The following is a 72089-nucleotide window of genomic DNA, read 5'->3' on the forward strand; positions in this document are numbered from 1 at the left end:
TTAATAATAATAATAAATACAAAGTCACCCTTCTCTTCTTTTCTGGGTAACTATTTAAATGATTACGTCATGGATATTCAAGAAGAAGAAGAAGGAGTGGCGGAAAATATTTATACATTTTTAATTTGACGAATTTGATTTGAAAATATGGTTATTCGTTTATTACGAATTTGTATTATAGATATCTTTTTTGAAATTACGATTCATGGTGTGTTTTGATGGGAAATGTCAAGAGATCTTGATGATGTGTATATAGACAGGTAGGAAAAAATCCAATGAGAGCCAAGATTAGAATGAATCATCATTGTGTATATAATATAATATATTTGTATAATTAAATGTCATTAGTTTGAGATTTTATATTAGTTTTTACGAAATCTTATTTATTTCCGTGCGTCACTCAAAAGTAGATGATGGGGGAATCAATAAAAATTGTCTATCCATTCGATATCTCACATCAGCGCAGGATTATTACGATTGTTTTTGTTTTTTGGAAAAAAAAAATCGAATATTAAAATTTTTGTAAAAAAATATCCGTAGCTATTCACAATTTTTTTTTTTTTTAGTTTTTTTTAAACTCAAATTTATTTACCTAAAATAAACATAATAATAATTCAAATCAATACTTCTATCATTCAACAATGGATAATTAAACTACAATTAACACTTCAACTAATAAATATGTTTATAGGATCAATATTTAAAAAATTATATCGAAATAAAAAAAATACATAAATTTCAACAGTAAACTGTTGCATTATTTTTGGTTGCTTCAACTTCCCATAATTGATATAAATCTCTTCACAATCTTCTCCATCCCTCGAGGTTATACTTTTGCCGAGCACATGACTGACCGTATTTTTACTATCAAGGCCTCTTTTTTGAACTTTTTGGCATGACTTGACACTGTTGACATTAGCCAATTATCTTTTCTGATTATACGTTTCCATTGTTTTGGTACAATCTCCTCTACTCTGTTAATTGCCGCACGGACAGACACAGGAAAAAAGAGTTGCTCTGAATTTTCAAGGCAACAGAAAGTGTAGTATTTATTCCCCACTTCTGATTGGCAATCCATGTTTAACTAACTCAAACTAAGCGTTCATCTACGTATAGGTCAATAATTTTAGTGGAAATAATTAATTCGGCCTAGATCGGTCCCAAAGATGGATTTGGTATTGATCAAACTAATTTAAAATTCGGTCTAGACTGATTCTGGAAATGAAGTGTGGATGACGTCCGTTGTGTTTCAAAATTGTGAACATTGGAGATTAAATCATATTCGTACAACTCAAAAATCAGGAATGGGAAGAAAATCCGGTGTCCATAGATTGAGACGTGGAAAAATATGTCTAAATATATTAAGACCCATATTATCGGTCCACAATTTGAAAACGAGGAAATTTTGATCTGATGACTGAACCGAAATATCGGTTCAAATAGGTCTAGAAAAAAATCCTTTTTTTCCAAAACGGTAAAAAAAAAATCGATCTCAGAGCGAGTTTCAACAGAAATTTCTAAGGACTATACTACTTATTGTTAGAAAATGTTTTTTTTTGTAAAAGCGAGAGGAGAAGACGGGATCGAAACATAAGGTCCACCAAAATAAAACGCTTGTTAATATCAGCTGCCTGTTTTATGATTTTTGGATTTTTTGGTCATTGAAGGAACTCTCTTTAATTAAAAGATTCTTGGAGCTGGAACAAGAATTTTTTTTTGGAGACCGACCTTGCAATGAAACCACCGATATAGTACAGAGTAACATTGAGTTCAGTATATTCATTGGTAAACCCAATTTCGGTGTTACAGGTGTTAAACGCCAAATCCAAGTCTCCTTCACATTTCAATTCATTGGTGTCTTCAAATATTCCAGATAACTCGGTTAGTGGAACTTTGGTATATTTTGAAAAAGCTCTAAAGCGAAGTGCTTTTTCTGCTTGAAGAAGTTGTCTAATTGAGTTGAAATAGTTTGCCCCTGCCATCCAGAAGAATGACCACTTTGACTTTTCTTCAAAGTTATTCAATGCTTCTTTAATAAGAAATTCTTCTTTTTCTAGTTCTATGCTTTTCAAAAGAGACACAAGGTTTGGAATTCGCAAAGCCTCTGTAAGTATTCCATCTTTCTTAACTAAGTGTTTTGATACGATGAGTAGGTACAATGGAACCTTGGAGAAATCTTTCTATCACAGGGAGTCAATTTTCACCCCCATAAAATTGGAGAATATCTATGTTTTTGGCTTTGATTTGAAGAATTTGAAATCGTCTGGGTAGAGAAATGTTCCCTTATGAAAGGAAGAAAATAAACCGAGACTTTCAACAAGACCTTTCTTGGATCAACAAGTGATTCTAAACAAAAAACAGAGATAGTAACCAGATTCATGAATTATCTTTCAATTAAAGTGACCATAAATGATCTTCTTGGGTTTTGAAGAAGTTGATAGATAACTGGGTAAGTTGGGCTTAATTCAAGGAGCAACATCTTCTGTTAAGCGAGGCTTCGACGCTTTTCCTACTGGGATTCCTGTCCAAAGACTCATAAGTGAAATCATCGAGACGAAAATGAAGCAAACATCCAACTATAACCTTTTATTAATCTTCTCCATAATCCTGATGGGATGAATCCACTTTTGTCTTCGAATGGGATGCACAGGGAGCCGGTGGGCTGACACGTGAGGCGGATTTTCCTTCTCAGTTGACCTACAACACAACCAGGTACAACACAGGTGCTTGGCATGGGTAATAAATCACCTTATTGATTAACTACAGTACCTTTCAAAGAATCCAAATGGATGCCTCTTGAATTTAAACAGAACTCATGTTATAGTCAACTGTTGAAGAGAAGAATGAATATTTTCTTCTACTGGTACTACACAAGAAGAGTAAAGGAAAAAGGAAAAATAGAGACTATTCCTCTTATATCGCCTTCCTTGGGTATGGCCTTGTATTTCTATTCATCTTGGAATTTACGTTTTTTACAATATAAATATTTTTTGATTGCTGTTTCCTAATTAAATGTTATTTCGAATAAAAATTCCTTCATTGGGGGGGGGGGTCTACAGCCTTTCCAGGGAAAATATCATAGTTATTTGTATGTTATTACACATTTTTTTAAATCAATTTACACCAAAAATAGGCGAGAATTCTTCCATGTTGATATTGTACTATTACAATTTATAATATAATATTTACATTCGTGTCATAATCAAAGTGAAAGACCCCCATGGCATTGTTGTTTCTGAGACCCATAGGTTGGGAACCACTCTTATAGATGATTTACCAAAAAACAGCTGAATAAGTACACTTCCCCCATAGGTGATTACAACTTTGTATATGGTAATCAGTTGATATTTGTTTTTTTAAGAGCGCGAGGAAAGGCAGGAGCGATACATATGGTACGCCTGGCTTGAGACTTTTTTTTAAATCCGCTGCTTGTTTAATGATTTTGGAGGGGGGAAATGAATTACTCCTATAAAGAGGTGAATTTTCTACATTTAAAATAGAGTGAAAATGTTATAATTCTATTAAAATTAGTTTATATTAATTTTATAGTGCATTTACATCAAAGATTGGCGAGAATTCTTCCTTCAGAGGGAGATGTTAACAGCGCCATGAGTTATTAAGTAATGAACAAAAATGTACGCACTGTTTTTCCTTTTCTAATCCCTCAACTTAGTGAATTAGTCAACTTAGGGAATGCGTAATTATACACAAGAGAAATGACTTGTTTATTTGGCCACTTAAAAGAAATTCTGCACTTCTAACAAACAGAACCCTCTCATAAAATATCCGGCAAATAATCATGGTTGTCATAGCAAGAGAGACGAAAAATAAAATCCACGATTTCTCTAAGTAATAACAATAGCAATCTCCACGTAACTACAAACATATTATAATATTATATATGCAGAGAAAGTTGAATTTATGAGTCTCATTGATTTATGTACATTTCTACCATATATCATACTTATGTATATATACACATAAAAGTATATTATGAACATTTAAAGATTTGATAATAATTATAAACATGACATACGGTACATATTTCACTATGTACGACCGTCTCAAGGGTGAAAAAAATAATTGTTCAGTAACCTCTTCCCCCTTTTCATGATGTGATCTTCATGATTTGGCATCCAAAGAAATAAAAAGTATAATAGATAAATAAACCACCTGATGTGAGATATCGAACGCATATACAATTATCATTATTTCCCCCCATCATCTTCTACTTTTGATGACACACGGAACGAAATAAGATTTTGTAAGAACTAATATGAAATCTTGATTTGATGACCTTTAACTATACGAATGTATTTATTATATTCCTTAATTGAATATTTATAATTTTTTTCTTTAAATTAATATTTGAGATTTTATTCATTTTACAAAATGTTTATAAAAAAATTAATTTCCTGTAAATAGCTTTGAATTTTTGAATTTGTTCTCATATATAATATAATATATTTTTTCAAAAAAAAAATATATTTATTATTTTTAAACAGTTAAGAACAATTTCTATGTTTTGGGAATAGAATAATCTCACCGTAACATCAGCACCCCCGTTTTAGCATGAACAGGTTTAAAAGAGGTATCCATGGAAACTTTCAGCCTCCTAGGTCCAACGTTGTGGGCACCCATAAAGGACAAACAAACTCTATCATACCTATATTTAAGTAATCATATAACTATGTTGATAATTTTTCGGGGTACCCCCACCCCACACACGCACAAATAATGAAAACGAACAACGCCCCAGGACTACGCCCTAACAAAAGAATAGCTTTTAAGCTGAATAGAAATACAATGTGTTACCATAATGCGTGTCCGTGACTGATGTTTGACTTCCACACCGCTTTTAATAGTGACGTCATAGTAAATGAGTGGTTGCGTGTTTTGTCAAAATCTGGTTTTTATTTTGCTGAGCAGTTGGTACGATACATTAAATTGAAAATTCTAGCAATAGTGACGTCATAGACTATGAGTGGTTGCGTGTTTTGCCGAAATCTGCCTATCTTGCTCAACAGTTGGTACGATGTATCAGATTAAAAATTCTAACATGCCCGATTACATGATGGTCTAACCTTGTATTTCCATTAATCTTGCCCAAAATATAATCCCACGGACGCCCCTGAATAGTGTACCAGATTGCCCTTTTTTCAAGCAGTTTACCCATGAAAAATTAGATATCAGATTGAAAATTCTTGCTAGCTCGATTACATGATGGTCTAACCTTCTATATCTATTATTAACCTTGGGTAGCTCTGATGTTTTGATTGAATCATCTGTAAATTCACTGTCGATAAAATTCTTTAGAAAGTGCACAGGAAGTTGAATTCATTTGCTAGAAGAAGCACTGCGTTGATTGAGGCATTTAACAAATAATAATAATAAAAAAAAATCTGCCTTCTGTCCTTTCCTCACTTATTGTTAAAGAGCCGCCCATTGACAAATTCCCTTTACAAGCTCAATTAACCTTTCAAGAGGGCTCCTTGAGACAACCGAACCCTTGTAAGTTACATCTTGTTATTGTTGCGTTATTTTGTTATTTTTCTTATTTTTGTTGTTATTGAGGAGTAAGTAGTGGATGGAAGAACCATGAGTGGTTAGGTGTTTACATTGTATCATGACATTTCAAATATGTATGACCCCTCACTAAGAAAAAATCAAGTCAGTGCCTCTTACTTACATCAATGTAAACAAATGTTTTGAGACTCGCTACAAAACCCTATTTTTTTCAGTTTGGGCATAAGGAATTTTTTGTAGATCAATATTTTGGCTTTAGGATAGTTGTCCAACAACATTTATGTATTAAGACAATTTACCTAAATAACATTTCGCTGAAGGATCATTTGACCGAAAAATTATATTCCAAATATTAATATAACCGATTGCATATTTTAATTCAATTTAATATGATCGATATTAGTGTGAGACTCGGTCCAGCACCGATTTTTTTTTCGGTTCCGTCTTAAGGGATTTTTTCTAGACCGATTTTTCGGTCCAGACCGCGGTATCAGACCCTGGATTGATTCGGTCTCACTTTATAAACTGATTTATTTTCGATCTCAATTTATGTACCAATTTTTTTCGTTCTCATATATTATGAGATATCTTTTTTTTTTCAATCTTCAACTGTATTTCATTTTTTTCAAAAAGATATCAAAAGTACATGATAAGTTAAAGAACTAATACTGAATACATTTAAGAGACGGCGTGAGATCAAAATTAATCCGAGCTATCTCTGTTTCAACTTTGTATAACGTCAATGTACTTGAAAAAACAACTGATGTCATGTTATAAACAATTTATCTGTAAAATCGGTCTAGTGCTATTTTTTTGGGACCGATTTAGACTCAATTTTTAAATGAGATAGGTCCAAACCGAGCTTTTTTGTTGCGCCAAACTAATTCTCAGGCCCGTTTAGGATTTCCAGACCGAAACACAACACTAATACCTACCTTGTTAGTGTAGAAATACTTAACAACAAAATGGTGGTGATATACTTTTGGCGGGAAAAACATACTAAAAATACTTTGTCATTAAAATTTTAACGGTATTAATGGTCTCAGACCGGTCTAGGATTTTCAGACCGAAATCCAACACTATTATATATGTTCATTAATAAATGTTTTTTTGCAAAAAAAAAAAAATTATTTTTATATAGTAATTGTTCGTTTATTTATGAGTATTTTTCAACATGAATAATCCAGCATGTCGAATGATAATAAATTAATTGATAGCAGAGAAGTGATTAGCACTTATTCCAAACGAATTCCTGCCGTATTTATTTGCTGTTAAATTTATTTAAAGTAATACAATTATTTGAACCACAACATATTGTGTTGTGTTTAATAAATGATATTTTTCTGCAAATAATCATAACTAATTTACATTAATGACCATTATGTTTCTAAATTTACCATTTTAGACTGAATCAAAATATACAATTGTATATATATTTAAGATCATTTTAATGCCAAATGTCCCAAATTGTTCTTTTTTACTCATGTGATACTTTGGTCCAAACCGTGATCTCAGATCGTAGATTGAAATTTAATCGTTTTTAAAATCCGGAACCGATTTTTTCGGCTTCAATAAATATACGGATTTTATTTGGTGGGAGAGAGGTTTACATCTATGAACCATAGGTGTAAAAGAAACAAAGAGTGATGACGTAATGAAGTAGTTGACACTCTCGTAGTTGACCAAAACATTCAAAATGGAGTAGTAATTAATAATTAATAAGCATGTATGTTATCAACATAGAGGGCGTTTCAAATATTTTTATGTTCGATTTACAATTTATTTTACATTTCTATTATTTTGGTCAACTAACTTTCGGCTTCAAAGAAATGTCCCTTGATTTTGCTAAGAGTAAGTACTCTAAGGAATTTTATCGCTATACAATAAACCCATTTTCTCCACATTCCTACTTTATGAGCTGTTCAAATATGATTATATATCTAATACATTTAACTTCAATGACGTTCTCAGTTTTAAAATGCAACTGACGTCATCAATAAAGTAATTATAGAATCACACTGGAATGAATTTTTAGTAATAAAATAGATTTTTGTATAAGATCGATTCAGACCCGTCCAGGATTTTTCGACCCAAGACCAACCATAGTCTACAACAATTTAGGAAGACGATTTTCAATGTTTCCATGCATGGAATGCATTCTAAATTGTCTTCCTTGAGGCCTCATTCTGCTCCCAGATGGCCTTCTGGAACAATCCCTGCTATCTGAATCCTCTTCTGGTACTGTGTGCTCATGGTGGCGACTAGGACACTGTTTTTTTTAGCAATCAATAGCTAATTTTGTGATCTACAACATTACTTTTACGAAAATTTTAATAAATTACACCTAACCTCTCAAAATTTGCTTTATAGAGATGAGTAAATAATGACGGTTGGCTCGGTATAATGATACTGAGCTACTGAGACATTTAATTGGCCATCCGATGACCTCCCCCCTCCCTAAACAAAGAGATACCCATGTAAGTCCATGTTAATTGATCTAGTGTTGAGACTTGGTCCAGCACCGATTTTTTTTTTTTTTTTTTTTTTTCGGTTATGTCTAAAGTGTTTTTTTCGAGACTGATTTTTTTCTGTCGCACATTGTAGACCGATCTTGATTCGGTCTCACTTGATTCACCTATTTTTTTCGGTATCAATTTATGGACCCAATTTTTCGGTCTGATATATTATGAAAGACCATTTATTTTTTTTTTTTTTTTCAAGATCAACTGTATATCATTTTTTTTTTCAAAAAAGATATCAAAAGTACACGATAAGTTAAAGAACTAATACTGAATACATTTAAGAGGCGGTGTGGGATCAAAATTAATCCGAGCTATCTCTGTTTAAACTTCGTATAACGTCAATGTACTTGAAAAAACAAATGTTGTCATGTTATAAACAATTTATTTGTAAAATCGGTCTAGACCCATTTTTAAGGGACCGATCTCGACTAAATTTTTTAATGAGATCGGTCCAACCCGAGCTTTTTTGTTGCACCAAACTCATTCTCAGATCCGTCTAGAATTTGCAGACCGAAACACAACACTAATACCTACCTTGTTAGTGTAGAAATACTTAACAACAAAATGGTGGTGATATACTTTTGGCGGGAAAAACACACTAAAAATACTTTGTCATTAAAAAAATGTCATTAAAATTTTCAAAGACACATAACAAAAAAATAAAAATAATAATAATGTTAATATATAATGGTCAAGCTTGTCTCTTTTTCCAGGTACACTACCATCCATGAGGGGTGTTTTGTGTTGCCTTTTTCACAAAAAAAAAAAAAAATTAAAAGAAATACCCTGTGTCCTTCATATGAGGGGAAATATATGGATGGCATTTCCATTCTTCAATGAAGCAATTGATGGGATGTGTCAATAATAAGTTAATTAGTTTGTCATTTGATATCATGTCCTTTAAGCTATCTGTCAATTTGTGTGTGTGTCTTTTAAGGAGAGACTTTTTTTTTCTTTGTAAATATAGGCATTGAATGAAATTCCTGGACACATTCCATGAGATCATTTAGTACTTGTCTCTTATTTTATAGGGGATTCCTTTCAGTGTGTCCATGATGCATTAGCACATTCGAACGCATGGTTCATAAATGATTGCTTTTTACCAATTTTTTTATATGTTTTTGTGTCTTTTGAGTCAAAGATGGGCGGAGTTTTATGTCCACTGGACTCAATGTACATATTATTATCTATATTCTATAGGTAGGGGCAACGCTTTTTCTCTCTCTCTCTCTTTTCATTCTTGTGACAAACTATAAAGTCGTTAATTTTCCTTCTTTTTTCTTCTAATAAAGCACCAACAAAAAGAAAAGAAAAAGAACTTAAAAATATATATTCTAATTAAAAAAAAAAAAAATTTTTTTTTGTCAAAATGTAATGGCTACTTTTTTTGTTGTCGTTGTTATTAAATATATACGTTAGAGAAGAAAGAGAGCTGAAGAAATAACTAATACCGATTTGAGTTGCTGTTATAGTCGTTTTATCTATAAAAAGACAAGTACTTTCAAAGTACCCAAGAAGAATTGAAGAAATTCTCAATAAGCCACAATGTTCCACTCTCAGTTCAATTCAAACAATTTGATTTTAAGAAACAGTTTGATTAATTATTGTTTAGGAGGGTCTAATTACAGAGAAGGGTATGTAGTAGAGGGGGATTCGGTCCGAGCCCGAAAAGTACGTGACCCGAACCTTCCATCCCAGCATTTATTTCTAATGTAAAATAGTTTCTTTACAACTAATGTTCATTTTCGATTTGACACTCCAGGGGGGGAAAATAAGCTGAGGTTGAGGGTACGGATTATTTGTAAGTCTTACACTAGGAAAACTCTTCGTGCCGATATATGATAAACAACTAAAATTTATAATCAATCAAACTCCAAGATTTATAACTTGAAAAAAATTAGGGTTAGAAAGTGATGAACACATTTAAATGTGTTTATTAATATGTAAAGCTTCAAAATTAATGCATGTTTGTTAAATTGATCTGGATTTGATTGTGCAGAGAGGTTTGCAGGAGGGGAAGGGGTTCTGGATAGCCCCCCCTCAAATGAAGAAATTTTCGTTTTTGTACAAAGAAATATAATCCTGTGTACGTTCCTGTTGTGTAATATTTGACTTCATCAATTAGTTATTACATTCTAATGTTTAAATATATTACCTTTAGCGTAGCCTAAAGTCTGATATTTTCTAGCACGATCCACCTCGAATGTTAAATCATTCAGTAAATAATTTAGCACTTTTCCCCATCTCTTATTGAATATGTTAATTCGACGATCAACTCAATAAAAACTTCCATAGACAAGGGTTGTAAAATATATCGAGATTCATACCAACCTGAGATAACATTCATTTGGCAGAAAATTAAAGGATTTTTTCTTTTTTAAAGTACTCAAGCTTTGAAAATGTGCCAAATTATAGCTAATCCCTCTTTATTTTTTGAACGATTGAACTGCCAATTTAAGTGACTCTAGAAGCCAAGAAAAAGGCAATTCTAAGCCAAAGTGTGTAATGGATTTAAAATATAAAGCCTTTGGAAAAGCCGTCAAAATGCCTGATTTGACACAAGGGATAATAGATTGTTAGTTCCAATACCAATTAATCTGCTGAATCTCCCTACTTAAACAATGATCACTGATTCAAGTAAGTTCTTATTGCTTTTCAAAAGAGTTTGTAGCGTTATCACACACACATAAAAACTACGCGGAATTATTTAACATTTTTATACTCCTCATGATTCTGTTTAGTGTTCTGAAAGTTGATTGGTTGAGTTCATATGAACTCTTGTGAACAATTTCCTACTAGGTACATCAGTCGTCACAAACTATCAACTCTTTTTAAGTTATTTGTGTTGGTTTTTTTTTCGGAAGAAAGGCCCGATAAACAGCCCATTGTAAGCTACAAATTTGGGGCAATCGTTCTTACGTACAAGCTTACGTACAAGTCGAGAAAATGATATTTGAACGTAACCGACGAATTTCCATTCACGCACTCCAATCAATTGGGTGTCTCCAGGACCACCGTCTACGCCGTCAGACAGTCCGAAATGTTGAAGAGGAAGAAGAACTCTGTCAAAAAGGTCATATTGGACCTGGAGGAGTTAAAGAAAACAGACCAGGCCAATCTTTTCAAGTCCATTTGGGCCCATGCAAGAGATCTCTAGATTTCACACCAATTTGTTCAGTGAGCTATGAAAAAACTGGGTTGAAAGAGCTTGCTGGAGGGGAGGCCACTTTTGACACCAGCAGCAATGAAAGAACCCATATCCTCAATTGTAATTGAATTGAGTCTTTAGAACTCTTTTCTGACAAGAACAAGACCCTCAAAGCCACTGTCAGCCAGCAATGGGACGCCATGAGAGAGAACTACATCCGCAGTTGGTGTTAGGCCACCCCCTGGAAGCCTTCCTTTCTACTAAGGGCAGGTACATTAATGATTAAGAGAGTTTAGAACCATATATATTTATGGTATGTATTTTGCTCAAAGTATATTGCTAATGAATAAATCATATCTTGTTGAAGTTTAAAATTCAAAGCCTTCCGATTTTAATGGATCACTCCGTATACATATATATATATATATTAGTCTCAAACACCTCGACTCTCAAAATCAATATAAACAATCGAGTCCATAACGACATTCTTCCTTTGCATGTAACCGTATTACATTCTATTACTATAAACATAATAATATATTTATGTTTATAGAAAATGTCTATCCAATTTTTGTACATTGTCCATTGTCCCTCCTTTGCGACCCTCTTTCGAAGGTGGAGCAAAGAGCCAAAAACAACAATAAGAGCACTGTTTCTTTTATTATTTTTATTCTTGTTTTTCTTAGATATAAACCCAAAAAATAATGGTTCTTGCGCAAAAAAAAGATAATAAGAAGAAGCGTTCTTCGGCTTAATAAATAAATTACAAAGACATTTTCATTTAAATATTAAGATATACAAAATACATATAAAGAAATACTACTTAAATACATAAGGAGGGAAGGAAAAAAGTTCCCATGGAAAACGAATCTATGCTTGCTTGCATTATATTTTTCTCTCTCAGCAAAAGAAAAACATATCATTTACGAATTAAGAAAGCTTACAGAATATACATTTATATATATGTAATGTGTTTTGATTATTCCTTGGACTTTATGTACATTATAATAATAATAATTGCATATAATTGGCTTAAAAACTTTCTTTAAAGAAGGTACAATGCATCCATTATTCTACAGATAACCTTATCCCCTCTTATTAAGACCCTTTAAAGACGTCTTTCCATGAAGAAGATTGTGGACATTTATTTTAATTCAACCATTTTCTGAAAGGTTTATAAGAACATCACACCTATGAGCCCATTTTTCGCTTCAACAGTCGGGTGCGTCGCATAAAAGATACATGGATAGTAACAGGTTTGTTTTCCAACTTTTTTCGAATTTTGATTAGGACTAGTTTGGAATTTTGACCTATGCAAATGTTCTTGCCATCATTAATAAAGATTAAAATACAAGAATAATTATTATTTTGCATTAATTAATTATGATAGACATTGTTCTAGTCAAGTGCAAAATATTAATAAAGTTTTTTTCTAAAGTTACCCAATTGAGCAAAAGCGCTATACGCGGATCATACAATTTTTGTAGCTTTTTATAATTTAGAAAAAGGTATATGAAAACTATTTTATTATACAAAATGACTAAAAATATATTCTTTGTATATAATTCACTGAGTAAGGATTGTTTGCCTTTTTTCATCATATAATCGAGATGTGCGACCCAAGGATGACCTCGCAGGACAATGCAATTTTGCATAGGTCATTTGTCATACTTTTAAGTAGTGAGATATAGCTCACTAAATAGATATCTAGGGACAAATGATCATAGCTTTTTACGTAACCTAATATAATTAAGATATGATAACAATTGAGGGGGGGGTCTTGACCCATAAAAAGGGGGGTTACTTATAAATTCCCCTAAATTCTGTAATTTTTCTGGGACCTCTAAAGGGAGAAGTCAAGCCAGCATTTGCCCTTTTGCTCTACGTGAGGTTTCTCCCCTCACTTAGCTGGCCTTAGGACACCTGTGTTATCATTTGACAGATGTACCGCCCCAGTCCAACTACCCGCCTCGCAATTTCCTCGGAGCAGGTCTCGAAGAATAACAAAGATTCAATGATTGACACAAGAAAATATCTTCAAATCAAGGTAAGTCTGCCTAACCGAGTAAGCAGTAGAACCCCTCCACTGTTATCCACGGTTTGATGATGCGAATATTGCATCCATGTATTGTCAAGTTACAATTATCGATGTCACACATCACTACAATCTTAAATATACATATTTTTCTTTTCATTCCAAAGAAAAAGTTATAAATAGTAGGAAGTACTCAAATAGACAATAATAATACTTACATATAAGTAATAGCAACCCATATACAAAATTAAGATGATGTTTATTTTGAAGAATTCTGTTTTGTTTCCGATAAGCATCTTGGCTCAATAGTACAACATCGATGAAGAAGCTGCAAACGCCTCAGAGTCCAGCCATGATACATGTTACTTATAATGTAAAATGTTATACATATATTCAACATAATACTGTATCCATACTTTTACTAAAGGATATAAATATTGTATATACATAGACGGTAAGAGAGATTGAGGACAGTTAGAGGGGCGTCAGCAGGATTATATATATATATATAATTTTTTTTGGCTGTTTTTTTCAAAAAAAAATCCAAAAATTACAATTTTTTGGAATTTTTTTTTGAAAAATTAAGTTATTCTGAAAAAAAAATAATAAAATTAATTTTTGTGGAAATAAATTTCAATCATCTACATTTATTCATAAAAAATTTAATTTTTCCACAAAAAATTTCAAAGATACATAATTAATGTCAAAAAATTAAATTTTTTGGAAAAGAAAATAATAAACCTAGAGCTGCACACAAAAAATGAAGTTTTTTCGAAAAAAAAATTCTAAAATTTAACTTTAAATTAAATTTTTTTGGAAAAAATATTCAAATATTTCATTATTTCGGAGAAAAATTCCAAACATCATAGCTATTCACAAAAATTAAATTTTTTGGAATAAGATATCAAGAACCCATAGCTACTCTCAAAAAATTAAATTTTTTCATAAAAAATTTCAAAAAACCATAGTTATTCTCAAAAAATTAAATTTTTTGGAAAATATGTTCAAAAATTTAGAGCTGCTCACAAAAAATGGAGTTTTATGGAAAAAAAATTCTAAAATTAAATTTCAAATATAAATTTTTTTGGAAAAAAAAATTCAAATATTTAACTTTTTCGGAGAATAATTTCAAAACATCATTGCTATTCACAAAAAATTAAATTTTTTGGAATAAAATATCAAAAACCCATAGCTATTCTCAAAAAAATTTCAAAGATCAAGAGCTGTTCAAAAAGAAACATTATTTTTTTGGAAAAAATTTATAAAATTAAATTTCAAATATAAAATTTCTCGAAATAAAAATTCCAAAATATAACTTTTTGAAAAAAATATCAAATTTTAAATTTTTGATAAAAAATTTCGAAGATAACATTTTTTGAAGAAAAAAATCAAATCTTGAATTTTCGGAGAAAAAAAATCCATGGACTCAGACATTTAAACTTTAAAAAAAAAAAAAAAAATACTTAATTAAAATTCAAATATTATATTCTCCAGTAAAAATCAAAAACTCCTTAATGGGGGGGGTGTCTACAAACCCTTCCAGCCCTTACCCTACGGACGTCCCTTAGTTACAACAATTTTTGGGTCGGGAGGACTCAAAGTTGGTTTGACTCGAAAATGTCAAAAATCAAATAAAGTTTTAAACTATATCAAAAAATCTCGGGTATCATAACTCTCCCACAAATTTGAATGGAAATCCCATAATGGACTCTGATATGTGTATGTAATATTGGGCAATTCACAGTTGATCTTATCTAGCCGGTACACATTTTATTTTTATTTTTTTAACTTTTTAAGAGTAAAATTTAATGAAGAGGTTTTGTAAGGACATTTATTTAACAAAATCATTTAATCGTCAACATAAATATAGAATTTGAGGGAAATTATTGTGCTTGATGCATTTCTACTCAGCGTTGAATATCACAAATTTCTACTCAGTGAGTGAGTTTTGAATTTTGATAAAATTATTAATATATCAACTACTAGCAAAATAATAATTAGTTAAAAATTATTTATTATATTAATTATTAAAAAATATGATTTGCAGTACATTAAACCATTGTAATGCAAATGTTGTTGTGCCTGGAGCTTCTATAATATAATTATATAAGCTACAATTCCATTTCAATTGTGAGAATACAGGTTTTGTTTTTCCTCAAAATAACAGAAAAATTTGGCAAGTTTCTATTTCACACATATTCATTTATTAATATAAAGTCATGATTTACATATTATCTAAGTCGTACTATGAATTGTAAAATATACGAAATGAAGAGTCCATGAATTAGAAAAGTTGGCAAAGGATATTTTGATCAGTCATAAGAAGGGGCAAGGAATTAAACAATAGCAGATTTGCAGCTTGTATTAATAGAAATACAAGGTTAGACCATCATGTAATGGTACTCGCTAGAATTTTCAATTTGATGTATCGTAGGGACTGCTGGGCAAGACAGGCAGATTTTGAGAAAAGACACATCATTTTCACAAACATTCATTTATTAATATAAAGTCATGGGTCAAGGGTAAGAAAGACAGATTTGGAACAAACACTCAACCCCTCATACACCCTGACGTCATTATTAAAAAGCGTGGTGGAAGTTGTACACGCGTTATGGTATTACCTGGTATTTCTATTAATCTTGATGTTTAGTATGTTTTAGACGTCATTTTGTCAACTATTTCTTATTCCATCCTGGATGATTACGTTTTAAAATCTTTACTCGTGAATCTTTTTATTCATATTAGGAAGGTTTTAAAGTTAATTGCAATATTATTGATAGTGACCTAAAAACTGACATCAATCATAAAAATACGGATCATTAAAGGTCATACGTATTAAGTAGATTGTCTGGGGCGTCTGAAGGTAAAATAAAGTTAGCCTGTTTTGTGTGTCAAAGTAAGTAAGACAGCGCCACTCTCTGAAGCCTTGATTACAAACTAATTTAAGTAAACAATACTGATCCTCCATTAGCTCTTACTTTTCTTCACTAGAGAGATAGAAGGAGAAGTGAAAAAGTAGGGGGAAAAAAACCTCAATATCCGGGGCAGTGATGCTATTTACTCATATGGATATAAAATAAAAAAGAGAGGAGAGGAGATAGATAAAACTTTTGACCCTCAACACCAGCTGTCAAATTTCTCAAGACCCTCTAATTCCAAGAAGGAAGGGAAAGAAGGAAAAACTATATATAAACTTTTTTCGTTCACATTAATCACTATATATGTATTTTCACAAGAGTAAAAAGAAGCAACCATTTTGAAGCATTTATTTACACAAAATAACCTATTAAAAACCTTGTGTCCGTATGTGGGTACGTTAGGGTGGATTGTTTTTCAACTAATTTTGGATTTCAATTATGATTTAAGTTGAAAATGAACTATGCAAATTTGCATTGTCCTCTTTAGGTCAATTATCTTTAGCAAATTATGAAAAAAGGCAAAGCTCTTTACTTAGTGAATAATGATTCTAACAATACGTTGTATAAAATAGTTGTGATAGACATTTTTGGATCCTATAAAATATATTTTATAAGTTTTTTTTCTAAAATGCGCTTTTTGAGCAAAAAAAGAGAAAAGAGTTGTGAAAATTTGATGATATCCGTATAGCGCGCACCTTTTTTTTTACATTACCAGAAAGGGAAGTTCATTTTTTATATGTAATTTGCTCTTTTTGATCCAGTGAGTCGCTTTACAAAAAAACTTTATTCATATTTTTTATAGGTTAGAGTAATCTCTATCATCATTTGTTTATGCAAAATAAGGATTAATGGATTTTAATCTTTATTGACGAAATAAAGAACTTTTGTCACTAGTTAGGTGGCCCAAAGATGACACATCGTAGGATCATGAAACTTGTTTCCAAACTAGCTGTAATGAAAATTCGGCAAAAGTTGAAAAACAAACCCGCCTAATGTACAAGTATCTATAAAGGGAGATGAAAAAAAAACTGAAAAACAAATAATATACATGCTCGTATAATATTGAAGTAAAGAAAAAATAAAAATTATAAAATATTAAAATTTGTCAAGAAATAAATTACCCTGATAATCGATTCAATTATTGTGTGATTATCATGCTTCTATAGCTTCGTGTCAGAAGATGTGGGGGGGAGGGGGCTAAGAGATGAACAAAATAACAAAAAATCAACCTCTGGATAATGAGGTATTAAATTATTAAACTTCATTTCTTTTTGAAAGGGTTATTATTTATATGCTTTTTATTATAAATTACCTTATTAAATAGATAGGGAAAAGTCTGTCTTAGTATTAAAAAACATAATCTTCTATATTATATGGATAATGTTAATAATTCTATTCAAGGATTCTCCCACTTCACCCATGCAATGCATATTTGTTTAACGGCTCAGCCGAGAAGTCCGCCGATTGCAAGCAGTTTGCCGAATATATTCTCAAGTTATAAAGTTACAAGCCATTGCGTAGCCATGTTTTTTTTGTGTAGGACATGAGGACAAAGGGGGGAGTGAGACTATTTGTATGAATGAATTAAAAACCTTCATAGTTTTTAGTCTGGTGTTTAGTTAGGCCTTATTTTTACATTGGTAATTTGAAGAATGAATTTTCTTTTGCCTAGCTGATTTCATTATTATTAAATTGAATTAAATTTTGAGCCTTGTTTTCTCAGAAAATAAATTCACAACTTTGATTTTCCTATATGACTTTTTTAGCCCACGCCGTATCAAAGCCTTTTATGTTTAGTGGGCATCCCCCCCAAAACACCGCCCTTTTTCACCTATGACTGAAGGATATCTCTAACGTATAATTGTAACCCCAAAAAAAGGAGGACTATTTGTAGAGGGACTGGACCCTTTTTACACATTGCTGTAATAATAAACATTGAGTAGATCTTATGCAGAGTAGCAAAAGAACCCATAGAAATTGAACCCCACTTTTGCAACGAAATCTTCACATAAAATGTATAAAAAAAATAATTACAATTTGTCAAATTTGGAATTTACAAACAAAAAAAAAGAAAAAGTCAAATTTGTAAAGAAAGCACATCTCCTCATGTTAAACTTTACGTCATATTTCATCATCCAAGCCTTTGTGATTCATTATTGTTCCTACAACATATAATGCTGATTATTATAAAAAGAATACTCAAAACCTTTTATATTAATTTATGTAAAAATGAGCTAAGAAAAAGAATCATTTAAACAATATATGTATATAGAATATATACCTTAAATATATTGGTATAACCTTATTAGAAACTATGTTTTTAATGATAAAAATTCAAAATTAGGGGACCTTTCATCGAAGTACCTTGAAATATATGTATATATTGTATATGGGTATAAACATACACTCTCTATATAAAAAAGTTTTTGTTCTTTTCCTTCTTGAAGAATTAGAGATCTTGATTTTTCTAATCAAATGTAAATTCAATGCAGATTGGAAAAAAGAAACGAGAAATAATTTATATTTTAAATATTATATATATGAGGCCCATCAACACAAAAGTAATCTAAAATGTTTATTCTTCAAATTGAGGTCTGATTACTTTTTCTCTCTTTGAAGAAAAGTATCCTTCATTTCTAGGACTAAATTTTGTTTCTAAACAAGTTTCGTAATTATAATTTCAGGGAGTGGCGCTGTGTACTTACTTTGACACACAAAACAGGCTAACTTTATTTTACCTTCAGACGCCCCTGACAATCTACTTAATACGTACGACCTTTAATGATCCGTATTTTTATGATTGATGTCAGTTTTTAGGTCACTATCAATAATATTGCAATTAACTTTAAAACCTTCCTAATATGAATAAAATGATTCAACAGTAAAGATTTTAAAACGTAATCATCCAGGATGGAATAAGAAATAGTTGACAAAATGACGTCTAAAACATACGACACATCAAGATTAATAGAAATACCAGGTAATACCATAACACGTGTACAATTTCCACCACGCTTTTTAATAATGACGTCAGGGTGTATGAGGGGTTGAGTGTTTGTTCCAAATCTGTCTTTCTTACCCTTGACCCATGACTTTATATTAATAAATGAATGTTTGTGAAAATGATGTGTCTTTTGTCAAAATCTGCCTGTCTTGCCCAGCAGTCCCTACGATACATCAAATTGAAAATTCTAGCGAGAACCATTACATGATGGTCTAATCTTGTATTTCTATTAACCTTGATATAACTCCAAGAAGGATAATAGCCTTTGTATACTTAATCAGGGGTGTCTGCAGGGGTTGGGCTGGAGGGGCTATAAGTCCTCCCCAAATTAAGGATTTTTGCTTTTTACTAGAATTTTTTTAGGTCAGGATAAAAAAAATTACGGAAAAATAGCGGTAAATAAATTTTATATTTGAATTTTTAGATCCTTTGTGGGCAATTATAAAAAAGTATAACCAGAATATAACCAGGTTTCTTGAACATAAATTGCAAGGTTTCACTACAATTGAATGACATTTTATCATGAGTACACATCCTAACAATTATTTGATGAAGATCTTTTTTAGGATTTGATATTTGGTTGAAACGTTTTTCAATAAATTATGTTTTCTTCTGAGATGTTTCTTATTCACCTATGTTGATTTTATGTTTTCTCTTCACATGTTCATGAAGTCTAGATCCATTTGAGCCTTAAGCCATTAAAATTTTGCCACAATAATGGCATTTGCCCGGCTATGTTTTTCTTTTTTTGTTAAAACGATCCCAAACTTTGCTACATTGAGTATTGGACACACCCATTAAGGGCGACTTTTTCTTTAGAACTGAGCCCCAAAGGGATGAAAAGTAATAAAAACGTTTAAAGCTGTTTAAAAAAAGCCCCAAAACAGTTGGTAGTTGACGAATTCTTCCAACTGTGGAATTATGATTCAATCAAAGTTAATAATTAATTGTTTACAGCTCAATAAGAACTCATTCGTGTGGAACGAATCAATGTTCAGAACAATAAGTAAAGATCGACAGTTGACAACCAAATAAAGTGAACATTTTGATGTTATGTGAACTAGGTCATTGGTTCTCAAATGGGGGTATGCGTACTCCTTGGGGTCCTTGGAGGCACTCCAAGGGGTACTTGAGAATTTGAAAGTGGTTCATAAAACAGGGGCGTACGCAAGAGGTGGGAAAGATGGGCTGTAGCTTCCCCCTCTAATTAAGGAATTTTTGTATTTTACTAGAAAATTTAATGTTTGATTTTTTTTTCAAAAAATTTAATATTTGAAATTTTTGGGAAAAAAATTTCCTTTTTGGTGAGCAGCTGTGGATTTTGAACTTTTTTCCAGAAATAACATAATTTTTAAAATAGATATGGATTTTTGAAATTTTTTTCCTAAAAGTTTAATTTTTTATGAATAGCTAAGGAATTTTGAAATTTTTTGACTAAAATTTAGTTTTTCGAGAATAGATTTGAATTTTTGAAAAAAAAAATTCAATATTTAGATTTTTTTTTTTCTTTTTAAATCCAAAAACCAAGCCCCCTCTCCAAAATATATTCCTGTAGAATCTATGAATGTTTTGTGCTAGTAAGGGGATACATGGGTTAAATGAATATTCTACAAGAGGTACATCACCAAAAAAAAGGTTGAATCCCTGAACTAGGTTTTGGAATAATCACGGGATGTAAATGTTTACGTAGATGTGACTCCAAGCACTAATTATGATAAATAGAGATGCTACATTTAACTTGAATTAAGTATTAAGTAATACGATAAGTTATTAAGATCCGAAAAATCCATTGGATCCTTTTAATGATCCTTCAAATTTTGAGTACCCAAAGACGGTAAGATCTTTTCGGGTATTATGCTTACCCTACTCGAGTACTTCGAATCCAGATCCAAGAACCATTCTATTTCTATTAGAGATGATACAATCAGGGACGTCCACAGAATAATATTTTTTTGGAAAAAAAATTTAAGTATATTTTTTTTTATTTAATTTAAAATATTAAATTTTTTGGGGAATAAAACTCTAAATATTAAATTTTTTGAAAAAAAAATCCCTTAACTATTCAGAAAAACTTTAATTTCTTTGAAAAAAAGCAGGAAAAATTAAATTTTGGGAAAAATTTAAAAATTAGTTTTTATGATAAAAATTGCAAAATCTAGAGCTAGTCACAGAAAAATTAAATTTTTTGCAAAAAAATTTCAAAAATTATACTTAGAATATTAAATTTTTTGTAATAAAATTCCAACAATTATATTTTTGGAAAAAAGTTTCAAAAAATCCATAGATATTTACAAAAATTAAATTTCTTTGAAAAAAAGCAGAAAAAATTAAATTTTGGGAAAAAATTTCAAAAATATTTCAAAAATTAATTTTTTTTCGTTATAAAATTTCAAAAATCAAGAAGTAGTAATAAGAAAAATCAAATTTTGGGAAAAAATTTCAAAAATTATATTTTGAAATTAAAATTTTTTGTAACAAAATTCCAAAAATATAATTTTTTTAATTTTCTTTCAAAAAATAGTTATTCAAAAATGAAATTTAAATATTAACAAAAAATTTAATCTTGTGCGAAAAAAATTCAAAAATAAAAAAAAAAAATTCAAAAAAAAAAATTCAAAAATGCAATTTAAATATTAACTTGCCGAATAAAAAAATTCAAAGATCTATAGCTATTCACTAATATTAGTCAATTTTATTTCAAAGATATGATATGATATCATGATGATGAAGAGGAGAATTTTTCTGTGACTAGCTCTAGATTTTTAAAATTTTTTATGAAAAAAAAAAAAATTTTTGAAATAGGATTTTTGAAATTTTCTAAAAAAATTTAATATTTTTAGCCGATTGTTTCATTTGACCGAATGAAAAAAAAATTACCCTTAGTTTTGGATAAAATTTATTCATCCAGACCAAAATAAGTTCTATTAAGAAGAAAAAATTTCTTAATTTGGAGGGGGGGGGCAATGTAGTAGCAATGAAGCTGATTAAAAAGTCACATTTGCATTGCATTAATATATCCTTTATACACATGTATTTTGTACCGTTGTTTTTAAAGCTGTTTATTTATTTTTATACTGATTTTCCCATGGGGGATGATGTTATTTGCTGATGAAGATGCGCTTAGCTGAAAGAGGAGAAGACTTTTATTGTTGTTATGTTCCTATAGTGCATTTGAATGATATTATGATGTCAGTATTGTGTATGTACTGACATTTGGTTTGAAAAAGAAGCTAATAAGGAATGAAGGGGTTGTTTGTTGTTTGAAAGAAACAAAGAATGCTGCACATTGCACACCCTTCCGCAAATAGAGGTTTTCCCGCAGCGTTAGCATTGCTCAATGTTATATATCAAGTGCTGATATTCCAGGCTAAAAAAATGATAACTTTTTGTCCGCTAAAGACGTTTTGCTTGTATTATTTGACAATTTTGTAACCTTCAAATGGCTGGTTTAATAGCTTCCAAAGTAAATTAAAGAAACAAGCTCATGTACGTAACTTAACAAATCCTTAGATATATTTTCTTCTTGTTGGATTGGACACGCGTTAGATATCATTTCAAGATCGAACCGGAACGTGGAGTCATGAGTCTGATTATTTCTTATTCTCCTTTAAAAACTTTAAGAACGATAACTATCAATAATAATACTAAAAATATATTTGAACCTATCATCACATTCAGTGAAATAGAATACTTATATAAAATAAAAATATACCAAAATGAATTAAATTAGAACCTACTACAACAAGGGACTTAATTATGTTTCCCTAGACCTTTCTTGAAGGCACTGAGTTAAAGCAATGAGCTACGATATCATACCAAATCCGATATGATGTAACAATGATAACAAAAACAAACTTTATTTCGTTATTAGTTAATATAATTAATGGAATTTAAATACGAGTTTGAAAGGAAAAAGTAACAAGAGTAGGTAGGAGGAATCGGAATTCTGAGACACATCTCAAATAGCATTTATTCAAATAAACATGAACTTTCATTCATTCTAAATGGACCGAAATTGGACTTAAAAAGAGATGGTATATTATATATGTAATTAATGGCTAGTTTTAAATGCGCCATCTGGCGGAGAATTAGCATAATAACACATTTTTCCCCGATATAAATATTATGTCCACTAGATAAGTACAGGAGCTTCCTCTTTAAAAATCGCCATTATACAGAGTAGCTCTTAATCCTTTGTAAAATATATTTTTTCACGCATTTACCTATTTAATAATGTATCTTCAAATACTATTATTTTATTTCAAAACTTCCCCCTCCCCTCTCCCTGCTTTCCAGACTCTTCCAACTCTCCACAGAGAATATACATTAAGAAGAGGGTCTGAAAAGTTTCCAACCCAACAAAGATACAAGACAATTTTTCTGTTGTTTTTAAAATTATTTTTCAGCATCGTCTCCTTGACACTACACACACGTCTTCTCCCAGCGATGTTCCCATCTCTGCAACCCTTCGAAATATTTAGTACTCGGGATTTTTCTCTGCAAAATAATGGCTCAGGTGACACTTTTTGTTGTTTGGCTCAAATACTCCGACTTGGATATACTTAGACGCCTCAAATTTTAAGACAACAAGCCTTTATATGTCTATCTATTTAAAGGTAACACTTTCAAAAACTAATATTTAATGAGAGCTCGATACTCGACAAAAACACTCACTCAAACGACTGTTACATAACAGAGCGCGTCCAAAATGGTGAAACTTTGGTGAGTAAACATTCACAGATGCTAGATCAGTGATCGAGAATAGGGATAAATTATTATTTTTGGGCAATCGGAGTGTGATTTTTCCTATGTGTAGTTTTGGATCAATCTAAAAAACTCAGTCCGGTGCTCAGTCCCGTCCTAATAAATAATTTTAGTCCTAGGACCGGTCCTTGTCGGTCTTTCAAGGACACTACAACAGCTAAAATGACTTAGTTACTACTAACTACGTCATTTGAGTTACTGAATTTTCATCATAAGTTGTCCTCCTTCGAAGAGACAAGATGTTAAGAGTTGGTTTCATATTTCTTACATTATTCAATCCTAGCTAGGAGTCAAGAAAATAAAAGATAGCTAGGACTAGCTGTTGTGTTCCTCCTTATTTAATTCATACCATTCTTAGTAGGAGTCCTTCGGACTATAAGTACTAGATCTGATTTAAAAAAATTAATTTGATTGAGATCATCAAGGACCGAACTGAACAAGAACTCTGGACGTAACTAGAGCTCTCAGCTACAAATAAGGGTCGACAACACTAGATTTGACAGGTTTTTATTTATTTAAAAGTGCTACCATCTTCAGATTGAGTTCGTAAACGTTTCAGACCCCTCTCTTATGTACATATTATATCGGGCCCTAACGCTAATGCTATGTCATCGAACTTAAGTTAGTTAGTGATACTGATAATATGTAAGCGTGTAATTTTCTCAGGTATGAAGAAGAACTGAAGGTACATAAAGGAAGACATTAAAAATAACATATTATAAGCAGAATAAAGAAATATAATTTGGAAAAGAAAGAAAAAAGATTTTTGTATATTTCAATTATAGTACATGGGAGCAATTATTATATTGTGTTGTTTTATAATAATAATAATAGCGTAAAAGGTTTTTTACCTTCTTCTTCGCTACGAAGAGGGGGAGGGAGGGGGGCAGGAGTAATACCTAAGTGGTAAGGGGGTGAGGGAATGAATCTCTTCGTAAATTTCTATATAATATCAATCTAAACCAATGAAGGAGGAATTATTAATTATTGAATGAAGAAGATACTTTGAGAGATTTAAAAAAAAATGTATCACAGTTATAAAAATGATATAATATATAATTATGTATAAATATGTAATGATATATTATTATTAAAAAAATTCACAAACTTTGGCACAAAACACACCTTTACGAGCTTTTATTTTGTTCTAAAATCTTTCATTTGGGATGATAGTAAAATGGAGGTGGGGGGGTTTACTAATTAACTCATTTGATGAGTACAAAAAATAATGGGTACGACTGCCTAAAATGTATTTTATATAGGTATATATTGTTATGTATAATACAGTGAGTTTAAAAAAAAAAAAAAAAAAAAGAATTCTACGTTATACAAATGGTTTGGGGTTTTTTTTTCTTCTATTTCTCTCAAAACCTTACTAATTTAATATTTATTTATTTTTACAGAATAAACGGAGATCTTGTTAAATTAAAATGGTGTTTTTTTAAATAAATGTTTCTTCGATCAATATATATATATAATGGATATATGTGAAGGAAGAACTAAAAATGTGGGTAGATAAATTATGATAGCTTTATTTAATTGAGAAGAGAGGGAGAAAAAAAAAAAAAAAAAAAAAAGAGTTCTAATTGAATAAGATTTATTTAATATACGATAATAATAATAATAGCAATAATTATTTCCTTCCTTCACTCTGAGATTTGGCTCTCTTTCCGCTCTGAATTATCGTTGCTGGACTTGGGTTGAGCAAAGAGAACACCTTGGTACATAACGGAGTTAATTTCTAAGGATACTACCAATGAAGAGTCACTATTATCTCCTATAGAAAGTAATCAAAAAGAACATCCATGAGTAAGCTTGAATAGTAGAAGATATTAATGATTCTTACCGCGATTCGCTATTTTAATGTTCGCACCACCCACAGAGCCACTGCCACCACCAACAGGTGGACTTTGCCTTGTGTCAACCGATGCCTCTGTTCGTTCTCTCTTGACTGGAGGTGGAGAAACACGAGAGTCTTCAGCTGCTGTAGTTCTGTCTTCATCCATACGACTGCTATGTGAACGATGTAGTTGAGGATGATGTGAGGAAGAGGAGTGATGATTGTGTTGGTCCTCATCTTCATCGCGAGGGGCGGCAACACGTAGAGGACTTCTCCGTGATTCATCAGCGCTTTTACGTCGAGAAACATGATCATGTCCACCACCGCCGATGCCGCTATTACTATTATGAGGTGGAGCTGAGATCTGTTCGGGAATGAAGGGAGGCATGGCGGGATGAGAAAGGCCGGCGTGGCCAGGAAGACCTGCGGCTCCTGCTTGGTTGTACATTTTAAAAAGAGCGAGTCGAGTCATTTCCAAAGCGTTGAGAGGAGAGCCTCCACTTGGAGGGCTTGACTTTCCACCTGGGTTACGAGAGAGAAAAATGGTTGGTTTTTTATTTATAATTAGAATGATCATCCTCAATTCCATTCTTGAGAGAAATATAAGCAGCAAAAAAGAGTTGTGTACATGTTGTTAATATTATTATTTTTTGCATATTATAAATAAACTTGTAGCCTAGGGGGAAGACCACCTCTTCTCCTCAGGAAATAAATAAATATACTTCACATCGTAGCAAGTATATAAATTTAATTGCTTCGACGCGCTTGAGGCAAATAAGAAATGGATTTAATACCCGCCTCCTCCTTCTTCCCTCTAAATACATACTCAGGCATCATCAGCATAGACATAATAGAAATAGTAATAATTATATAATTTCCATTTCTTTTTATATCTCCAACAATTATCATAATACATATGTATGTATCATGGACCCCAAAATAGAAGTATACATTCAACTACAAGTGAATACATAATAAATTGTACATACATAAAAGCGACCAATGAAAAGCTAATAACTAAAATAAAAACTCTACCTAAACTTCCAGGAAACATGCTCCCATTAAAATTTGGCCGCATGGAAGCTGATAAATGCGGACCAAGAGACGTAGGGGGAAGAGGCATGGAAGGAGATCGATTATTGTGATGAGGAGAAAACATGTTGTAACTTTCATATCCAGAGCGACGACCCTCCCGACGATTCCCTTCAATGGCACATTGTAATTCATTGGGATGACTTAATTTTTTATTTTCACATTCATAAGGATAAATGTACTTGGTGTATCTGAAATGTAACATAGCATAAGAAAATATATACACGTACAATATATGTTGTTGGCTATCAGAGCAGAGTAAATAAATATCTATTATTTTCTATCTATCTTTCTTTCATTCCTTCTTTGAAGAACAAAACGACACAAAAAAATAGATTCATCATTAATCAATAATTTTAAAATAACAAATATGAAGTAGAATTTATTATGTTTTGTTTTTTTGTACGGCTACGTGTTTTAAATCTTCTTTTGAGTGATTCAAATAGATAGACTCTGAGAGACGACTACTACTCTGTATGTACTTATAATATTGATATATTATCATTTATTATAAGAAAACTTGATCGGAAAATGATAATTATACGTCATTTCCCGTTTCAATTAGGGTCAATATAAATCCTAGAGGCGGGGGAAGTTAGAATCATATCTACACATTGAACAAACAATCAAACTCACTGTGTTCTAAGAGTAAACGCTGCAGAGGTGATGGATGATGGAAGATTAAGTCCTTTAATGATTTCTTGCCATTGCTTTTTATTTATCACTTCAACGAGACCTCCACGGGCACAGACTAGATTATATAATTCGTACAAATCCAATACTTGCTTCGCCATGATGGGTAATCGGTTAATCGGCGTTCCTAGAAAAGAGATCATAAAACATTTTTAATCAAAGCTTTTGAAACAGAAGTTGATTATAATATATATATATATATATATAAGGGGGGATTCTATGAAACGCTTCTGCACTTAGCATACATTTCCTTCTAAGTAATTCTTTATTATAACGTCTTTTGATCATAAATTATAGTGGTTGAAGAAGAAGGGAGGAGGAAAAGAGAGCTGGAAGTTTACCACGATTTAAGTTATTATCAGATATAATTTTTTTATTCCATTTTTATATTTACAAAATGGTCAATTGTAGTAACTATCCACAATAAATACATAGTTACTTACATATACATAATTTATGGCAGTACATCTCTCCATCAACTCCTCCCAAAAAAATAAAATTAAAAATCGTTAAAAAGAGAAAAATGGGCTATGTACTCCTTTAAGAAAAAACATAAATTATTTTATGTAATTAAATGATGAAATTCTTTGTAGATTAATTAGTTGTGTATTTAAAATATATATATATATATGTATATGTATTTCCCTTTTTAATAAGGAGGAATTTATGTTTTAAATGTTTGCTTTTTCCAATATTAAAACATGAGAAGACAGAAAATGTGTGTTGTTTCTTCTTTTAAATATTTTTCTTCTCTTTCACTTACAACTATTTATATTAAAGTTTCTACCCAATACATATAATAATAATAATATATACAAGACAAATGATCCTTTGGCAAAATATTTCGTGACAAATATTCCTCTCCTTGTATACATTACATGTTATTCTAATGTTGTACAACAAGAACACTTAATAAAATGAAGAAGAAGAAAAGCCCCATGAATAAATAATATTATTATTCACTTATTTATAAGATAAACTCACAGTGGGGGCAAACTTAACTTAAGGATCTTCCGTCACACACACACACACACCAGTCGAGTCGGAATCATTCATTTGATGAGATGATAACACAATAATAAAGTTTTCAATATATCACCTTAAGGTATTTATGAGGCTTAAGGAGAGTCGAATGAAATTCTTTAGAGGATTCCATCACTTTTTATTAGAGTTCCTTTACAGGATGTTGTAATATACACATACATATTTGGTACAGAAAAAGGATTTACCATACTATATATATAGAAGTGTTGGGTTTCCCCGTTATATTTTTTGTTAGACCGAACTAATTCGCTCCAACAAAAAAGCTCGGTCTGGACCGGTCTCATATAACAATTCGGTCCCAAATAAATAGGTACTGACCGATTTTACAGATAAATGGTTTATTACATGACATCATATGTTTTTTCAAGAACGATGACGTTATACAAAGTTTAAACAGAGATAGCTCGGATTAATGTTGATCCCGCCGTCTCTTGGATGTATACAGTATTTGTTCTAGAACTTACCGTGTACTTATGAGATTTTTTTTGCAAAAAATGAGTGACAGTTGATCTAGATGAAGAAATAAATGGTCTCTCATATTATGAGGCCGAATCAAAATCGGTCCTCAAAGTGAAACGGAAAAGAATTGGTCCACGGTCTGAGAAATGTACTGGACCGAGTCTCAAGACTAATATACATCTTCTTATATGTGATACGTTAACATAAAAACAATATTAACCAAATTAAGAAGATTTACTTCATATATAAGTACTCCACAATATGTAATAAGACATATTTGAGTCAAATAAAGGCTTTCTATTCAAATATGTGGTATGATTTAGGATATCAAAGTATTTTAGCTAGAGTTTCGAACCTTTATTTGATTTAAAATACTTATATTGGCCCTGACATGGACCTTTCAACTAAAATATAGGTATCAATTTCTCATTTTTTTTTTTTTATTGTTACGATCAATTTTAACTTTTTTTAAGTGCAAATTCCGACAGGCGCAAAGGGTAATATGTATATTTTGCTGATGGAAATTGTGGATAATTTACAGAAGAACACAAATACAAGCTCCAAAAAACATAAAATAATGTCTCCTCTCAAAATTGAATGCTCTATAAGGAGCCCTTACACCACACAAATTGAGTGTTGAGTAATTATCGTCAATTTGTATCAACAAATTATTCTTAATAGCCCTTTGGAATTGGAGGTGCGCAAATTCCACTCAAAGAAGCCAAAATTAATCGTCACAAAACAAAAAAGAGAAATTGACAGATTATACATGGAAGGCCATCATATCGAGGCCAATAAAAGTCTCATAAAAAGTTATTAAACTATATCAAAAATTCATGAGCAAATATTAGGCTGTATATTTATATATGAAGTAAATTTAAAGGGATTGGTTTTTTGCTTTGTCTAATGCCAAAGCCCTTATTGCGAACAAGTTGTGCATCTATCAACCCCTGGAGGATTCCAAATGTTTCAGATTATGAATGGCAATATGGAGTGGATTTGGTACGATACTACACAAAAATATCAACAAACTATTTGAACACATTGAAAATAATCATTATTAGATATTATGAAACTTTTGGGAAGGAATTGTGAATTTTAGAGTCTTGACTCTGTTATTAGTATTTTTTTTGGTTTTTTTACATCTGATCATGTTATAATAATTGCCCGATTTTTTTTATTAATGTGTATCAGCACGTTCTGAAAGGTTCTTCGGAAGGGGAATAACTTTTAACTAAAATGTTTTATTGTTGAATCCCCCACATATTATAAGTATAATATAATATAATAAGATATTGATTCTTTGTAAGGTCTACTTTTGAAGCAAATGAGCATCAAAACAAAGACGACCCAAAGGAAAAGAGATTCGTTACACATTTCACCCCCCCATCTCATCCATAATGTTACTAACTTCGATATACACAAAAATAATAAGAGGTCATAAAAGAGACAATTCATCAGTATATTACTACTTCTCCGAGGGTGGTGGATGTGTTTGGTAGTAGGAATAAATGTGAGGACGATTCTCGTAACACAATAAGAAGAAGAAATAAGAATCATCCTCTTTTGATTCTTAAGAAAAAAAAGGAAGGCGAACACATTCCTTTTTTCTCTTTTTGAAGGGTCGTAAATAGTTTTTAATTATAAAATCATGTAGAACACACACTACTATACACTAAAAGTCCTTCCTTACCTCGTTTTTGCATAAAAGAAAAGAGATCGTCCAGGAATTCCTTTCGTTTAGGATCGTCATTCAATTCGTAAAGCTGAAAAAAAGGAGAAAAAAAATATATATATATATTAAAATGATGAAGGGATATCTTATTTAGTGGGTATTATAATATTCAACTGCTGTTAGAAGCAACTACTGGCTTACGGATTAATTTCGCTTGAATGACCTCTATTTTTTATTTTTAATAGACAAACCCCTTAATCTCTCTTTCATTCCCCAATTCTGTTATAATAATAATAGTTCTACTAAGAGTACAAAGCCCATAGTAGTAGACAGAATCTAATCATTTTTACCCCTCAAAAACAAAATTATTCCACATAACTTTATTACACGTTATAATTACTTTATATCACGCAAACATGTCAAGAGTATTATGAACGAACAAAATACGGCAGCCCTATCTATCATCAAATATTCCTCTCTCTCTCTCTAAGAAGAAGAAAAAAAGTTTTTATATACACATAAGCATTATTAAATTCAATTAGAAGCTTATTTGACCTTCTATCCCCTAATGTATCTGCAAAGAAACTGATAATGATCTCATATAACTTGTACATATTAAATGACGTATTCTTGAAAATGAAAAAAGTAAATTTTTCATAGCAAAATACAACATGCATACGATATCACATATACATTGAGTTATTATAAATGATTTTTCAAGAAGAAAATAAAATTTATGGACAGTAGATTATTTTTTTTTTTTTTTACTAATGACTTTTCAATATTAGGAGTATATGTTGCAGATATTAAATAAATGACATTCTCTCTACTTTTTGACAAAAAATAAATTATAATAACAACGACAATTATTATTAGTTGTATGAAAATGGATCGAGACGATCTCTCTCTCTCACTATAAATTATGTATATTATTAGTATATTAGTAATATTTTTTGGAAGTCAGTTCAATACAAAAAAAAATTAGCATATTGTTTAAAGAGTTAAATAATTAATTATGAATGCACACATGCTGATAATTCAAAAAATATTAAAATGAGTTCCAACTGATTTGAGGAATATGTATATTTGAACGAATTTCTGCCATTTCTTTCTTATAAGAAACTCCAAGGACAGACAATACGGTTACAAGAGGTTAAAATTACATATAATACTCCCAATAGAACACTAATAACTCTTCATTTAATCTCTCTATAATATATATGTACAAATATCTAGCTCATTCAGGCGTTAATTTTATCATTTAAGCTCCTCAAAAAAAAATATTGTAGGGATTCTGATCCGTTATTATATCTATTTCTGAAAATTAATATATTAACACCACAGCCATCCGGAGGAGGACGAATGAGGGGTTAATCAATTTTTGTGCTTACTACGAAATATAGCATGTAATATGACCATAATATTATCTGCAAAGCATACATACAAACGTATCTAGAGTAAAAAGCAAGGCGGAAAAACATGTGAACAGAGTATATTTAATATTGTAAAAAACACAATAAATACATATTTATAAACGTGTAATATGTACTGATAAAAGTAATGAAAATCTTCATTGACAAGAGGATGAATTCAATATGTTGGACTCTTTCCAAGAAATTGGAAAAAAAAACATGAAACAACGTCTATAAACTATCTATGTATGAAGCACAAATCCCTAATCACACACACACACACTCAAGGCGGGAGTGTAGAAAAATAATCAAATAATAAAAAAGACCCATACTATTTAATTAGGACTCATGTTAGTACCTTCACAATGCAGTCCCTTAATGAAGAAATCATCAATTTGCTGGCGGTGGTTGAATAAGAGGGGTATAGGAAGAGACTCAGCAACACCTGCTTCTCCTAAACTACTTTATATTATCCAAACAAAATAATAGAGACATCAAGGGCTATTCATGAATCCTTGGTCATTCTATTTGTAAGCTTTTCTTCTATGCATATGTAGTATAACTTGTATAAGATGAAAAAGTCGTTTTGAAAGGCATTCAGTATTCAGGGAGTCAAGACAGAAGGAGCCTTTCTTATATTACTATGCCATGTTTTCAATACTCTTCTTATTGGGAGCATAGAGTAGTATAAACAACAAAAATTGAGGTATAGATTGTATGTAAGAAAATCGATAGATAAAATACTATAAGAAAACGGAAGAAGGAAGAAATACTCTTTTTTTTTTTTTCTTCAAACTTTCTTATCTAAAATGGGAAGATGAACGGAAAATACTTCTTATTATTTTCCTACTTAAGAAAACAATAACGTACCATTATTCAACAAAATAATAATAAGAAAAAGAGTAAAATCATAGTATTAAACAACACATTTATTTTTAAGAAGTCTACTCAGAAGAAACAAGAAAGCATTCCCAAAAGAAAGAGGGATTATTTATCTCTCTCTCTCCCCTCATTAAACTATTCCCTCGGCCTCTAATAACAGCACACAAAACATCCGCATTCATTAACATAAATGGTTCTAATTTGAAAGTCACAAAGCTTTGCAACCTTTCTTCTCCGCCTTGTCCAAAGTTTCATCAAAAATGTTTACCTATACATAATTGCAAGACACACAAAACGAACATCATCCTAGACGTAAAAAAACACATAATATACAAACTAGGAAGAAGCAGCTGTTATACATTTAGTTTCAATTCATACATAGCCCGATGGTCAGTCCTCTCTTGAGGCATATAAATAATGTGTATAGGGGAAACATCTGCATGAATTTGTCAAAGTTATGGTTATAATACGCAATGATTCTCCCTCCCCAATGGATGAAGAGGAGAGCAGCAGAGAACTGTTTCTGCTCATACACCAAATGGGCCCAATCAATTAACTGATTGACCTCTCTCTCTCACGCACCCTATGTCATAAAGTATGGGGAAGATTCATTAGTAATCAATCAATATAAGAATGAATATATATATATATGTATTAATAGATGGATAAATCTCTTTTTTAAGAGAACAACAACATTTGGCCATCAGAGAATAGCCAAGAAATTCAATACAACTTTGTAATCTGATAACTTCCCCCCCCACCTTCTCTTCTCTCCACTCTTCCTTTATTTTCAAGACATTTTCCCTACAAACGTACAGCATAAAGAAAATAGATTTCTACAGCAACTTCTCATGATTACCTTTCCCTCCCTTTAATATATATATATATATTAATTATCTAGAATAATGGGTGACGAGGACAAACCTGTTTAAACTGCTCTTCAAAACTCCAATTTTGCTGTGAGGAAAACTCGGAGGAGGGTGTAGAATGTTGAGATGAATTTGGAGTATTTGCAGAAGAGGATTTATAAGAGGTCTCTTGCAGAACTCTCTCTGGAGGTGTTTGCGGAATGGGAGGAGGTGGAGGAATGAGGCCTGGGAAGCCAGGAGGCATTCGAGTTAAATTTGAGAGTGGAGATGCTAAATATTGTCGACGAAACGCCTCAAGCCCCTCTAGACCCAGAGGGAGAGGAGGAACTCCTCCTTTATTAACGTTATTGTCTTGAGCTCGGAGCTCCTTCTCAATCTCTTCTCGCTCTTCACGTTCCTATAAAAGAGGATTGTAGAATATGCACAAGGGAGAGGCGGGCAAGGATGGATTACCTGTCTTCGAAGTTTATCAAGAGTGTCTGGATCTACATCTGAAGGCGGAACTCGGGATAGGGTGTCTGGAGAATCGCCATCACGGGACATTTCCGTTTCACTCACTGGATCCTCATCTCCGGACTGAAATGCCAGAAATTGGAAAGAAAATTAGTTTTTTTTTTTAGATGTCTAAGAAATCCTGTTAACATGGTGTGAAGAAGATGAGAGAGGGACACGAGGAGAAGGAGGATTCGAGATATCCTTCTTCTACGCAGATGGAAGCAGATGCCCCTTCCTACAAATTCAACACAACACCACGTTCATAATAATAATAATAATCTAACGATCATTTGTCAATGCAAATATAAATACGTAATTATTCAGAGCAATAGAACACGGGGTGATCCTTACTTGATGCCTTTTGTCCAATCGATTTTGCTGCATATAAGCCCCTAATTGCGTCGCTGCAGCCCCTAGGGTCTCCATTGGAGAGTCTTCAGACAGAACGATGAATGAAAAAACAAAGTGTTTTATTTACTTTGCAGAAGTAAATAAGAGAAGAAAAGGGAGAGACGAAGAATCACAAGCACTATTTTCACTTCACTACTCCTCTACTGTGACGTAAATCAATTGATAAAATAAATAACAAAATTAATAAATAACGAGGAGTGCGCGTCGTCAACTGCGCGAATCGTAATAACATTATATAAAAAAAAAGAAAATCTTTCACGGAATTAATAAAATGATAAAAAGCACGCTTCCGCGCCAGCGCATCGCCGCCGTTACTTCCTACTACATATAGTAACTTCATATTCACGCTCCTCCTTCCACTCTTTTTTTTCTTGCGCTTCCCGGCAAGCTTTTTCTCTCTCTTCTCATTTTATATAAGAAGAGAGAGAGAAGAAAAAAAAAAAAAAAACTTGATAAGAGGGGTGCCTCTTATTTTTTGATATCAAAGTACTTTAAATCTAACTCCTCCTCCTCCTCCTCTTTTTTACTTCTTCTTTCTTCGATATCAAAAAAATAAACACCGTCGACCAATGCAATGAATTTTGATATGATGAAAAACACGTTTTATAAGAAGTTTTATATCAACAAGTAAGAACGAACGCATCAAGAAATTATTATGGTACATAATTTGATATCGAGCGTAATAACCCGACTGCGCCGGTATTATAAAACAAAGGTTACTTAGTTCCTATAATAAATATATTCAGATCGTAAGCAATACATAATAAATATTCAAATCTCTCTTCTTCTCTTTTCTTCGCCCCTATCTCCATGAACTAAGGCCAAAGTACTCTTTATTAAATACCTGTTCATCTCTCTCTCTCTCTTATTCTCTAAATATGACAATAAAAATATAATGAGCATTTTACCCGAATTTATAGGTTATTTATGGCAGAGGTCTTTTTGAGAGAGAAGAGAAAAAAATATACAGATAATTATTGATAAGATGTGACGACGCCATCTAGTATAATAGACTTTTATTATTAACGAGCTAGCTAGGCAGCTAGAAAATTATTATTATTATTAATGTACCTAGCTCTTCAAATGGCAGCAAAAGTTTTTTCATTTTTCTCCACTAGAGGGACTTTAATCGATACGAATTTGGTTATATCTTAGAGGTGGATTCGGTTTAAGCCCGAGACATAACCTCATTTTACCAAACCCGTGGCCCGATTCTTCCAATCCCACATTTATTTCTAATGTAAAATAATTCCTTTGCAAATAAACCATGACGTCATTCTATTTTTTTTTTCGTTTCCAAGACAAAAATTAATGAGGAATTAGAAGTAAAAGATTTTGAAGAATTTATTTAGTCCTTCGACTGAACTATGCAGCAGAGCAAACAAACACCCTCCTTCGGGTGCCCCTGTTGTGAGATATTTGACTTAATCAATTAGTTATTACATTTGAATGTTCTATACATATTAGCTCTCATGAGTATATATTGGAATCCTTTTATTGTAAAGATTCTCATATATTGACCCGAAATCCGTCACCTCGTAGCCCGATATTTTTGAACTCGATCCATCTCTATTACAACTTACAGGTGGTATTATATTAATTGAAAAATAATATCAGAAGGAGTAAGGAAATTGATTCTCTCCGGAGTTATCTTTACGGAAGAGATAAATCCACCTATTTTCGAAATTATAAGAGGTGAATAACCCTAGCAAAATTTATGATCTCTCTGGATTATGGGGATTTGTATTGATACGTTGTCGTGGAGGGTTAAGGACTGACGGCATTAGGACTCCCCAATGTCCAGAATTATTTCATATATAGAACTATTCACATAATATATTAATATTGCCTTTGTTTCTAGAATGATCCCTTCCCGGATATTTATAAATCCTACCCTGTACCACCGATTGAGGAAACAATTATTCCTGGATGCTGCGTCAATAAATGGAGCTTTATTAAAAGGAATTCATACACTTTCGATTATCATTTAAATCTTAAGCATTGGAGTGGCAAATTGTAGTACACAAAGGCCCTAAAATGCTAACTTTGAGCATACTATTATCACTACTATTGTGGTGGATTCTAGGTGCTATGTCAATGCATTGAGCTTTATTACTTTAAGCCATTTTATTTACACATTACTACTTTTTCAGAGTAGCATCAATTCGTTATTATACGTATATCTCTTCCTTGAAGCTTACTCGTATTTCAAATGTTTTAAGTGTATTCGATTCTCTGGTATACTTTTTATGTGTACTGTATAGGTTAGTAAAATAATAGAAATTATAATTGTATTTTTTTTTTTTGTTTTAAAGATATATTCTCTATCTGATTTACTTTACGTTCGTTCGTTCGTTCTTTCAAAAAACAAAAACAAAAAATGTGATTTATAATTGCAGTCATATATCTATTTTGAATGAATATTTTTAGTAAAGAGAAAAAGAAGGAAAAAAGTTTATGGTACGGTTATAAACTCCTTATGACTGGGTGTTAATACCTGTATGTCCCTCAACCAGCCACAATATGGTACTAAAGGGAAATTATTACATATTATGACTATTATTACTAATGCGTAGTCAGAGAGAGGTAAAAGGTAGGGGGATACCTTTTAGTGCATTAGACAACAGAAATGTTGTTCTGCTCTCTCTGTGTTGGAAAAATAACGTATACAAATTGATATTTGTTTTTACGAGGCACACTTTGTATATTATTTACTTAATGGTTGATTAAAATTGATTTTTAATTGGGAAATTATTACATAGGCATTTACGTTTTGTTACGTATGTTAAGCACCTTTTTGGATGAAATATAGTCATGTGATGAAAAAAACTACCCTTCAACGTACAAAAAATATATCTATCGATATTGAGTACAACTTTTAATTGCTCTTCCATATTGAAGCTCATCCTTTATACAAAAATAGTAACATACTTTTGTTTGTTTTGTTAAAGGTCGATGAGAGGGATCATGTTTGAAAGAATCATTTAGATTTATCTAACATGTGTAGTCTGAAAATATGAGCTATATTAATAAGTGATGAAGCAATTACACAATATTAACATTAAAAAGGGTTTATTATACCTTTTTAAAAGTAATTTACCCCCATTTTTTAAGGGACACATTACCTAAAAATAATTAATTGGATGACTATGGGATGTAAAGTATTCCATAAGATACAATCTTATGGAATAAAAATTGCATTCAATAATAACGCAAATCTATCTAGTTTTTTGAATGACAATCATTTTGAATTTATAACTGATAAAAATGACAGTTTTTGTAATTACTCATGTACTTCAAGTAACACCGCCATGATATCATCTAGGTACATTTATTCCAGTGCCAACTAATTATATATTTGAAGGCCACATTCAGAAATTATAAAATGACATCTAACTTTTTAGATGACCATGTTGGTCAATACCAACACAACCCTTGATTTGGTTAATGTCTTAGAATTTTAATTTTGATCTGACGGGTGATGAAAATAAAATGACTCTCTCCTTGACAATAAGAACCGCTTTAATTAAATCTTAATATGATATAACATTTTTTGTATAATGACCTTTTTTAGTGTTATAAGGTTTTCTTCCACACCTCATTTAAATAAGTTGATTCTTAAAAAAAAATATTTTCACTAATGTTGAAGATTGCATCTTGAACCAAAGTGAAACCATCTTGGTGGTCTAGATTTGATATATTTATTAAATTAAATTGTCATTTGTCAAAATTAAAAAAAAAAAACATGGAACTTTAGCCTGTAAATAATTTAACAAGACCAGTATTGAATACTACTTTATGCCAAAGATAAACATTGATATTTGATTAATTTAATCAAATACTAAAGGTACTGAGTATTCATATGAACTATGTTAGGATTGATTAGGGACGAGAAAATTAGGATCCTTGACAATGAAATATAGTCAAACCTATATTAAGCAATATGACAATGGAAACTAAAAAGCGACCCCTTAATTTCCTATCCTGTAACAATTCTAAATTTGAAAACTGGATATGCCCACTTAGTGTGGTTACATATTTAAAACAGGTGGTCGTTAGGCTAAAGTTAATTTATTGGTTACATTATGTAAATAAGAATGTATAGAGGTACATTTTGAATAAACTACAAAGGTGTAAGTTCTTCTATTAGTTAGTACTATTTTGATATCCAAATTCACTACAGCAGGACTGTAGTGTAATTAAAATTAGCCAACAGGGCTGGTCATTTATTTTTTCTAGCTCATAATATCACAAATATTTGATAATTTTTAAGACTAGTATAGAGGTACTATTGGTTTAAAATAAACCAAGGTTTAGAAGTACAAATAGAAGGTAATATATTTTCTGTGGAATACAATTTGTACTTAATAAAAAGTACCATTAAATTTAGGTAAGGCATTAAGTAGCCAAACGGGCTAGATACATGCCAGCCTGGATAGCTTGTCTTGTTTTGTATTAGCCTTGGGCTAGCGTGGCTGTCGAGTCTTGCACTACAATAATTAACCATTTTCCTTCATTTTAATTAAAAAATGATTTAAATTTCCTTATAGATGTGATTGTTTAGGCTAGGAATGTCCAATCCGCGGGGCGCTTAATATTTAAGTGCGAGCCACTACTCCTTCTCACTTCTATTTGTGGTTTTTAGCTTTGGATTTTTTTTATAAAAGATCCCCCCCCCCCAAATATAATCTTGCAGACGCCTCTGAACAGGGTTGACAAATTGGCCTTTTATGAAGGAGTTTTACTTTGAAATTTGGCTTAAATTTGAAATAGATAAGCCCTTTTTAAATATTTCAAGTGGGAATGCGGCCCATTATATGCAAAGGTTAGAGGGCTCTGGTTTAGGCCCTTATATCCGACATTGCTTAAAAATATTACTACTTGAATCTATTTTTATATATCGTTTTTTAATAACATTTTTTCTTATAGATTATAATGGATTGGAAACGCTCTCAAGGTACAGGCATGAAAATGATACAATCTGATCGAATGGAACAGCATAAAAAAAGATTATTTTCTCTATTGTAAGGAATATACATTATACCAAAACAAGAAATATTATTATTAATCCAAGTAGAAGAGTTTACTCATTTGATCTAACAACGAAAAAATAATAAAAATTAGCATACAATAACTCCTTATATGAAGAGATATGAGAAGTGTATCTATTGAGAGAAAAAGAGAGAGATAGTATCAAGTCATGCAAGATTAATATGGCTTGTATACTATATGTGTACCTACGGACAAATTAAATTGAATATGGGCGTAAATAGAGTAGGGGAAAAAATCAATCTAGTTCATTTGCCAAGTTCTAATTTATTTTATAAAAGTTAGATTGTTTGAAAATACAAACTTATGTTCTATATATATATATCACTAAATGAGACTGTATTGTTGTCGTTTACTTAGCCCTTTACTCCATGTACATATTATATTAGGTATAATGCTTATCCATTGTGTTATTATATGTACATATCACATACCTTACTAGTCTTGAAACAACGATGTTCCTTCATTTTTGTTTAACGCCATGTAATTATCCTCTTCACATGTTCCACCATCAATGTAACAAATTTCAATTTTTTAAATCGTTTTTAATTAATGTACTTACAAAATCTACTACTACTGAGCCTTGTGTATGATGCATCACTATTATTTATTATAATAATACAGAATATGATTTTTCTTTCTTTAACTTATCTATTTTCATGCAATATATGTATGTATGTTCATATAATTAGAATAAGATAGCCTCAATCTTTTTTAATACATAGATTATTATAATATGTTGTATCTCCGGAATAATAACTTGTAATTAGGTTGTCCTTGCTTCAAAAGTTTATTTGTTTTATTATTTTTATGAGGTATACAATATTTGCAATAATAATAATAATCTCTATGTATATTACCTAAGTATTATACCTCATTTTTTGTTATTGTTTTTTTGGCAAATGTATAATATAAAGAAGGGTTGAGAAATTGTTTTTTATGAGGGCTTCTCTCAAAGGTGCTATTGTTTATTATACCATCATCATGATATCAAGTATAAATACAATAGAGTGGTTTGATTTTGAACTTTTTTCTATTTCGATTACAGGGAGTGCGTTCATGGTATGAAAATGACCTATGTAAAATTGTATTGCTCTACGAGGTCATCTTTAGGTCACACGTCCAAGGAAGTGAAGCATTTACTCAGGGATAACTTTGCTACCTTCTGCTCGACCGACTTGCAGTCTTCGTCTTGGAGGGCAACAAGACTTCTTACCCGAATGCCGATACCCCTAAGGCCATGATCACGGAGGAGTGGAACAGCTTATCCTCGGACTTCATAAAGGTCAGCTCTGCTTCTATTCGTCCCCGTATTGAAGCTATCATTCAGAATGGAGGGTGACATATTGAATAAAAAGTGTTGAAAATTGTTGAATTAACAACTTTTGCAGCAAAAGTTTGCCATAAAAATATGTGAAGGGAAAACGGCTTTTAAAATTTTCTAATTTTTGAGGCCTTTGTAGAAGTTATTCATTTTCTACCTCTAAAATCATATAACAGGCAGCTGATATTAAAAATAAGGTTTTTGACAAATCAATACTGAAACACTCGAATTATTATTTTCTTATATTTTAACTATTGTATTCAATAAAAGAGTTTATAATTAGCTTGTATGGCAAACAATTAGTGATTCTCTGTAGTTAATTTATTTGTGCAGAGATCTTATATCTTCATAAGACTAATATTTAATAAGCAATTTAGTTATTTAGATGATGATTCCCGGATTAATAAGTTTGGGAATTACAACAAGATTCATATATTCTAATAGAAGTCTACAGAAGTTATGAGGTCCCATATATATTTTTTTAAACACATCATCACTTAACAGTTCCCAATGCAATTACAATTTATATGTAATAGCAGAAGAAAATCTGCTTTGTAAACCAAAATTACGAGGCATAAAATCTTGGGATTGGGATATTGCTTTTTTCCTGAATATAAAATAAAACACGGGAAATTCATCATACATTAAAATTGACTATCATTTTTTTTTTTTTTTTTTCAAATGGACTTTTACACAAAATGGTTAGCTTAAACATAATTATCTTTAGTATCAAAATATAGGTGAGAGTCTTAAATTTAGAAAAACTCTCAATTTTTTAATTTGGGAAATATTATCAATTTTTGTATTATGCACGAAAAAGTCTGTTACACCTATTTGATCCCACATCACTTTTTTCTTTAATTGAAATTGTCTAAATTATTCTTTGATTACAAATCAATGGTGTCTAGGTGAAATTGATAGCTAAGACATGTGGTGCTAACATGGAAATATGAATCATTTGAAAAGTTCAATCATTTTGACATATATACCAAGGTTAATAGAAATACAAGGTTATACCATAACGCGTGTACGATTGATTTTTGACTTTGACCACGCTTTTAATATTGACGTAATAGACTATGAGTGGTTGTCTGTTTTGTCAAAATCTGTTTTTCTTGCCCTGGAGTCGATACGATGTATTAAATTGATCATTCTAGAAATAGTGACGCCATAGACTATGAATAGTTGCGTGTTTTGTTAAAATCTGCCTGCCTGTACAATACGAGTTAAAGAGTCACCCGAAGAGAACTAAAACATTGTTCAATCATTGGAGGGCAAGGCTGCAAGAAGAGAATCCATTTGATTAGATTGGTGGGTTATTAATTTTAATAATACTACAACCAATTTAAGTAAAGGTAATATCAAACATTAACAAGTGAGGGGGGACATCCAAATTTAGGACGTCCAATCTAAAGGGATATCAAGTTTTGCACAAACACAGACAGGGGGAGGGGTGTGTGTGCAAAAATGTTACTTTTTCCGGACGTCATAAATGTAGATATGACCCCTTTAAAAGTAGTTAGAAGTGGAACTTAGCTAGACAATATAAATGATTTTTCATATGACATTGGACTATACATATAGAAGTACGTACCTTATCGGACACATCAAGATCCTCAAAAAATATATATTAAAAAGAATTTTTATGACTGTTTTTATATTATGTAGAAGATGTTATTCAAATTTCTCAAGAATCATAGATCTCCGATTGGTGTCAATACTATGTAATATTATGTAGAATATATACAAATGTAAGTATTTGAACCCCAATAAAAAATATTAAGACGGATCATCTATAAAAATGGATTTCCAACAACAACGATAACAATAAATGTCCCTCGCCGTAGTAGTAAATGATATTTTGAGATTCCTATTATATAGAAGAAAAAAATTGAAAAATTAAATTTTTTAGAAAAAAATTTCAAAAATTAAATTTTGTAAGAAAATTTTTTAGAAAATTAAATTTTTGAAATAGAATTTATTTGAAAGAATTTCAAAAATCCCCAGGTACTATCAAAAAATTTAATTTATTTGAGAAAAATTTCAAAAATCCACGGCTACTCACAAAAAATAATTTTTTTTGGAAACAAAAATCCAAAAATTTATAGTTGTGCACAAAAAATTTCAAAAATCAATAACTATTCTCAAATAATTACATTTTTTGGAAAAAAAATTCCAAAATCCACGGCTGTTTTTTAAAAAAATTCAAAAATTTATTTTCAAATATTAACTTTTTAGAAAAAAAAAATCGAATGTCAAATTTTGTATGTAAAACTGCGTGCCGTGAAGAGTGTTCTGCAGTTCGTAACGAACCGTATGTTTAGCGTATCGCCCTATCCCTAATAAATATACAGTAGAATAGGCCTTCTATTCAAATTTGTGGTATAATTTAAGATACCAAATTATAGTACCTATAGATTGAAACCCTTTTTATTTAAGAAATTTATATTGGGCTCCATATAGCCTTATAAACCGCAAAATATGTCAATTTCTCATTCTTTAATTGTCACAATCAATTTTAACTATTTTAAGTGAAATTTACGACCCACCCAAATGGATAATAAGAATAAATTGTTCATATAAATGAAAGATAATTTTTTTTAGAATGTAATTCACACTCAATTTTGATAATAGTACTTCTAGTCTGCTTTGATGTAGACAGATAATTATATGAATAATATTTTTTTACCATTAATATAAAATTGTTTGTATACATTTAGATTAATTATTAATTTAGGTACACGATTATCAGCGTGCCCGAAAACCCCCATTGGAGCCCGTATTTTGGTTAAACTTCATGATGAATAATATCACATTATAAGTTACAAATTTAAAGAAAAAACAGTTATTGATAAGACTGTTGAAATACAAACAATGTTATTTGCATGTATCGTAGCATTCATAAGAAAGCAGAATTTAATGGCATAAAAACACTCATCAGATAGCGGTGGATATTCAATCATATTTTAAGAGGCCCTAAGCTGTTTATCCCTCCGCCCTCCTTACCAATCCTCTCGATGAATTTCTTAGAATATTGGATTGTATTTAAAAAATTACAAGGAAATTGTATTGCAATAATATTACTCACACTTGAAGGTACTCCCTTGGGGTAGGAATCAAACAAATTTATAATGTATTATTCATAAAGACGTTGGAACAAAATACGGTCAATTTTTTAGTACTGATTATCAGATACACCTATATTAAACAAATGTAGTTTTAGTTAATATTGTTCCATTAATTTTATTTAGTTTAATACTTTTATACAAAACTATTTTATTTAGTTCTCTTTAAAGTAGCACTCCTGAGTCGTTATAATAACATCAACTTCCTTCAATCTTTGAGTAAAAGATTGTTCCATTAAGGAAATGAGGACATTTCAATATGTGACCATGATATACAAATTCGAGTATTCAGTGAGTTGATACAATCGGACTGAATTGAGGGAAGCATCCTTTCTTTTGCTAAAAATCTTGCAAATTGTCATGAAAAATTCTTTTAGTGTCTTTAAATGAGATTTAGTAAATGAGCTAAAGTACTAAATCTGTTATTATTCTTGTTTAATTAAGGTGGAGATAATATCTGACTAGTGATGTAGATCCTGTTATTTTTTTAGAACGCGGGTTTTTTTTTTCGAATTGGTATTCTGAAGAGTAAATTTTCTTTTCCTTTGCAGTTGTCATTATTATTTAATTCCTGAGTAGTGAACATCATTTCCTTTATATATTAAATTATGTTCTAAGCCAGATTGAACATGCGTGTCTGCTTATAAAAGACGGAGGGTAACCCTGAGAAGACTTTGTTGGAGAGTTGTAATTCTAAGTCCTCTTGTTGGACTCGGAGTAGAATTGGGGATCGACATCGTAGTAGTTCTAGCCAATGTCCTTGTTAATTTCCTTATCCACCTCCTCCCTTGTAACAGCTGATTGTGGCCGATCTCCTCCAAACATTATTCAAATTGTTAGGATTTTCGGTTTTTTTTTATTACATGCTCATTATATATACAATTTCCATAAATAACGATGATCTTAATACATTTCTTTTTGGGATTGATACACCAGCAACATTTTTAGGGAAAATTCCAAGGACCGACAGTCCTAATGACCAATAGTCCAAAGGACCGGTCTTAAGACTGGATTGCACCGAATAAATAAGGAGCAACGCAGCAATAGTAGCCAACCCTTATGGCTACTGAAAGGCCTTGTATCTATCAAGGTTCATAGAAATACAAGGTTGGACCATCATGTCAACGGGATTGCTAGAATTTTCAATTTGATGTATCGTACGGAATGCTGGGCAAGACAGACAGATTTTGACAAAAAACGCGTCCACTCATAGTCTATGACGTCACTACTGCTAGAATTTTCAATTTGATGTATTGTACCGACTGCTGGACAAGAGAAACAGATTTTGACAAAACACCCCACCACTCATCTCCTATGACGTCAATATTAAAAGTGCTGTAGAAGTCAAACATCAGTTGTTGGCCTGTTATGGTATAACCTAGTATTTCTATTAACCTTGGGTGAATCCTTCATTCTTCGGTTTTCATAGATTTTATGCACAAGGGATTCCCAGTTGGAAAAGTTTTTTTTATATTGATGTAAGTAGTATACATTTGTAAATAAAATATATTGTGTATCTTGAAGACTACTTCATACTGAAAAGGTTTTGTTGATCAGTGAAACATTTATCAGTTCTTGATGTAGATAATTCCGAAATAACTATCTCCCTTACGATCCTAAAAGAATATTTAAATCATTAACCCCTCTTCATCAGCTGGGCGTCATTAATATCTAGGAGCGTACACAGGATTACATTTGGTGGGAAGGCTTGGTTTTTGTAAAAAAGATCCAAAAATTACAATTTTTTGGGGGAAAAATTCAGATATTATTTTTTTTGAAAAAAATTTTCAACTATTTTCAAAAAAATTTAAAAAAATTGAATATTTAAAAAAATATATATATAATCACACTAAATCAAATGTTTTGGAAAAAATTTGTAACATTAAATTTCAAATATATATTTTTTGGATAATAATTTCAAATATTAAATATTTGGAGAAAAATTTCAAAAATCCATAGCTATTCACAAAAAATGTAATTTTTTGGAAAAAAATTTGTAGGATTAAATTTCCAATATAACATTTTTCGAAAAAAACTTTTAAATATTTAATTTTTGGAGAAAAATTTGATAAATCTATGGCTATTTACAAAAATTTAATTTTTGTAGAAAAATTTCAAAAATTCCTGGCTATTTACAAAAAATTAAATTTTTTTGGAAAAAATTTAAAATATTAATTTCTTTTCGAAAAAAACTCTGAAATCCATAAATATTTTGACAAAATTAACTATTATGATAAAAAATTCTAAAATCCAATGCTATTCACAAAAAAATTATTAAATTTCAAATATTAAATTTTTGAAGATAAATTTCAAAAATCCAAAGCTATTCTCAAAAAATAAAATTTTTTTGAAAAAAATTTCAAATATTAAACTTTTCGGAAAATTTTTTCATAAATCCATAGCTTTTCAGACAATTAATTTCTTTGAAAAAATTTAATAATTAAATTTCAAATATTAAATTTTCATAATTTGCACAAAGAAAGAAAATCTCTGCACGCATTGACGCTAGAAACAAGATCAGGACATACCCGAACGTTTATTTGTCTCCACAAGCCTGTTGTACAAACTCAAGAACAATTACAATGTCACCCAGAACTTTTCCAAAATTCCATATATATTTTTTTTTTTTTTTTTTTGGGCTGTTGGGGCTAAAGCCCTCCCCCTGCAGATGCCCCTGATATATGACCTCAAATCTCAAATAATGTACTATGTATAATTAAAAATGGGCTAGGATATTTAGTCAAATTAATTGGCATGAAATAAACTATGAACGTATAGAAAATGTTGAGATAACATTCCTGAAAATTAGTGTTTTATTAACAGAGCATGCAACTATTGTGTGTTCATACATATTATTTAGATATATGTAATTGATATTAATTTTGTTCCTTTCATATGTTTATTCAATAGTTCTCATGAATACACTCGTGAGATCTCCTCTCTTAATCAGTCATAAAACATCATTCTGTGGTGGTAGGCGGGTGAGTGGGTGGGTCCCTGAGAAACGTACACATTTGTATTGTTTGCTCTTTTCAATAGTGTGTGTGTTTTTATTTTTTTTTAACCAAATAAATTAGATGCAATTTATATTATTAACTTATGTGATCAATAGGACGATGCCTTTTATCAGATGGTTTCTTGATCCAGAGTTCTCTTTATTCCATATTACGAAGTGGGAAACTAAACATTTTTACGTTTTCAAGCCCTTTCCATAAGCACTATTGCATCTCACGACGGAACAGGAACAATAGGGCTTCGATTTTGAACACTCATATGACCCGATTGATTGTTAATAGTCATTACTTATTAACAATAAGTAATTGACAATTGAATACTCTGTATTCAGTTTATAACAATCAACAAATATTGCTATTTTTCACCACTAGGGTGATAAACAAACGTACATTGAGAGTTCTAACAATATCTATTATTTAACAAATAGAGGTAATATTGAAATGATTTACATTCCAAGCCACAAAATGATTAACAAGAATCAAACTGCACTGCGTGTACCTTGTGATACCATATATTTATAGACTATGTATATTAATATACAGTCAGACTTGTATAAACATAAACTTAGATTCAATTAAAACTATCACGCAAATGAAGTATACCTCGAGGAATTGTATATTATATTACTGGCAATAGCACTCGTATATGTTTGTACATCTAACCGATTCATAGCTTTTGTTTGGTTTAACGGTTATATACATACATGTATATATCTACCAATGCATTAAAAAACGAATAATTAAACATTTGTTTCTGTAATAATAAATAATATACCAGTGATTACAGGGATTTATTGTTTCGAATTCACATTTTGCGGATTTTCATTTTTATAATTAATGTTTTATAAAATAATGGCTTCTTTTGTTTTCACTTTTTTTAACTCACACATTAATAAATAATATTCCATTTTTAGATTCCTCTATTCATGGTCGCACTATATAAAAAGTCCTTGCCAATTATTTGAAGCAGCAATAAATTAATGTACGTTTAAAATTGTTCATTTCTCTTGGAGAGAAATAAGTTGCGTGAAGGAAAGTAAATATATTGTGACCCTTTCTATCTTAATAAGCAAACAAACTTTGAAATTATGTTGGAGCAAAGAAAGAAAATCTCTGCACTCATTCGGCAGGATTATTTTTTGGGAGGGGGGCTTATTTTTGGATTAAAATATTACAAAAATTAAAATTTTTATAAAAAAAAATTGAAAAAATTAAATTTTTCTGAATTTTTTTTTCAAATTTTTCAAATTTTCAAATTTTTTATGGAAAGAAATTTCAAAAATCCAGAACTTTTTAAAAAAATGAATTTTTTTTGATAAATATTTTTTAAAATTCACAATCATTCACAAAACATTAAATTTTTTGAAAAAAAATTCAAAAATCCAGAGCTGTTTACAAAATATGAATTTTGTTGAAAAAAAATTTATAGAAATTAAATTTCAAATATAAAATTTTGTGACTGAAAATTACAAAAAATCCAGAGCTAAACAAATGAAATTTTTTAGATAAAAATTTCTAAAATTATTTTTTTTGGAAAAAAATAAAAAAATTATCAGCTAGTCACAAAAAATTTCAAAAATCCAGAGCTGTTCTGAAAAAACTGAATTTTTTGGAAAAAAAAATTCAAGTACTACATTATCTAGTAGAAATAAAAAATTCCTTAATTTGGGGAGGCTACATCCCCTCCAGCCCTCCCCCTGCGGACGCCCCTGATATAGGACATAGCCGAACGTTTCTGTGTCTCCACAGGCCTGTTGTACAAATTCAAGAACAATTACAATGTTACCAAGAACTTTTTTCATGTCCTCGTAATAGGAGGTCATTTTTAGTAAGCACAGAAGCCAACATCAGTATAGTTAAGGCCAAAATTGAAGCTCCTTCCAGTACAAGTAACATTTGCTAGATTGCCAAGGAATTAAACATTGACAAAAATCCCTCGAGCCGCATTGTGAGGTATGACCTAGGCCTCAAATCAAGAGCCTGTACAAAAGTTCATGGACTGACAGGCCAACAACGTGGGAAAAACTTCAGAGATCCAAGATAATTATCAGCAAACTGAAAACAAGCTAAAGTCGGGCTTTTGATGCTTCTGCCATGATGTTGGATTTTGTTGGTTCTGACGGAAATATGTTTGCACTATTCTTAATGACAATGGAGCCTGCTGACACCACACAGTACTTGCTGGCCCACAAGGTATTTTCTGTCCTTAACACCACCTATGGGGCTTGATAAGTGGCGCGTAACTCCAAGTAAGACCACGTGGAACTATTTCATGGACAAATTAGGATCCAAGGGATTTTGGTCAAAAAAGCTTAGGCCACCTAATTCACCAAACCTAAATCCCTTGGATTACTTCATGTGGAGCACCTTGGAGTACAATACCTGTGCAGGCTACCACCTCCATGTTGATGCCCTGAAGGCCTCTATGATATTATTTTACCTGCAATATCAATTTAAAAATTGGCAATACTTTTTACCAAAGTCACCATTGGGGTATGTTGAAACAGCTCTGGGACACGTTGAGACGTATATAAATTTTGTCTAATTGATCCTGAACTTTTCTACAGACTTATCTAATTTTAGAGGCTTCCAACATGGTCTGCCTTCAGTCGTTAATCTTGTCATTGAATGCTAGACCGTTGGGGACGTTGAACGTCTTGGAGTTAGTCTCTGCCTCTATAATTGCCCAACCCCAATTTCAGATACGATAGACCTAATTATCGACGGAGAGGGCAATTATTTCATGTAAAAAAAGAGTTTATAAAGTTGAAAAATCAAATTTAAAAAAATATAATGTATCGTAAACGGCAGAATCTGTTTTTTGCAATGATATTAAATTTACTAAAATTGGGCAACTTATACCAGAGCTAGAAACCTTGTTCGGGGATCCACATTTTTGGTGGACCCTGGATGTGTCAATTTCACACTCTCTAGCTACTCTTTGACTTTAAACACAAATATCTAACTGAATACTTAACTGATAAATAACATTTAACAAGAAAATTAACCACATATAATTATATTTTCATAAAATAACAAGGGTTTGATTATTTTAATCCATACTTTAATTTCAATAGAAAATCAATGAACATGAAAAAAATTACCTCAAGGGCGTAAATTTAAAACATGATTCATAGTTAAAAAAATCACGAATTAATTTGCGTTTCATCAATTGTGGCTTATCAGCTTGAAAGCTCATTAATTATAGCTTAATTATCCCGAAATATTACAAGCCACAGTATTTACGAAAAACCAAAAGAATAGTCCCTTTATGAAAAGAAATGATTTATTTGCGGAGTTGCAATAAATCTTTGGCTTCAAGAAGAGCGTTTCGAATCTTTGGGAAAGGAGTTCTTGATTCTATTAGGGATCATACGTGGTATAGTGTACTGAGTGGTCCATTAAAATCCCAACACTTTGAATTTTAAACTTCCACAAGATGTAATTTATTAATTAACAATAGAATTTTAACAAAATAAATACTATAAACTGATGTTTGTCCAAGCACTGCTAATCATTAATATAGCCGCCCTTAGCGGCAAAGAAGGCTTCCAGGGGGTGGCAAAAGGCCTCGGATCAGCTGCAGATGTAGTTTCTGTCATGACTACAAGGCCATTTCCACCTACTTTTTTGATAATTCCTGGACAGTCTCGTGTGAAACCTCGTGATCTCTTGAATGGGCACTAATAATCTTTAGAGGATTGGCATGTACTGATTTCTTTAATTCCTCCGGTTCCAGTTTAGCCTTTTTGACATAACCATTCTTTTTCTCCAACGTTTTGGACTTGCTGACGACATAGATGGGAGTCCTGGAGACGTGCAACCTCTTGGAATGTGCAAATGGAAATTCGTCGTTAATGTTCAAGTGTCATTTTCTCGACCTTTATGTAAAGCTAGAGTGCTCAGGCATGTTTTGTTTTGTGACTAATTGCTATTGCTTTAATATTTGGAAATATGATTTAATTTCAATTACTCAACCTTCATTAATTATTGAATTAGTATACGTAGAACGTCAAATTCCAGTAATCACCAAATCCTTTTTGTGGTTTGCTTGCTTCTAAATAAGTAAGCCTATAGTGTAGGCACATATAAGTTATATGCATGCAAATATGGTTCATAAATCAACCGACTGAAGAGGAATATTAATTGTTATGTTGATTATCGTGATCAAATATTATGTGGTTTTAATTATTTTATTGTATTTTTGTAGGAATCGATTCCAAAACAAAAAACTATTCATTACTCGAGGAGTTTCACCCTTAAGGCCCTCCTCTATTGTCCAACATAATCTATCTATCTTTCATCGATCAATATATATACATACATATAAATACAATACTATTCAACTCAGTGAATGTTCATTAAAAGCAAGCTCAAGAATGAAAGGAATGTAATTATCACGTAACAAATAATATTGTACCTTCATTATGTATAAGCATGTATAGAAAAAATATAAAAAAGAGGCCAGCAAGTAAACAAACACGTAAAAATGCAGTTGGATTATACCATATGTAACGAGTAAGAGACTTATTCTACTAACAAACATACTTGCACCTTCTTCCTTACTGGTCTTGATATAAAAAGTAGGACTCAAACGATTTGAAACTTTTAAAATTAGAAGAAGAAATCTGAGACGATATTCTTTGTACATATACATAATAAAAAATATATTTATAAGTGAAATGTTACCAGGGGCGTCTCCAGAATTATATATACATTTTTTTTTGTGAGGGGCTTGGTTTTTGGAATTTCTTTGAAAAAAAAAATCTAAAGAACTATAGCAATTCTCAAAAAATAAAATTTTTTGGACAAAAAATTCAAAACTACACAATATTTTACAAAAAAAATTCAAAAATCCACAACAGTTCATACAAAAATTCAAAAAAATAAAGCTAGCAACAAAAAAAAATTAATTAAAAAAAAAAAAAAAAATTCAAAAACCCACAGCTGTTAACAAAGAAAATAATTTTTTGGGAAAGAAATTTTCAATATTAAATTTGACGGAAAAAAATTTCAAAAATTCATAATTGAAATATTACATTTTTTTCCCAAAAATTTAAAAATCAATAGTTGTTCACAAAAACAATAATTTTTTTCGAAAAATATTTAAAGAAAATTAAATTATTTGTAAAAAAAATGTGAAATAAATTTTCTAATGAAAAGGAAAAATTCTATAATTTTTTGGGGAAGGATCGCCCTTTGTGAACGCCCCTGGGTACAACAGTTATTACCTCACATCTACTCTCAATCCCAATTATTCCCTACCCGTGTCAGTTATAATAGGGGCACTTGTTCTAGGCCACACTTTGTATCGTCCAAAGGTCTCCAAATTGTACTTAGTGGCAGATGTTAACAGAAAGAATAATTAAATATTTACAAATAACCATAAAAATTATGGCAAAGTGGAAATCATGCTGTACAAAAAAATAAAGTTAATAAAAATATGCCATTTATTGAAAAAAGTGAATTAATTGACGTCATTTTGTTTTCCTTTCTTTCCACACATACGTCATGGATACTTCTTTATGTATATATGCTATGGACAATGTGGAAAATCCGACGTTTTACTCAATCGCCATATAATCTATAAAATTTTCAATAGAATTTTCATTTTATATTAATTTACATTGTCGAGTAAAAGGATTGTGGGTCATTTGATTGTTAAACAATTAATCCCAGCCAAGTTGATCATTTAGTATTTGATTATGATTCAATTTGATAATCGTGTACATTTTCATTACAATTTACATTGTATTTAGACAATCAAACTATTGTATGATTAGAAATTGTCACAAGAGACCCCATTTTATTTTCCAATATATACCTTGGTCAACAGGTTGTCCAGGTGGATCAAAACTAATAGCCACTGTTATCCTCAGTATCAAGGACCTATTCTAATATACTATAATACTATTTACTAAATATAGTAAATTAATTCCCCAAATGTTTACTCCTTGTGACTCGCTCTTAAATATTTACTATAAAACCCGTATTTATTTTAAGTTCAAGATATACCATAATTTATTTTTAATTTAAATATTAATTAATTCAATATGAACAATTACCACAGAAAGTCAGAAATTATTCGAGGAACCATCAAATGTTTTCTATATTTCTTTAATTTATAAATAATCAATATGAAATGAACCGTTTGAAAATATTTAACAACAGAACTATAAAGTGCTTGAACATATTGGACAATATATGTATATCAATAATCTTTGTTTTGGCTTTATTGATGGGGTTTTTCATACATTTTGTACATGAAGAACTTGTTTGACAGTTTTTTTTTTTTGGAGGTGAAAAATGATATGATTGAGTGTGTCTGAAAGTCTTTCAACGGCATTGTAGCCCTACAAACTGCCCGACTATACTCTGCGTACCAAAGACTAGGAGTAATTTTCCCACAAGATTGATAGACACCTGCCAATGTCGATAATCTATATAAGTCAGTCTGATCAAGGTTTGTTCAATTCTCTCCATATCTTTAAAATCTTTCAAAATAGTCATTTTTAATATGATTCCTTCAATATTTAGAGTGATGCATAGGCAAAATATTGTAAGGATGTAATGGGATTCAAATAAACTATTACATATCTTGTGGGCACATATATTCATCTACACCATTTGATACATCCCTTTCAAACTCTGGATCTTAGAATTCTTCTTCATCAAGGATCTTTTTACAAGTTTCTTTTGGGGTAGCGATCATATAACTAAATATTGCGTTTCAAATATCTTGTTCGCTCTAAATCTACTGATTCTACAATAAGAAATAAAAGGTATCTTACTCTCTGTACAAAAGGATGAAATTTGGTATTTACAAGAATATATATCAACATTCCTTTGGGGTTTGTTACATATGTATATGATTTTCTAGAATTATTTACAATAACCGGGTCAAAATGACCTGCAAGACAATCTTTGTACACCATTCATTTTTAGTAAAAATAAAGTTGGATGTCTCAAAATCTAGACAGGTGAGTATTTTAACTGCTATTTCAGAGTAGTTGAAGTGGTCATGCGGGATTATTATTACTGAATTTTCAAGGGTTAATCGACCATCAAACGGACCCTAAAGATCCATATTGCTATTTATGAGTGCCACAAAGATGGGCCTTAAAGGCTGACCCTTTGGATTGGTGCCTCTTTACAACTTAGTCATGTTAAGACGGGTGTACCGATTTTCGGAGAGGGGTTCATATTAGACTACTTATTCTATATCCAAAGCACAATTATGGTTTTGAGTTGTAAATTAAAAAGTTGATAGCGTCTTAAAAGTTTTTGTAAATATGATTAAAAATTATAAAAGTTATGGACAAAATAAGAAATTGGTGAATATTGGACATTCGTTTTTTTTGTTTTGTTTTTTGGTCAAAGCAAAATGCATGAAGACGATGAAATAATGTTTGTAGAAATTTGTCTGGAGATTCGTTTGCATTGCAATTTTTCAATATTTATCTCCTTTTTTTTTTCTTCAAAAGTCAATTTTCAGAATTTGAGGAATGAATACTACAGAACAATGCATGATTGTATCTTCAATTTCTGAAAAAATTTAGTAAATTATTACACATGGTTCAAATTCAATCATCGCAACCTTTCAAAAATAAGGAAATAAATATAAGAAATTGTGAGTTTGTCTCTTGTTATGAAGAATTATGATAGAAGGGAACCATGGTCGTAGTCCCTTACACAATAAGATGTTATCTTCCCCCGGCCCATCCTTCCAAGTGCCTTTTCTACCCTCCAAGAACTCTACAAGAGCGACAAACTCACTGCCTCCTCTACCTAATGAGACTTTTCATTTACTCTCATGATCTTCCAAAATTCTCGTTGTCCGAATATTTTGAAAAAGTTATTAAAGTTTATTAAAAAGTGGCAATAATTGAATTTCAACTATCTGTCTACAATTTCGATATAGAAAGAGAAAGTATGACGTGAACACTCCCATTATTGATAGCTTTTCCTTATTTAGGGAGGGTGACCTCCTATGCTTCTGATAACGAGCATTTTAAAAAGTGGGACATGTTCAAGAACTGATAGAGGGATGGGCCCCATATCGGACAAAGGCCAAGGATAAAACACAGCATTGAATGCCAAAAAAATGAAATATTAATATCTTTCTCGCAAAAAAAATGGCTAAATATAAGAGGAAATAACATTGATCAAAGGGAATATACAATTTTAGTACTGCGGTCCGCGCACCTAGATGTTTCTCTTAACCCTCATTTCACTGAGTAATCTTGATACTTACATAATATTATAATATATTTAAAAAGTATTATTCAAAAATCTTTTTTGGGGATTCAATGCTGTGTGACATCTTAAAGCATGAGAAAAAATGCAGTCACATATCAAAATTCAAAAAAGTATAATTTTGAATGGGTCTAATGTACCATAACTCATTTTCAATATAAGAATGATTGTCTGTGAGTATTTAAGAAATAAATAGATGTTGGTATGGTTGACTTATTTGGCTAAGTAGCAAGTGATTTCGGGCCTGTTTCCTATTATTGTTTTTTAAGAGTAAAAATACGATGACACAATAAAAGTAACGACGTGAAGGACGTATATTTCCCTATTGAATAGAGAAATAAAGTCCATGCAAGTTCTTGAGGTATTAACCAACCACAAGAGTCCTCTCCTCAGTTCTCACCCTCCTCCCAGAGCATTTTCCGTATTACAAAGTATTAAGTAAATAAATAAAAAAAGTAAAATTATGTCTTAATTCTTCTCTTGAGGTCTTTTTTAAGTATTCTTGTAAGCATATTATATTATATAAATCCTCCGAAACAGGCAAAGTCGTTGTCGTCTTATCAATTTTTCCGCTTAAGTAAATTCATAAAGAGCGAACAACACAGTTTTCTTCAGTCTTTAATCCTCTCGAAATATTCAAAGAAGAAGCTAAGGAAGAAAATACCTTAGGTTTTTTTTATTTTTATTGTGTTTTCTTTTATAAGAATAGTTTTTTTGAGTTAATTGGTGTTTAAGATTGAAAGCCTAGATAAAAATATTTAGAAAGAAGACTAAGTATTTGAATATTATTATAATGTATATGTACTTATAAAAAAAAAAGTTTCTAATCAAATGTTACATATATATATATATATATATATATATATACACTTTGTGTAAAAGTCAATAAAAATACTTTTTCTTTAGGTAAAAATAAAATTCTTTCAAAAATACAACTCTGAGCCTTTGTTATTGTGATCTATTCATCATAAAAATACCTTAATGAATTCTTTATAAAGGGCTTTACAAGGAGGAAGTTGAGATCCATACATACCCAATAATATGATGTGCCGTATGACAGGGTTTTACTATTTTAAATTATAATAAAATCGAGTAGGATTTATTACATCTAGACTATGTACGATGTACAAGGTAGTCGCATATTTGAATAGGGAAAGTACGTTACATTAATTCAAGGAATTCGTTTTGTCCATAAACACTCAGTCCATATAATTAGAAGGACGTAATAGTATATATGTATTGTATATATCTAATTATACAGGGTTGTAATGTTTTCATCCAAAGACGGATGAAGGAACAAATAACATATTACACATGATATCAAAAAGAAGCTTAAATCTAATCAAACTAGAATTAGCAGGGATTCTGCGTTTGATTACAAAAAAATACACTTTTCTGTTTTCTATATATAAAGAGTAGTGACCCACGAAACTTTTTTCTTTTGATATCGCTATAAAAAAAGACAAATGAATATTTTTCAATAACTTTTTTTTTATTTGAAAGCCTCAACACTCCGGTTAATGATGAAACACTATTTTCTTCATATGGCCGCCGTGGCTGGCCTTACAGTAGCCCATTCTGTCGACCCAACTTTTCAATACATTTTCGATTGTGTGAGCTTCAATAGCTGCAATGGCTACTCCAATTTCGTGTTTCAAATCGTCAATCGTCTCTGGATGGTTGGCGTAACATTTATCCTTGACGGTTCCCACAAAAAATAGTCCAGCAGAGTCAAATCGCAGCTACGAAGTGGCCAGTTGACGTTGCCGAACGGTGTCGAGTTGATGTCGATGGGGTTTCACTTACACTTTCGGCAACATCAGCAATGTTTTCGATTGAGGGCACTGGACGAACACGGGAACGCGTTGTTTGATCCATTAACGAACCAGTTTTGCGCACATGCTTTTAAAATTTATCCACAAACTGCCTAGAACGCGCTTTATTTCGACCGAATTTCGTGCGTAATTTTCTTGCAGTTTCGTTTGAAGACTCTCCATTTTGGAAGTAAGTCTTCATTATTTCCCAATTTTCTTCGAGCGTAAACTTAACCATTTCGTACACCCGAGACCTTTTACAAAATATTCGACACAATGAAAATGTTACTACAACTGTCAAACATCAAAAAAGTGGTAGTTTAAAATGCAATCGCTAGATGGGCCCACCATATATATATATAAAGGGAGCGGGGATTAAATTGTCGCCAAAATATTTTTCTACAAAAACAACACAAAATATACATTTTTTAACTTTTTTATTGAAAATCAAAACTATGACGAGCATATAGGTATAGAGTAGCCATTCATTCGATATAATCACCGTTGGCATCAATAACGGCCTCTGAACCGGCCGCAGGCTCTTCTGACCATCTCATTGTCCATGTTGCCGAAACCTCCTTGATGGAGTCCATCAGACTGGCCTTGGTGCTATGGGTATGTCTGTTGGTATGTCTCTCGACATAGCCCCAGACAAAATAGTCCAAAGAATTAAGGTCGGGAGAGTTAGGAGGCCACAAATCCTTGGTTACGACGTCATAACAGTTCTCGGTTAACCACTGCATGGAGATTTTGGACACATGGTAGGGTGCTGAGTCCTGTTGCCACACCCAGGGCCTGTCTTCGACCTTCATAGACCTGGTAGGGTCATCCTCAACCATCTTCTTCACCTTGTCGACAAAGTCGGTGTCCCTGACCTTCCTGTCGGCGCCCTCCTCCTTGGGTGCCCTCTTTATGGTGGCATCAACATCCCAGGTGTCCTCTAGCTTCTTACGGATACGCTGAACAGTCCGTAAATTCACTCCTAAGGTTGAAGCAATCGTTGAAGTGGAGATTTCACCTCCATTATTAACCAATGCCATGACTACGGCGGACCTCGAAAGCTCCTCGTTCCACTTATAGCTCTTTATCTCCTCATATGATGACGGCATGATGCTAACTGAACTACGTATCGTCAGCTGACAAGAATAGCTTTCTTATTTGTTAACTGGTTTTTTATTTGATAATGTCGTCTTCAAGTTATCAAGGTTTAAAGTAGGCGACAATTTGATCCCCGCTCCCTGTATATTATAGGCCATTTAAAAGGAGTTTTAAGACAGAATTTATTACTTGGGGATTTTTAAATGAACAATTACCCGGTGCTCCTGGCCTTTTCTGTGACTTTTATGATTGTCTTAGCATTGTTGCCGCCCTCAAATAATTATTTACATTTGTCCTCTTGCCGTTTCATGGTGAAACTCTTTGGAACTGCATCAATGGAGTGGGGATACACACTAAGAACGTACATAAATACAATCAATGTATGAATATTGTTATTATACCTATATAATAATTCAATAAATGACTCAATAATGAACATGTTTCATCGCTATTGAGTAAGTGGACAAGAAACTTACTCCATGTATTTATGTAGAACAGCTCTATTTAAAAAGACGATCAAATATGTCTTTTGTGGAACAAACAATTTCTATTCTTTTTGATCCTTCCGAATATACTAATAAGTAATGCTTTCAATACTTGATGATAACGCTTTGTAAAAGGAATTAGAAAATAACTTAGATTTATTTTATCAACGACATTCTTAAAGTGTGTTTATTTTCATGCGCAATCTACATTAGGCCGGTTTGTTTTTTGTCTTTTTTCGAATTTTGATTATGGGTGGGGCGGAAAAGTTGTCAACTTGTATGAAAATGGCCTATGTTAAATTGCATTGTCCTACGAGGTCAACTTTAAGTCGTACGTCTCAATCAAATTATGAAAAAAGGCAACTACTCTTTATGGACTGAATATGGATACTAAGAAGATTTTTGAAGTTAATTTGTATGAAATAGTTTTGATAGACATTTTTTTAACCTATAAAAGTGTTTTAAATAGTTTATTTCTAAAATTGTTCAATGTAATAAAAAAAGAGAATAAAAGTTATACAAATTTGTCTCTCTGCGTATACATTTTCAAAAAGGAAAGATCAAAGTTTCTTTGTGTGATTCTATCTTTTTGCTCCATAGGGTAGCTTTAGAAATAAACTATATTAATACTTTTTATAAGTTAGAAATATGTCTATCATACTTAATTAATGCAAAATTTTGATTAATGCTCTATTTTAATCTTCATTGTGTAAATAAAGAACTTTGTCTCCTTTCAAGCTTTGAACAGAATGTGTTACCTAAGATGACATTGAAGGAAAATGAAATTTTCCATATAAGGTTGTACCCAGTTCAGGTTCAGCGGTTCTATCGGTCATAGTCTCAGTTCTTTCATTTCAACGGTTTCGGTCCAGCCTTATCGGTCTCGGTTTGGTAACAAGCATTTAAAACAAGGGACGATGCTAGAAAATTTGAGGCCAGGAAATGAAATTAGACACAAACAGGGCTGCAGTTTCCTCATACGTAGTGCCCCAAGTTTCGCAAGGGGCCCCGAAAACTAAGATTGCTGAAGACAATAGTTTTCAAACTGAGGCCGTGAAGGGAGGCTCAGGAGAGGGGGGAGGGCGTAGGAAGATGGAAAATTGAGGATTAATTTGTAGCAAACTTGGATATATATCTACTCCACCCATTCCCTCTTTTATTTACACCGTCTGGCCCCTAAAACCACTTTCCGGATGCATAAGAAGCCTTGAGCTATTTGGAACTCAGATACAACTGCATCACCCTGGGGACGTAAAAAAATCATTGGAAAACAGCCTTGTGCTATTGCACAGATAAAAAAAAAACTCAGAAAATTGACTTATTGATTAAAGTTAATGTATTTTTTATAATATATATTGCATTTCGTTATACATTCATCATAGGAACAAAGTAGAAGAACCGAGAACGATTAGCAATATCTTGCTGTCTCAGTTCGACTTTTTCGGTTCCGGTTCTAGCGAACCGATAGACTACTAAGGGCACAACTTTGCAGATGCGTTTTTCATACCATTTCCCGACTTTTCCGGTTCTAGCCGTAATCAAAAATTCAAAAAAAGGTTGAAAAACTAATGGAATTTAGTTGGAGAAAATATGAATTTGAATGGTGTTTTGTATTTTAGGAATTGAATGACTTCCTAGGTACACACACATGGGTGGCAAATGTTGGTGTTATTTTGTCTTTTCTGTCCATTTTCAAGTGCATTCCAAGTGTCAAATGGAGAAACAAAAAAACATACTCACATATTTGGTGTAATATTAAAATCCATGAATTTTTATTACTCTGAGAAAAGTATGAAAAAATTGGAGGGGGATTTATATTATTCCTATTTATGAGTTTATTTCTCCATCTCTTGATTATTTATTGAGTGCAAAATATCTATGAGTGTCCCTAACGGAAACATATGGCATCACAGGGGCGTCTGCAGGATTATATATATATATAGATTTTTTTTTTTTTTGGGGGAGTTTTTTTGGAATTTTTTTGATAAAAAATCTAAAAATTATTATTTTTGGAAAAAAAAATTTAATAATCCTCAGTTGTTTATAGAAAATTATATTTGTTGGACAAAAAAATTGAAATATAAATTTTTAATATTAAATTTTTTGAAAAAAAATCAAAAACCACAGATGTTCACAAAAAAAAAAAAATTGGAAAATAAAAATCAAAAATTAAATTTTTTGAAAAAATTCAAAAATCCACAGCTGTTTACAAAAGCTTAAATTTGTGGGGGGAAAAATTCAAATATAAAATTTTTTGGAAAAAATTTCAAAAATCCACAGTTGTTCACAAAAAAATTTAATTTTTATGGGAAAAAAATCCAATTTAAAGCTCTTTCCAGAAAATTGAATCTATTTTTTTTGAAATTTCAAAAATTAAATTTTAGTTTTTTAGACAAAAATTTAAAAACCAGAGCTATTTACAAAAAATTAATTTTTTTCGAAAAATTTATAGCTAATCACACACAATAAATCTTTAAAAATAAAAGTTTCAAATATGAAATTTTTCTACAAAAATATCAAAAAACCCAGCCATTCACAAGAAATGGAATTTCCTCTATAAATATTTAATTTTTTAGACGTTTCAAACTTTTCTGCAAAAAAAAAATTTTCAAAATCAATAGCTATTCATAAAAAATATATTTTTTGGAAAAAAAAATTAATTATTAAATTTTTTTGTTCAGCTGCATCATTTGACCTCTTTTTAAGAAAATAAATCTTTAAAAAAAATGTTTACGCCTATTTTCGCATAAATCTTTTTCATCCTCAGCCAAAAAAATTATATTAAAATCAAAAATTCCTTTATTGGGGGTTCTACAGACCATCATGCCCACCCCCTGTGGACGCCCTTGCATGAGAAGTTGCTGAAGTTTGACTCAACATTTTGAAAGAGGAATGAATTATAAGTGGGTTGAGAGAAGAGTTGTTTTGTACACCGTTGCTAGAGGGGCACTGGATGACCCTAACTAGGATATTTCATGGGAAGGGGACTTTTTTAAATTTCTATAAATGGCAAATTAAAAAAAAATAGTTTTAAAAAGAGACAAATGAAAATATTTGACAAATAACTTTTTAATTTTGTTAAAGACTATATTTGGCCAAATATTCTTGTTTTAAATAATTCCAATGGTTACTAGGAAAACTGCCCTGGAGAAAATTGCCACTTAGGAAAATTACCCGTATATTTTGTTCAAATTTCATGATGAATATTGACACATTATAAATTCGCTTAATATTACTTATGACAAATATCTAAACATATTTGTTTGTTCCATCTCCCAAGGGAGTACCTTCCAGTTAGAGTAATATTATTTCAAGACAATTTCCTTGCAATTTTTTAAATTCAATCCAATCTGCTACGTGACATGGAAAGAACACTATTTATATTTCAATAATTGTGTAATGGGTACACTCAATTTTAAATTACTTAGTAGTATCTAACTGATTTCTGTTGGGAATAATTTAACTGTGTTTAAATTTATAATTAGTTTAATGATTCATTATAAAATTTGAACTAAATACAGGCAATTATCCTCCATGGCAATTTTCTCCAAGGCAGTTTTCCTAATCAATGAGGGCTCAAGGAGATTGACTTATTTGGCAAACTACCAGAGGATTTCCAAGCTTTTTTCTGTTTCTTTTTGAAGGGAAGGTTGCGTTATACGATATCGGTAACGACGTGCTACAGCTCCGATTGGATCCCTTTATTCCTTGGGACTTGAAAGGAATGTCCGTATATGGAATACCAGATTTTCGATACGGAATATATATTTCTATGATGAAATTTTGGCTATCACACATAAATACAAATGTATACTTACTATTTTAATAAAATATTACAAATGGATACAGTGTGTAATAAAATACTATGCAGATTTTAATAATATGTAATTCATTTTAAAAATGGTGAAGAAATAATTTGAGAGTGATAGTCTGGGAGTGCATAAGATATAAATAGCATTTGGTATAATTGACTTATTTGGCTAACTAACAGATGATTTCGGGCCTTTTTTCCCTGTTTCTTTTTGAAGGAAAGGTTTCGTGATACAATAAAAGTAAGGACGTGATACATTTTTAACTTAAATAAACGATTTATTCAAATGTATTTATTTAACATATTTTACTATAATAAAAAAATAAAATATATGTAGAAAAAAACGAAAACATAGTCTTCCGGAAAATAATAGTTAATCTACATAAATCCTTTTTGTTCTAGCTCTTTATTTGACATTAACACGACCTGCTTCTCAGAGTTGTTGTCTCTCAGTCCTTCATCAGGATCTGTTTGATCGGATCAATTTTTTTTTTACTACTTCTGTTGCGATATACAGATCAGGACACATTATCATACTGGGATCAGTGGTATAATATCGCCATATCGCAATTGATTGCCGATCAGAAAAAACTCTGATCAACAAGCTTGAATATTTGTATGCAAAACAATAATATGGGGACTTACAAGGACGCAAGGGGATTTGCTCTTTTAAACACGTCGTCAAATGAAGAAGGTTTTTCACACCTCTTCTCAGAAAAACATCCTTCATGTATCCTTCATCCCTACATACATACAGGCTTGGATTTTAAATCCGGAACAAGTGTAGACCTCAATAGATTGACAACCCTCAGCCTATAAAACTGCTAAAGAAAATAAGGGATATCTTCTTAATACAAACACCATGTGGCCATTATTGTGTGCCACTGCGCCGGATGTACGCACAAGGACCCAAATAACTACATACATAACTATGATAGAGAGATTACACCGGATATTAACAGATCTTGTGTCCCCTATAAATGTAAATTGCTATAAATAGGGTAATTGGAACGGAATTTATTCCGGGGAAAACACATTTGTTAGACCTTTATATTTTGGGCAATGGAAATGTCCTATCTCCTAGCTGGATGGGCTCTGAAGCCCTTGGGCTACACTGTATGGGGTGTCTTGCAGAGAGAGAGTCTTAAAAAAACATGCAAATAACACTATTGACTACTTGTGGGCATCCATTCTCGAGGAAGTGACCAACATGGACATCTCATCAAAATAGTATGTCCCAGGTTGGAGGCTGTGGGTGAAGCTGGAGGGAGTGATTGACTTCTCTAGCTAAATTTTTTTTGGAAAAATTTATAAAGTATAATTTGCCCCAATAACGAAAAAAATTCATGTAAAAAGCAAAAATTCGTTATTTTTATTTTCTGGGGGAGGCATGATCTACAACCCCTCCAACCCACCTCCTGTGGACGCCCCTGGTCGTGTGGGAGCAAATATTACAGCTTTAATTTTAGGACATAAATGTGAATATTTCCCAGAATTAAAATCTCCACCCTGTCTGTACATTGTACATGTAAATATGTGTGTAGATATACACACATATAAATATTATGTAAGAAGCCCTATATCCTATATAGGATTCCTCCCATGTATTCAAATAGTACGACACATCAAATCAACAATTATTATTTGTGTATGTATTTGTTTCGAAACTAGTTGTACATACATACACGGGAATTGTAAATTCTGTCAAAGGAACTCAGTTACTCTGATATATGTATATCAGTTAGAGTTTTAGGTAGCAAATTCCGTTCAAGGCTTGAGGAGAGACAAAAGTTCTTTATTTACTCAATAATGATTAAAATAGAGCATTAATCAAAATTTTGCATTAATTAAGTATGATAGACATATCTCTAACCTATAAAAAGTATTAATATAGTTTATTTCTAAAGCTACTCGATGGAGCAAAAAGATAGAATCACACAAAGGAACTTTGATCTTTCCTTTTTGAAAATGTATACGCGGAGAAACACATTTGTATTGCTTTTATTCTCTTTTTTTGTTACATTGAACAATTTTAGAAATAAACTATATAAAACACTTTTATAGGTTAAAAAAATGTCTATCAAAACTATTTCATACAAATTAACTTCAAAAATCTTCTTAGTATCCATATTCAGTCCGTAAAGAGTAGTTGTCTTTTTTTCATAATTTGATTGAGACGTACGACTTAAAGTTGACCTCGTAGGACAATGCAATTTTACATAGGCCATTTTCATACAAGTTGACAACTTTTCGGCTCCATCCAAAATCGAAAAATCAAATGTCTCTAATGTACACCCTCCCTAAATTTATCATCATTGTAGGATGATTCTGTGAGAATAATCAGAAAGTCTCCTTCATTTGACAAAAAAACAAGAGTATTAATCATTGTAAGGGAAAATCTATGAGAGCTGTGTGTTGTTTGAATCCATCATTAAATGCGTTTTGAGTGTGAGGAACAATCATTAAAAAGAAAGACAGATCAATATAATATCTATGAATATAAATCCATATCTGAATACCTGTACTTTTTCTCTTTAATTATTATTATGAAGGGAAAATAATCATTAAGGAAGAAGGAGGAAGAAGCATCGAAATCTTGATTAAAATAAGGATGAGAAGAATTTCCAAGGAGTTAATGAATCTTGTTGAGAGAGAATGAGAAAATAAATAAATAAACATTTAAGTAGTTTTTCCCCTTTGTAAATAGATACAATATATCTATGTTTTTGTTAGGATTGTCATTAATGGATATTATTATTAATTACTTTGATGAAAGGATACGGAAGGGGTGTGAGGACTGATTATAATGATGGTGAGGCTATGTTCTAATGGTGATTGGAGCTGGAAGTCCTTCTTTATCATCCCTTCTTTAATACACAAATTACCTTTCATTTCAGGTCATGTTAAAATCAGGATCCCTATTAGGATTTTTCTTATTGAGCAAAGAAGCAAAAAAATCCACGGCTGACAAAAAACAAACAGACTTATATTGTATTAGTCAGCTAACGTACAATAAAAGAAAAATAAGCTTGAACGTGATATACGAATATCCATTCGCATACTCAAAGCAGTTTGGCGTCACCAGACCAACGTCTACGCCGATAGTAAGTCCAAAACGTGGGAGAGGAAGAAGGGCTCTGTCAAAATAGCTTAACTGGAACCGAAGAAGTTAAAGAAGACAGTCCAGGCCTCAAGTCCATGAAGGCCCATCCAAGAGATCTATGGGTCTCAAACCAGACTCACCAAAGAGCTATAAAAAGTGGGTTGATAGAGATTTGTGATGATAGTGAGGCCACTTTTGACACCAACAATGAAAGAAACCCAACCCCTCCGTCACAAAACTCGTTTGCATGAGTCTTTTCAACTCTGTTCTGACACTTTTGCCCCCCCCCTATAGGCCTGATACCAACCCCCTCGATGCACATTTTTTGGGCGCATGTCGAGGGTAAGGCTGTCATCTAAGCACCGAGACCCCCTCAAAGCTACTGTAAGTTAGAACTGGGCCGCATTGACAAAGGACTACATCTGCATCGGGTCCAATGCCTTCCGCCGCAAACTGGAAGCCATCATTGCCGTAACAGTCGGCTGCATTAATGATTAAGAGAGGTAAGATGGAGATTTTAATGGACTCTCAACTTCAGAGATATCTCCTTCCTTGATTATTATTTCACCTTCTGTTTTAGAATGGACTACAATGATTTAAACGGATTCTTAATTAGTATTCATGAGTAATTATGACTGGGTTATTGATTCATCTGGTTAGTTTGCTCTCTGCTACTACGTGGAATGGGGATGGACAAGTCAAGAGTAGATTTTTCGGAAGGTTATGGGGTGCTAGAAATTCCATCGAATTCTAATAATATTATTATTATTTTGCCTGAGTTTAATTAAAATTTTTCGTTTCTTTTTGGAATGTTTTATCTGTAATAGGATGGCTACTAACAAGGGACTCGTGCCTTTTGGTCAATAGTATTCGAGGCAATTGGATAAATACATACAGAATACACAAGTATGTACATTTATTTTTTTCTTCATTTCAAGAAAATGATGTATCACTTTTTTTCTTCTTATTCTTAATGTAATCTATACCTTATACTACTCTTATTATTATTATTATTTTGTAAGTAGGTATTTGGAATTGATTTCTCATTATGAAATATGTGGATGGAAGACTATAATATATATTAAAAAAAAAAAAAAAAAAAATTTAAAAGGCCGACTTTAATTTATTATCTCTTTAATAAATCAGTAGGTAATGAAAGATTATTTTTTTTTACTACTTCTTATAATTTTCGTGTTTTTTTTAAATAAAAAAAATTAAAATGAGGTGTTTCTGATACGTTAATTACATGACTCCATGATGATTAAGAGGAGGAAGGAAAGGTTCTCAGATAGTGAAAGGGGCTTGCTCAGTCAATTTGTACCTAAGAATTAATCGATGATTTTTATTATAGATATGACGTTATAGATATTTTAACAAGTCTGGATGTTAGCATTTTATGATCTGTTATATATTAGGTTAAGTAAACAGTTCTAAGCGTTTTTCATTAAATGTCTTTAGTAAACTTCATCTCATGATTAATATATTGCATAAAAAAAAAACTTAAAGTATGCTAAAAGATTAACCGTACATATAAAAAAATCATTACAGTTTTGTCTTTGGTGAAGCTAGTTGTGTGTTACCAGGGGCGTCCGGACGGTGTGGCCAGGAAAGGCTGTAGCTTTCCCCCTCCCTCCCAAAAAAATAAGGAATTTTTACTTTTTACTGGAAAATGTTTTCGCCCATCAGGTAAATTATGTATCAGAGCAAAAAGTTTAATATTTGATTTTTTCCAAAAAAAAAAAAATTATGTAAACAGATGTAACAAATTCCAAAAAATGTAATATCTGATTTTTAATTTTTTTCCAAAAAATTTAATTTTCTGTGAATAGCTTTATTCACTGAGATATATTCTGGAATCGGAAGTTTTTGATATCTTTTCAAGATATCCAATGAATAATAAGTTCCGTAATGATTTGTAACAGACATATAAATTGTTAAAAAAAATGAAAAAAAAAACAAAATTAATAGAATAGACTTCGACTTATTTTTCACATATTACTTTGTACATTCAATTTCGATATATTTTTTATTTTATTTATAAATTTAAGATATCATTGCCAAACATAATCCTTCTTTTCTGTAACAAAATGTCTCGTGAATGTAGAGAGCATTTGCTAAGTAATTATATTTGTTTTGTAAAGAAACTATGACCAAATTTGAATTTTAAAAAAAACAAAACTATTTATTTAGACAACCACTTTTATTTACTGATTAGTGGCAGTAGCAAAGATTAATTGCTTTCTGAATTTATAATTAATTTTCGGAGTGTATCGTTTTTCCAAATTTCTTCAAATAAATTGCTTACAAAATAGCAAAACCATTAGCATTTCTAATGGTGAAAGAAGCCACCTCTATATCCAATTATAAGGAACTACATTTAGTGTCGTGTTGGTCCTTACTTTATCGGTCTTTAGGGCTGTCAGTCCTTGAGACTGGCCTTAACTGCGAGTCCTTGTAATTTTTTATTAAAATATCGATAGTTTATAAAGTCAAATAAGATATATGTAATACTTTTTAAGATTATTGCACATATCTTGCAAAAAAAATTATTTTTTTCATTATAATACGAACATATTAAATTCGCGAAGAAAATTTCGAAAAACTTTTTGTAATAATGTTGTAAAAAAAAATCAATTAATAGGATTTATTCGCAGTGTAAATAGAAAGACAAGCCTACTCAAAAAAATTGTTTTTATAAAACCAAAAAATAGGATGAAGTAGTCGAAAAAATAACATTTCATTACTGGTTCATTTTTGCAAATATTGCAAAAGTTATGTTCTAAAATCTTCCGGAAATTATAAATTATCTACTGTACGGATAAGGTTTAGATTATTATCTCTAAAATGCATCCTTTTATGACATTTCTTCTTACAAATTGAAAATTGACGTTACATGAAAATGATGGATATTTAAGGTTACCATCAATTTTGATGTATCAAATTTATAAAGAAACAAATTTCTACAAATTTTATTGTACTGGGTGCAGCCAATAAACCTTTACACTTTCAACCAAGAACTTTATGAAGATGTATTTGAGCAACCAGTTGTAATGAGCTATATCAATAAAATAAAAATATCTAATATGATGTCTTGCCCACCTTAATCATCGATGTAGTCCCCCTTGGCAACAATGATGGCTACCAGGCGGCCACGTAAGGCCTTGAACCCATTGTGGAAGAAGTCCTAAGACGTGGCATTTGGGGGGAGGCTATCTCCCCTCCAACCAAACCCCCTGTGGATGCCTCTGATTATTGAATAATAATTCATACACAAATGTATAAAATAAAATATGATGTAGATTTTAATAATAATATGTAATTCATTTTAAAAATGGTGAGGGAATAATTTGAGAGTGATAGTTGGGATATATAAGAGTTACATGACAGTTGGTATGCTTGACTTATTTGGCTAACTACCAGATGATTTTGGCCCTCTTTTCTGTTTCTTTTTGTAGGAGATATCGCGTTAACAACGTGTGGAATACCTACTGATTTGATTTGATTGTTGGTGTCTTTTGATGCCTATGTCCTTCCTTAGTAATTCTGTACTTTGCCTCATTTGAGGATATTTCAATCCATCAAATGATTAATCGGTAGTTTTAATGCTTTAGGACACAAAGATGTAATCTTTTTTTTTTTTTTAATTTATTGAATCCCTGATTAAAAAACAATTTACAGAAGGAATTTCATTTTAAAAGCAATTATACAAACATGGACTAATTGAAAAATTGGATTTTTTATTTTTATAAAAATGTGTGTTGTTTTTTTGTAAATATGGATCTGAATAACAGGAGCATTGAGGACAAAGGTTGGATATTGTTTGTTGCACTGGTATTATTTATGGATGTTTTTTGAGATGGGTGTAAAGCATTTATCTGACCCATCATCAACTTATGTAATACTCATGACAGACAGGAAATGAACTGTTAGAGGCAAGCAAGCAAACAAACAAACAATGCCTCCATAAGTTCCATCACACACACACACACACACATACGTCTCCTCCCACCTCTTCCAATCTTCTAAGTAAGTACGCAGAGAGCATATTCCCATTCGAGAATATTTCTCTCAATGAAACATGTCAACTTCAATTTGGAGAAAAAAAAAACATACTATTATTATAATACTTATAAATCTGTAAACTCACTTGAAAAAGCCAGCAAGACTCTTTTTATTATTTCTTCTTGGGGTAGTCTATTTTAATAGTGAGTCCGGGGGGAGTGTACGGTTGAAGACAAAGCGATTTCCTTCGTCTTCGTTTCTTGTTATAACTTTACTTCCTGTGTTTGTCTTTGACCAAAAGAAAACACACACAAACTTCATAACGTCAGATAGGAATACAAAATTTCAAACTTAAAGCCGTTAATTTTATTTTATTTTTAAGACTTCTTTTTTTTCTTCGTTTTATTATTGGCTGCTCTTGTTGAATTATGAACCAGGGTGATTCTGAGGCCAAGTTTCTTTTTTTTTCTCTTACTCCGTGTGTATACTTATTCAACGTTACTTGGTCACATAAGATTATTTTCACATAAATTGTTATTGGAGACCTCTGGGAATTCATCCATTTTGTTCTGAGGAAAGTGGAGAAAATTTGTCTCTCATTATTATATGACCCGAACGTTTATATGTATATACATATACACTTGGATTGTAAAACACTTAAGGACCATATATCTTGTTGTTTTTTTTTGGCATTCGATGTTTGCTGATGCGTAGAAACAAGGAAAATCAACAAAGTTTGATGATATTACCATGTGCAAAATACTTTTCATATTAGCCTTAAAAAATGATACTCTTCACAAATCCTTTATTATGAATATAGAGGGTAAGAGAAGTTTGCAGAAGAGCTTCTGATTCTCAAAAAGTATTATATAAATATATATTTAGGTACTTATTAAGTAAACAAAAGTAATTAGTCCCCCCTCCCTAATAGTGTTGTGTCGGTCCTGATATAGGACAGAAGACTACAAATCCATCCTGGTTATCAGTTTTAAAAAATTAGAGATAGATTCGGTCTAGGCCCGAGACAGAAACTCCGTCGTCGGAACCTTATATTGCCAAGCTCGAAAACCCCTGTGGCCCGAACCTTTCAGCCCGACATTTTTTTATAATGTAAAGTAATTCAATTGCAACGAATCAATGACGTCATCCTAGATTTGATACCTTATGAAAAATAAGCTGACGATGACTTTATTGATTATTTCTGAGTGTTAGCTACACTTACAAATATAAATGATAATTGATAACATACATTCATTACTGTCCTCTGGAAATGACGAAAAATTATGAAGAAATAAAACGGTATGGGGGTATGTTCATGTTTAAATTAGAATGCAATGGATCTCAAGGACATTTTATTCCCTTATGGACGACATAAACTATCATCAAGAATTTTCATCTAATCTTTTGACCCAAAAGCCCGCAGAATGGTCCAAAACCAAACAATAAAATAAAGATGTTCAACCTTTTAATATAATGCCCTGCAAGGCCACTTGAAATATTTTAATCAGCCACGGAACCACCACTTAAATTAAATTTCATGAAAAATGGCTTCATAAAACAAAATTATTAAATACTTATTTATTTCATATTTAGGCAAAGTATTGAAAAAAGGTCAGATCTAATTTTTGAAAGCCAAACTGCTTCAAAAAGACCAATTGGGTAAACCTGTTCTGGGGTGTCCGTAAGGATTACATTATGGGCGGTGGCAGCTTTACATTATTTTGATCTTATTTTTGAAAGCCAAACTGCTTCAAAAGGGCGGTGGCAGCTTGGTTATTTTTTTTATTTTAATTAAAAGTTTTGATCAACTGCATGACCTTTTTTTCAGAAAATAAATCCTGTAAAAAAATTATCCCTATTATCATTATAATTTTTCCCTAAGAAGAGCGATAATTTTTCAAAATTCCTATATTTGAAGATATAAATCTATATATATATGATCTGGCAACCCTGTTAGAGTCTCAGAAAATACGATATACCGTCAAATATTTGACAATGTTTGTACGGATTATGAGCGTTGATTTCGTTTTGATGATATTATGACAATTTTGCTAAAAATACTACTTGAAGTGAGAATACGTAGTGGGTCACGGGTTGGACAACCTGGTCATCCTACAAAATCTTAAAATTGGCATTCCCCCCCTGTTAAATGAAGGGATATGACGCCATATGTGAAAAATGCTACTTTTTTTCTATACATATGTGAAAAAATATTTTTC

At 31.4% G+C, this 72089-nt stretch overlaps 1 protein-coding gene and 1 long non-coding RNA gene across 4 annotated transcripts; one reads left to right on the forward strand and one right to left on the reverse strand.

The window, feature by feature from the left end:
• Positions 1–24658: 24658 nt before the first annotated feature.
• LOC121129348 (uncharacterized) lies at positions 24659–35174 on the reverse strand. 2 transcript variants are annotated; one of them, XM_040725062.2, is made up of 8 exons: positions 34730–35174; positions 34337–34459; positions 33939–34280; positions 30739–30811; positions 27486–27669; positions 26793–27040; positions 25764–26279; positions 24659–25694 (listed from the first exon to the last, which is right to left on the reverse strand). In XM_040725062.2, exons 1-8 carry the CDS (start codon positions 34802–34804, stop codon positions 25564–25566), a joined length of 1692 nt encoding a protein of 563 aa, XP_040580996.1. In that variant the 5' UTR covers positions 34805–35174; the 3' UTR covers positions 24659–25563. The 2 variants fall into 2 exon arrangements, with proteins under 2 accessions (XP_040580996.1, XP_071749460.1); XM_071893359.1 differs by having other exon boundaries at positions 34337–34467; positions 34729–34953.
• A 1171-nt stretch (positions 35175–36345) lies between these two features.
• On the forward strand, positions 36346–41461 carry LOC121129695 (uncharacterized). 2 transcript variants are annotated; one of them, XR_011783620.1, is made up of 5 exons: positions 36346–36484; positions 36651–36875; positions 36943–37053; positions 39719–39813; positions 40887–41461. It is a non-coding gene; the product is annotated as an uncharacterized lncRNA (long non-coding RNA). The 2 variants fall into 2 exon arrangements; XR_005868483.2 differs by lacking the exon at positions 40887–41461 and having other exon boundaries at positions 39719–40629.
• The last annotated feature ends 30628 nt before the right edge of the window (positions 41462–72089 follow it).

The sequence above is a fragment of the Lepeophtheirus salmonis genome, chromosome 14 (assembly GCF_016086655.4).
Source record: "Lepeophtheirus salmonis chromosome 14, UVic_Lsal_1.4, whole genome shotgun sequence".
Taxonomy (NCBI): Eukaryota; Metazoa; Arthropoda; class Copepoda; order Siphonostomatoida; family Caligidae; genus Lepeophtheirus; species Lepeophtheirus salmonis.

Coding starts and splice junctions, on each gene's coding strand:
- LOC121129348 (XM_071893359.1), bottom strand. CDS start 34,804: ATGGAGACCCTAGGGGCTGCAGCGACGCAATTAGGGGCTTATATGCAG. Junction 34,281..34,336: donor TTGATAAACTTCGAAGACAG/GTAATCCATCCT, acceptor CCTCTTTTATAG/GAACGTGAAGAGCGAGAAGA. Junction 27,670..30,738: donor TTCTTTTATGCAAAAACGAG/GTAAGGAAGGAC, acceptor TCTCTTTTCTAG/GAACGCCGATTAACCGATTA.